Consider the following 72,089-nt stretch of genomic DNA (forward strand, 5'->3'; position numbering starts at 1 on the left):
CAAGTTGGTCACATTCTGTCATCTTTAGCTTTCATCTAACACTCAATATTGATTGGCACAAAATGGACTAAGGCAGATCCTGGAGAAGAAACGGAGTGAATTATTTCTAAAGACAGTATTTGACACATAAGAGTTTAAAGAATAATTTTTTCATTTTTCCATGTGGTTTACAGATCTACAGTGAGGACTCGGTACAAACTCAGGTTTGTTTAAAGGTGCAAGTTGCTGATTTCTCTTTACATTGAGGCTTAGACAACTAGCCTGTCAATCAGATGTGCTATTTGATCCTGCAGTTTCTTAGCTGTGACTGGAATGAACAGAAGCATATGGCTATGTGACATAAGACACATGACATAGACACAATATGCTGGGATGGTTTTAGGATGCCTTTCAAGCTGGAGCTTTAGGATAAAACATCAAGGTTGTTACAGGCTATCTTGCCCATGATGCTAAAATGAAGGTGTATAGTAAAGAGGTAGATATTTGAAAGACAATTAGGAGGTAGGTTGTGGGTTACTTGACTGCAAGCCTGAGCAAAAACAAAGGTTAAAATGTAATGTACTGTTCCACAAAGGCAGCATTGCTACAGTGAAGACTGGAGCTAGCAGAAATGCACGGAGGACAGTGAAAATTCCCTTAGTTTTGGTTATGTCTGGAAAAGCGGTGCCATATCACTTATACAAGTTCAATGAGGATCAGTGAAGATTAGCTACAGCACTCTGAAAAATAAATTTGGCAATACATACACTTCAGTGTGTTGTCACCCCTGAACACAGGAAAAAAACACCCATCTTTTGAGGCAGGATTTCTTTTGACTCAGTGAAAGGCCTTCATCCTGTTCCCAGAACTTGACCTAAATAAAGTTACCACTCCTCTGTCTTTAAACGATTCTGAAATGGGTGTATTCAAACTAGGACCGCCCTCTAAATGGTTTAATTGCATCCTCTTCCTCAGTCATTCTTTGTAAGTCCTAAATATTGCTACATGCAAGGAGCTGCCAAATTTCCCCCTTCTGGCCGTAAACAGACTGCGAGCACTTGGGAGCTACGGAACATTTTAGGAAGCTTTCTAACCCTCCCCAGCATTTCGCTGTTGTGCTCCCAGCGCCACTGGCTGCCTGTCCGTGGGGAAGACACAAACATCACGAGCACCGATGGGTTATTTGCGGACAGTCCTTGTTCGTAACGCTGCATGCATGGCAGTTTCTAATGATGTGTTTTCTGCGCTAAATTAAGCCTGGCCTCTTGGGAGTAATTGCGGTGGCTTCCTTTAATGAAGCAATAATCCTTGTTAAAGTCAGCATGCATAACGCGTAGCCTTTTGCAACTTGGAAACCCAGCGCTGAGAATTCTCCATCGCCGTTCCCTTCCCGGAGCCGACCGCGGCTCGGTCTTGTTTCCACTCTCAGCCTGCACTTGGGAGAGGAGTTCCCCCGGGCACAACTAGCCGCGGCCCGGGACAGGGACAGGGATACGGACGCGGACAGGCACAGGGAAACGGACATGAACGCAGAAGGGGACAGGGGCGGGGGCAGGGGCGGTGTCCGGCCCCCGGCCCCGGCGGAAGGGCGGGCCCGCTGCGAACCCCCAGCGGCGGCTCGCCCAGCGGCAGCGGCCCCGGCCCCGAGCGCATCCCCGCTGCCGGCCATGCTGTTCCGCTTCGGCGTGGTGCTGCCCGCCCGGGTGATGGAGGGCGGCACGGAGCTGCTGGTGGCCGGGTCACGGCCGGAGCTGGGCCACTGGGACCCACAGCGCGCCGTGCCCATGAAGCCGGCCCGGCCGAGCGCACCGCTGCCCGCCCAGGAGCCCGTGCTGTGGCTGGCCGAGGTGGAGCTGCCGGACGAGGACGCCGCCAGCCCCTTCTGGTACAAATTCCTGCGGCGGGAGGGCGGCCGCCTCCTCTGGGAAGGTAACGGAGCAGCCCCGGGCAGCGGGGACGGGCCCGCCCGCCGCAGGGCGGAGCAGCGGGGCCAGCGCCTCTCCCTCCCTCGGGACGCCCTTCCCAGCGCTCGGTCCCGCAGCTGCGCCCGCCTTCCCCGGCGCCGGGAGGAGACCCATCCCACCGGGGCTTGGTGCTCCCCCTGCTCCCATATGGGGGTGGCCCGGGCGGTGCTGCCGCGTAGCACCGCCCAGGCTGTCGTGACGAGACATGAGTTCTCGTAACACAAACATTCCCTAGCCGTGTGATGGAGCAGAGTGAATGCTCTCCTAGGTTGGTAAAAGCCCTTCGAAACAGGTTAATTCCTCCCACCCTCCCTTACTTTAGAGATCCATAGTCATGATGCTTTATTTTATTTTCTTTCTTTCCCCAGAAGTAAAGAACTCAGAATTTCGTACTTAGGCATTAAGGTGTGGGCTGGTGCTTTATTTCGCTAAGCTCGATGTTATGAGGGCATTTTCAAGCTGGCAAATTTGACCACTGGAATTTCTAAAAAAAACCCCAAAACCAGGGAGAAGTTCTGTCACAGCTTTACCAGTCTCTTGCGGTTTCAGGAGTCCTTCCATGTGGTTTTCTCCCGCTCTGTGTTGACAAACATTGAATAACTCTAGTCAGTTTCCATGTGCTGTTCTAGCATATTTAAATACCTTGAATAAAAGAGAACACTCACAATTGTCTGCTGAGTCAAATAAAGCTCTAAATATACCTCTTGTTACTGAGGAATGGATCTGACCCCGTGAAAGGAAGACAGATGATGAGGTAATTTTTGAGGGGTTATTTTTTAACTCATGGTTTTGTAATCCATATACCAAAATAACACACTGTAGAGCAGTTGCTCTTCAACCATTTTAAGAATAGATACCACACTTATAAGCTACCATTCTGTCATGTAGACTAAAACACACATGTTGTCATAACTGTTGCATTTGTTTTTTCTTCTTGATGCTAATAAAAGGCTACATGTTAATGCTACATTCACAGAAGTTTATGTCATGAAATACTATATATATATATCATGCAATAGTAATAGTTTGATTTAGCATCTAAACCAAGTAGTGTACTCTGCCTGTTTTAACTATGTTTTTCTTTTACAGAATTGCAGGAAAAGTGAATTTATGGGATACAATCTTTACATCTGTCTTAAGGAAGCAGAATTGGATCTCTTTTGAAAGGGCCAAGTTGTACATAGCATGGTAATGACACTGGTATATAAAGAGGTCTTCACCATACCGAATACAGAAATAATAATAGAGTGTTCCAGACAACAGAGAATCAGCAATGAAAGTTTGATGGTTACTGTCTAATTTGGATGTAATGTTAGCTCAAGGTATTGTCTATTCCTGGAGGCACATTTAGGAAATGTAGTCAGAGGAATAAACACTCTGTTTTGGCAGATTTGCAGTTTTAGGTTTAACCTGTGTGGCATTTTGTTCTTGTCATTGTGAATCCTCAGCAGTTTGAGCTCACTTAGGTGGAATGATAGAAGGCGAATAGGCATATCAACAAAATGCAGAAGAGTTTGTAAATTAGGCATTCATATCAACAATTTTTTTCCTAAGTTAATACTTACAGGAAAGAGATAAATTTTACTTAAACCTTGAAATTTATTGTTCTTATTCTGTGAAGGGAGTCTAAGGATGTTTTTCTATCCAATCATTAAGCAATCTTGCACTTCTTTTTTATCTAATTTGTTTTAATGTACTTTGAACTGTCTGTCAATAAAAGTTTTGGCTGTCATCTGTTTATTATTGCAAAAATCACAATTTCAAAAGACAATTCCCTTTTTTTAAGAAAAGAACATTTTGTTACAAACAAATGCTGTGCATTGTCTCTTTAATATCCTATGTGTTTAGACTTAAAATATGCTTTGGGAGACATTTAGCACTTACAGAACATCTACAGTTTTGAAGATGTAGTTATGGGAGACAGAGGAAATGCAGAATGACACTTGGTCTAAGTTTATGACTTGTGTAATCAGAGAAGCTCCAGTCCAGTTACGGATGTCAGATATTTACATATATTGAATGTTGAAATAAAGTGCTGTAGTTAAGAAAATTACTCCCAGCTTTTTTTTAATACATGTCTGTGAGAATTCCACTGGTAATGCATATTGGGTTTATAATACTACAGTACATGTATCATATGTTTAATAACAGCCATTTTAATGCAGTGGGGAAACTGGAAGATAAAGTGAGGGTATTTGTTTCTGTGGGCTGGAAGAGTCAAAGCCATGGGCCAGTGTTCTGTGATTTTGGGGTTCTTCCAGGTGGTCTGGTAGGAAGTTTTCAGACAAGTCTTGGCCTGCTTGAGTATCACTGGGTTGTTGCGTCTGTAAGGAAGGAACTAGTTGCCCTCTCTAGGAGGATGAGGTGGAAGAGGAAACTCGTTTGTGCTCCTGAAGGATCAGTGCCTATGTCTACTGTCCCCAGTGATGGTGCTGGTCTGCATCCAGGACCAGTCACTTGAAGCCATTGAGCATTTCTGGCTCTAATCACATGAGCTGTGTGAGGTTTTCTTTGGGCTGTTACCTGCTTAACTGCTGTGAAAGCTGAGGCCTGGTGTCCAGAAGGATTTGTAACTGTTCCGTGGTATCTGTGACAAACAGATTGGTTATGTTGAACTTTAGAATCTAGGAATAAGTTTAGGGGGAAAAAAGGCATATGCTTCGTTTGTTCTTCCCAGCTGCACCTGTGTCTGTGTACATTGTTTCTGTTGTTGATTCTTCAAAAATGGATTTAAGGTCTCTCAGCTTGGAAAGTAAAAGCATGAAACTTACACTTGATTTTTTTTTTCTATTGAATTTACGATTGAAGACTCATCTGTGCCTTTATCCCCTTTACAGTCATCTAAATAAACCATAGGTACTAATCAAGAAACATGCTCCATGAAAGGACAGAGAAATTAGTAAGGGGATGCCCCATACTGCATTTTGAGATGATGGAATACAGTGTGTTGACACCTTACATTTTGAGAAGGGGAAAAATATATATAAAAACCCCATGAGCTTGTATTGTCAAATGTTGATCCAATTCTGGCCAGAGAAGTTATGGATGCCCCATTTTTGGAAGTGCTCAAGGCCAGATTGGATGGCACCCTGAGCAACCTGGTCTAGTGAAGGGTGTTTCTGCCCATGGTCCCTTCCAACCCAAACCATCCTGTGATTTTCACATAACTGTTAGTTTGAAGTAATTGGTGCTTGCTTGAAGCTTGACAGATATAATATTGCTGGTTAAAGCTCAAGAGCAGTCAGCCTTCATTCTGGGAATTTGTTCAGGGGAGCAGGGTCTTATTCCTTCCAAACAAAGCCCCATCTCTACTTTTGAATGGGGGAAGGAGTGAAAAGGAGGTGTCTTGTTTACATGTAGGTGCTGCTGCTGTTCATGGTGGTTTCTTGGAGGCCCAACCCAAACAATACAATACAGTTTGATTTAGAAAGAAGTATGTTACTCAGCCTGTGGCTTGGTATGTTTGCTTTCCAACATTTTCCATTCATGCTCCCGTGTGCTTGTTTGTTGTAGTTTAAGCCATATGTTGGACAAGGTACATTTGTGAGAGTTCAAAAAGATTGATACATTGGCTGAGCAGGGATCTTCTCTTGGAAATAAGGCAAAAAAGGAAGGTGAGTGCCAGTGGAAGCAAAGTCAAGTGACATGGGAAGAATTCAGAGATGCTGTAGGGAGAAAACTGGTATAGCCAAAGCTCAACTGGAGTTGAAGCTGCCAGAAATGTGGGGAACAACAAAAAGAGTTTTTTCAAATGTATTAATGACAATAGGCAGTGTAAAAATAACACTGGCCCATTACAGGATGAGAATGGTCACCTCACAAACAGGGACAGAGACAAGGCAGAGGCATTTGACACTTTCTTTGCCTCTCTCTTCAACGTGAATGACGGACCAAGGGGATCTCAGTGCCCTGAGCTGAAGGACCATGACTGTGAGAATGATCAACTGCCAGTCGGCCCTGAAGCTGTGCTGAATCTGCTGCTCCAGCTGGATCACTACCAATCTATGGGGCCTGATGAGATTCATCCCAGAACACTAAAAGAGCTGGCTGATGTAATCACAAAATCTCTCTCAATAATTTTTGAGCAGTCTTGGGAATCCAGAGAGGGAATCTGGAAGCTGGCAAATGTTCTGATTTTCAAGAAGGGCAAGAAGGAGGACCATGGTACTACAAGCCTGTTGGTCTCACTTCAGTGCCTGGTAAAGTTATGGAGATTATTCTGGGGGTATTGAAAAACTCATGAAAGACAATGCAATCCTTGGCACAGCCAGCACAGCTTCATGGGAGGAAAGTCCTGCTTATCCAACCTGATTTCCTTTTATGACAAGGTAACCCACCCAGATGACTTAGGGAAATCAGTTCATGTCATCTTTTTGGATTTCAGTAAAACTTTCGATACTGTCTCTCATGGGATCCTGCTGGACAAAATGTCCAGCCCACAGCTGGATAAACACATCATGTGGTGGGTGAGCAACTGGCTCATGTGTGAGCACAGAGAGTGAGAGTGAGGGGGGTGACATCAGATTGGTGACCTGTCACTAGTGGGATTCCACAGGACTCTGTCTCAGGCCCTGTACTCTCAACATCTTCCTAAATGACTTGGACACAGGACTGGAAGGGATACTGAGCAAGTTTGCAGATGACAGCCAGTCAAGGGAGGGGGTTGTCCCACTCTGCACTGCGGCCTCACCTTGAATAGTGTGTGCAGTTTTGGGCACCACAGTATAAGAAAGATAAAGCTCTTAGAGAGTGTCCAAAGGAGGGCAACAACGATGGTGAAGGGCCTTGATGGGTAGCCGTATGAGGAGCAGCTGAGGGCACTTGGTCTGTTTAGCCTGGAGAAGGGGAGACTGAGGGAAGACCTCATTGCAGTTACAACTTCTTTGTGAGGGGAAGAGGAGGAAGGGCAGGCACCGATCTCTTCTCTGTGGTGACCAGTGACAAGACCCAGAGGAATGGCCTGAAGTTGTGTCAGGGGAGATTTAGGTTGGATATTAGAAAAATGTTCTTCACCCAGAGGGTGGTTGGGCACTGGAACAGGCTCCCCAGGGAAGTGATCACAGCATCAAGCCCGACAAAACTCAAGAAGCAATTGGACAATACCCTCAGGCACTTGGTGTGGCTTGAGGATGATCCTGTGCAGGGCAAGGCATTGAATTCAATGATCCTTGTGGGTCCCTTGCAACTTGGCATATTCTGTGTTTCTGTGCTTACAGAGTAATAAGTGTTTTGATAGTATTGTAATGTAGTGATGAAAATATCAGAAGTAAATTCTTACAGCTTTCAAGTGTTGAGCACTCGATTGGTTTGAAGTGTCAGTAATGGGTAAGCACATAAAGATTGCATTTTTAAAATGGCAGTGTGTTGAAACTTAAGGCAATCTCACTTCTTGGGCTCAACTCTGTGGAACAAATGAGGTATAATTTCTTAATTTAAAGGAGGAGATTCTTTTAAGACTATGGGAAGTTAATACGGAGTTGCCATTTGCATTGGAGAGATTGTAACAGAAAAAAATATTTGGGGCTAAGTCATAGCAGAATAAAGCAAAGTAAACATTCTCTGAGGCCAATCTTAAAAGTACAGTTGGATATAACATTATTCTTCTGCAACTGAGATAGATCCTTTTTTCCCCCAAATCAAATCTCCAGATCCTCAAAATAGGTGGCAGTTCTATTATTAAAAAAAGAAAATGAAATGAAAAATCAACTGACAAAAAACCCCCACAAAACCACCTAAGAGTAACATTTCTTTGTACCATTTAATGAAGATATTTCATGTACTGTTGTGCCCACTGGGTGGTGCCATTTTCCCTGTGTATAGCAGCTACTCGCACAGTTCATCAGTGTTTGGTGTAATTTCTCTTCCACTTTTGAATATAATCGGGAGTTTTACTTGTTTCCCCATCCCAGTCTTGTTCTGAAGTAGACGGTGACTAGGAAGGAACACAAAGGACAACTCGATGTTGATAGTTGGATGATTGTGCATCATGTGCATTTCGTTACTGGAACTCTGTTCCTTTCTGGACAATGCTGAATGCCTTTACACCTTTTAGATATGAGGAAACTTAATGAGTAAAAGTGGATACCTTTGAAATCTACTGACTAATATGTGTTTAAGGAATGGAAAGAAACCCACTGTTTACAAAGTGCAATAACTCCTGGTGTTTTGTTCTTCAACTCCCTCGGGACATATTAGCATGCCTTATGGTGCAATGAAATGGAAGCAAGTCTCATCACTTTCTGTCAGCATTAATCAACTTAGCCTGAGCAGATTACTAGAGATCAACAGAGAGTTGCCTATGAAACTGCAAAATCTGAAGAATAAAAATAAGTATGTACACTTGCGTTACTCTGGATTTAGCAGGTATGTTATTTTTCTACCCACAAACATGGTCAGGGTCCAGTTCTGACTGCTGTGAGAGCCTAATAAAACATTTGTGGTTATAATGGCAAAGTTACAATAAATGCACTGTTTATGCAAATACTTTATTTACCATTTTCCCCATCCCTCACTTCCAAGTGACAGCAGCATGCAATAGGGGTCAAGAATTTATTTTCAATGGCAAGAAGCACTGAGAAGTGACAAATAACTGGGATGATACTTTGGTTAAGATATTGCCATGGTTACTATTTTGGTGTAGGTTGTTTCCTGCCCTTAGTCCAGTTATGTCTTCCAGTGTGGTAGAAAGTAGCAATCAGTAATAGACAGTACAACGCTGAAGAGAGTTTCAAAGCAGTTAGAAAGACTGTATTACAATATATATTTTGTTGCTATCAGCCATTATCCTATCATCCATATTTCCTTTATTCTCATTTCCACCGTCTGTCAGAGAAAAATCTCTTTTTTACATGAGGTGAATTTCTTTTTAGTTGCTTTTCTGTGATTTAACCTACATCAAAATACTGGGAACTCCTAGTACAGTAGAAACTCCTACTGAGAAACACCTGTGCCTAAGCAGACCTAGAGAGAGAAATAAAGCATACGTTTTTGAAAGTTGCCCTTGAAAATTCTTATTTTCTTATATCTGATTTAAAAAAAAAAGCCTCATTGATTAACAGCATTAACTGCTGAGAGGGGCTTTCTTGTAAACCACTTAGTTCAAATTCTGTCATAATTAAAAAAATCATAAAAAGAATTCTCTTAGGGGTATACTAATACACTAAAAAAAATCTCAAATTTGTCCCGGATTTTAATAGAATTAAAACTTGTTTCTTTGGTTGTATATCTCAGCTCTACCAAATGAGAAGTTTAAACAGTTTACTTTAAGTTTACAAAATAAACATGCGGTGTGTGATACAAATGGGTTTATGCTTTTCGAGTATCTATTCTGGCTTAGAAAATGCAAGGAAACATTTCTGAAAACAAAACCATTCATGAGGGAGTTCCTGACCAAGGTGTGGCAAATTAACAGTTTTGGTTTATATTAATACTAGGTATTTAAGGAGTACAATAATTTCATCTCCTATTTACAGAATCTAAAGGGGAGATGGCTTATTTGCAGTAGAAAACAGTAGTAGCCATATAATCAGAGTAAGTATTTATTATGTACACAAATAAGGTTTGGTATATGGCATAGAGAGTTGGTATTTGTCAGAGGTGTAAAAACAAAGGACAACTACTTAAGGGCTTTGCTGAGACTTGAGGAAGGTGGGACTTCAGAGCCTGTGGCAGACTCAAACTGGCAAAATAGTTGACCTCACTCGGTTCAAGCAAGGCAAATTCAGCCTCCCCTACTTCTGTTTTTTAACAATCAATAACAATTCAGCCTTGGCAGGATTGAGACAGATCCTATTTCAAAACATCAGAGATTGAATTTTGTTCAGACAGCAGCAGGGAGACTTTCGTGACAGAATCTGGTGTAAAGGGTAAGTAAATTTGAATATTGTGAGTGTACTGAAGGAAGTTCAGTTAGAGTGATGTGTGATAAAGACACCATGCAGTAGCACATTCAGATAACTGAGAATTGTGTCTAAAATAGGGCTTCAGCCTTTCCTTCTTTGTAATGTTGGTATGAAAGGTAAGGAAACTAGAAAAAAGTAATCTTTTAAAGGCTTTATTTTGGAGATTTTTTGTAGGTTTCCTTTCCTTCCTGTTGTTTTATTCCCGTTCTGTTTGTTTAATTTTATTCATCAACCCCTCTCTGTTTCTCTACCCCCAGAGTGTTGATAGTACTTATAATACTGAACTCTTCCAGGGATATTTCTTGGCATGAACTTAAGATATTCGTTTACCTTGTTAAAGGATCTTATTTCATATAACAAATGGAATTATTTAAAATATTTAGGCATAGTTAAAATTTTGAATTGATATGTAAAGTGTGCTGGTTTATGCAAAATTTATGACAAAGATTATAGGAGTTAGTGGTCTTACTGATGTGAGTAGGTGATCTGAAAATTGCCTGGCTGTTTGTGGTTTGGGTTGGTCAGTTGCCATTGAAGCCCCTGTGTGAATCTAAGGTTATCTAAGCAGCCCTGTGGTTTTTTCTAAGGTAGCAGTGAACTGAGAAACATGCTTTGCTGGGGCTTGGAGGTTTGGAAGTCTTATGCCTGTGTTTTAGAGTCTGACTAAGGCAGGGATGAGATGCACAGCACCTTTATGGCTGCTGTTGTGCCCTGGAGTCCCTCCCCTTACACAGCAGAGAACAGAGAGAAAAAACCCTCAACTTTCAGCAAGGTGTGCAACAAGCTGGGAGGTGGGAGAGCAGTGGCTGAGCAGTGCCTTTGCTGCAAAGGGCTTTGCAGAGACAGAAATTAATTCATTGGTGTGTTTTTTTGTTCACCACTCTTAATGGTGATGAGGAATTTCATTGACCCAGATTTTCTTACTATCTTTTAAGATCAAGCTGGTAATTTCTCTGCTCTGTCTTTGTGCAATCTGTGTGCAGTTATGTTTTGTGTCGAGAAGAGTCTGTGCTGTTGGCAGACTGTTGGATTATACATTTTTCATCTCTGCAATACAGCTGTAATAGAATAGTACCTGCAGAGCTATAATAGAATAGTAACTGTAGGTTTTTCTTAGTGTTCTGTTATTGTTTGTCATTAGATCACATTTCAGAACATCCTCTTCTAGTCTCTGCATACCTTCTTCCTGTCCTGTATCTTTGGACATCTTGTGTTACTTGGTATATCTTCATCTGTTTTTCACAGATTCAATCAGGTTGGAAGGGACCCCAGTGGGTCACCTGGTCCAACCGCCCTGCTCAAGCAGGGGCAAAACCAAAGTTTTACTTCATTTTGTACCGCTCTCCAACCTTTCCTAGGGCCATTTATCATTTAGTGGAGATCTTTGGATTTATTATTTTTTTTTGTTTATTTGTTTGTACAGCCACTTCTTATGTGCTTTGATCATCCTTCATATGCATTAAACAAGGAGCCACAAGTGCAGATTTTGAAAGAGCCTTCTGTGAGGCTTGTGCCCCAAGTGGGGCTACTTGTTTGCTTTGCTCTCCAGCAGTGGATTCTGTTGCGCAACCATCTGCAGTAGAGAGCAACAAGTGGACTGCAAAAGCAATGAGAAACTTTATCATTTATGTCTAGAAGCTTATTTTTATGTTTCTCTTTCAGATAAGAATTTTTGTTGTGAGGAATCACAAAGACGGATTTTAAATTAAAAAAAAAGAGGACCTTATTGAAGAAAAAAAACATACTATCAGTTAAACTAGAACCTGTATCTTCCAATAAACTCTTCCAAAATTCTTTTTTTTCTGTAATTAGGAAAGCCAATGTGATCATTTAACAGGATAATCACTACTGTTCCAGTATTTGAATTAGCTTTTCTTATGATTGAATTTTACTATGGTTGAATTTTACGTTTTCCAGTGATTGTCTATTTGCCTCCCAACAATATGAAAAAACCACTGATATGGAAATGGGTTTAGGTGTACAAACATGTATTTGCTGTTGTGTAGAGCCCTTTCTCAAAGGACATTTGTGCTCATTTTCTTTTTTTGCACAGATGAGCAGGAAAATATTTTATTTTCTTTCCTTTACTATTGACTCTAGGAACAGAAAAGTTCAAATGCTATTCAAATTCCCCCAAATCTTTTAGGCTGCACAATGTTTTCTTAACTATAAAAAAAATTACCCAAATGATTGTTTATTTCATATTAAAAGTACCTGGAAGCCTACGCAGTGGCCTGTTGTTGTGTGCTGTGAGCAATATGTGTGTTCTGAGACTCTTGTCTTGCAAACACTGGTGAGAAGACACACAGCTGCTGTGCCTGAGCAGAGTGTTCAAATGGGAATTGTGATGAATTCCCACTCTGGAGTCTGATAGAGTCATGGAGGATTTATTCAAAGTATCTTCAAGTCTTTGTAAAAGGTTTGAGTAAGCTTGGGGAAACCAGTCAGCGTAAGGGGACAGATGTATTTACATGTGCACCTAAAGGTTGCTGGTAAAGATATGACATACATTTGGGGTCCTGTAAGCATGTTGGATTGTAGCAAATTATACCCTGGGTCTTCTTTGTGCTGTGCCAGCCACTGATGTAGATGCCTTCTGACACATGTGGTTGTGCAGCAAACTCGGGATAGCCTTTGCAGCTTGTAGGTGAGGCCTTTCCCAGCTTCAGGTACAGAAACTAAACTTCAGCACTAGGCGTTCAGGTTTGGTAACTTACTTTATGAAAAATTTTGTGTATTTGAGAAGTGAGCAGTGAAGCTTAGTGAAATTTCTATGGGAAAGGGCTGCTGCGTCTGACTTCTTAGAGAAATCACTTAGAAAATCCAAAGGCACAATGACCTTTTAGATAAAGCAGATAATGGGACCTGTGGGATAGGACAAACTTAAACCTTAGCTGGATTAAGAAGTTGGTGTGTGTACGACCAGCTTCAGACATAACCAGGCACATTCAGACTACTTACAAGCAATGTCACGGCACTTCTGTCTGCACTGACCACTGTCTTTTCTCTCTGGTGCCTGATCAGAAGATAAGAAATTAGAAAGGGCAGCAACACATTTCTGATGCACTGAGAAGAGTCAGATTGTGCTGACCTTGGTCCTACTGCCTTCATCACACACACAGTTTCCTCCCCAGCAAACCAACCACACCAACAGCCCTGGAGTAGAGAGCAAGAGAAGAAGGGGCGGTCTTTGATCTGTGGTGCTGTTTATTGCTGCATGGAGCTAACACCCTCTGCCCAGCTTGCTGTCCTGGGCATGGAAAAGCTCCTTGTTCCAGGAATTCACATACAGAAAGGACTTTGCTTGGCCTATCATGTTGTGGGAGGGGAAAATAAAAGTCTTAATGTGCCACATTTTTATCCTGCCTCTGAAAGCTATTTTGTTCTTGGCATGAGCTCTTCTACTGCCTGCGAGATCTTGGGATGGCTCTTCTGAGCCTGAATCTGACAAAATCAGGTATGTGACAAAGTACCATGAGGGGATGTAAGGAGTCTGTTCTGTCAGCACAGGTAAAGGGACTAAGATGAGAATAAAGAATGTTTCTTGTGGATGAACCTCACACTGTGAGGCTGATGCACCTTGCTTCAGGCAGAGGAATGTCATGAGAAAATACTTAAAAAGGTGGGGGTGGAAAAGGAAGAACTGAGGGATATTCAGCTAATGATTTCTGCTTCTCACCCAGTTTGTGCCCGTTTTCCTAGCTGTATGCATTCTGCAAATATAAAACAGAATGTGTAAGTGATGCTTATTGTTTTCTGTTTAAAACACGGTTTGTGATCAGTTACCTTGAACAAAAGCCGTTTTAATTGGCTGACTTTTATTTTTGTATTAAATTACTCTGGCAGATAAAAGTAATCTTTAGTCTTTTATAGCAGCTCTGAATTATTGATGAGTTCTACATAACTCCTCAAAACTTGTCACTTGGCTCTACTTCTGAAACTGTTGCCCTGCATTGTTGCTTTATGGCATCCAAAATATTGTGGTCTTCCTGTGGCAAATTGTGCTAGCAGAAACATGATGTAAGCTGATACAACAGTTTTTTTCTTTTTTTGAAACTTACTTGTTAAATGCATCCTGTGAAGCAAACTGTGGTGAGAAGCACTTGTATAATCGTGTGGGTATTACCTGGGTATTGAGGTCCTCATCTTTTGTGCTATTGCCTATTTTCATAACTTTTAAGAAGTATAGTGAATTCAGCTTCCTGAATGCAGTCCACTCTGATCATACTGTTCCCCAAATTAGTATTTCTTGAAGATGGTAGCACTCTCTCCTTCCTGTTTGAAATTATATCACATGTAAATATATATATGTTGAATATATTTTCATATACGTTCTGTTGCACAGATATCCTATTTCAGTATGAATGTTGTTAATTCATAGATCACTATATAATGTAAGCAGTATGTTATGGGTTCACCTAGGTGGGCCTAAATTTGGGCTCTGAAGTCTGGACTAGGCTGAAGCTGTCAGCTGACTTGAGCTGGGCTGAGCTAACAGCTGACCTCTTCTAGCCAGTAACTTTGCATTCCATACCACATTATGACATCATCTCCAGGGAAGTAGGAACCAGTGTGGGAGTGGTTAAGGCAGTCGCTTCTCAGCCCTCCTCTTGGGAGGACGCACGATGCTGTCCCAGGGGGGATGGAGAGGACCAGGCCCACCACTGGCTCACAGGGTACCTCAGGAAAGTAAAATATGTTGTTCTGGGTCTCTCCTTTCTGCTTGGGTTTGTCTCCCTGGGGAATAAGCTTCTTCTTAAGTAATGTGTAGTTAAGACAGTAGAATTTGTGTGTTCGTTCAGAAGTTGAGGTGGGGAACTGGACTTTGTTGTTGTTGCAGACTTGTGTGATTGTATATTTGTACTCTCTTCTAATTGTCTCTTTCTTTCTGTGAAAAAATATATGTAGATTTAGTATAAATGCAGTTTGAAGTGTTTTTTTCTTTCCCCTCTCTTCTCCTCCCTTTCCCTGGTGTTAGGAGGGAGGCTTTTCTCTCTGTGCTTGGGGGGGGTTGGCAGTTGCTTATCTCAAACCAAGACACAGTAGTAAAGAGCTAGGCAATTCTCATGATATTTGCTTTGAATGCAAGCTGTTACTGTTTATCTAATTATTAAATGCAAAACAGAAACATACCTTTTGAGATTTGTTTGACTGTAGGCCACAGTGGGAAGGTGAGGTTGAGTGGTGCAGAAAAGTCAACAGCAATAAATGATGATTACAGAAGAAAGCTTTTCAGAATGAGATTTGACAAAACTTGTTTGAAGGAACAAATAAAACAAACGTCTCATAGCAGTTTACTCTTGTCCTCACTTCCATATGTGGTTGTAGCCTATGTAAGAGAATTAATGATGGTGAAGGTGATAAGGGTAGAAGGCAAGGAGGTTATGGCCATTTAAGAACGCAGACCACAGAGAAGGAAGGAAGGCAAAAAAGAGACAATAACTAAAGCTGGAAAAGTTGGAGAAGGAGGATGGGCAGTAAAACTGGCAGATGGCAGTAGAAAGTGCATTGTGGTGCAATTGAGGTCATGAAGACAAGAGTGAGGGTTTGTTGTCTGGTAGGACTGACTAGCACCTACAGGAAAGGAGTAATTAAGCAGGAGGGAGAGATCGTAGATTGCAATTGCAAAAATTCTTGCAGAAACCCTGGTGCAAGAGGAGGAACAGCTGTGAGCAATGGAAGGGGCAGTAGGAGAGGAAGCCAGAGTGGGTACAAGGGCACTCATGTACAAGGGAAAACAGAGCTGGGAGTAGCATAAAAGGCAGAGATAAAAACTGGGTCAGCCAGAGATCAAATCTCATGGTGCAGTGAGGTCTGGCGGCTCCCTGGGGACTGGGACCTGCAGGGACACCTCAAAGGACTGGCAGTCAGGAACAGGCAGCCGGGACACCAGGGCAACTACAGCCCTAAGCATTGGGCACCTGCCTTGGGGCACAGCTGAGTCTGAGGCTGTGGGCAGGTGGGGGGCAGGATCAGATACAGCCTTGTGGTGGCAGGGAAGGGCCATGTTGATGTGCATCTCTACAGACAGTTGTCAGACAGTAAAATGGGGAAGGCAAGATGTGGTACTTGTGGGAATATTTTGCTGAATACATGAAGTCAGTTAAATGTCATAAACACCCATGGACTTTATTACTGTGTTGTAGTTGGTGATGTATACTGCTGTCTTCACATTTTGTTTAAAAGTGGTAAGAGTATGTAAACAATTAGAAATATGAGATAAAAATATAGTGGTAAAATTTGTAGCTTTTGAAGCTGTGCACTGATTTTCCTCACCTTGTTTATCAAAAGCTATGTGATGCATAATGGTTCAGCAGTGTGGGAAGGGAAAATAGCTTACTGCCTAGTATTTTATTTTTCTTTTTGGTAAATAATAGTATTTCACAATTATGATAAAACGTGCTGCATGTCATCTGGAAATAAGGAGATGGTTTGATTTTTAGTATTAAGTGTTAATCTTACTCTCTAATCATTGCATTAGTACATCTCCCCAAATGCTCTTGGTCTAGCAAATTTCCCTTAATGTAGTGCTTGGAAACTGGTCATGCATTTACATGCAATGTGAAATTGAAGATATTCCTTTGGGCATAATTTTACTCAGAAATGTTTTAACATCATTAATAATGTATAAGTGTAACAGGCTTAAGCAAGCCACAGACTAGGTCACTTCTGATCTGCAAAATAATTATTCCTACATGCAATTAGTATTACAGTAAGTATGTAAGAATAGGGGAGGAGAATGTACATATACTGTATTTTTGGAGGACAGATAACCTTTTGATTGATGACATGACCCAGTTCAAGTTGCTTACTCTGGCATGATGTTAAAATTGGTTTTCTGACTAATGCTCACACTATTGCTGTAAGAGAAGAGGAAGGGGAATGAATATTAGTGGACAACTATAAGAAAAACTTCTTACTTTAAACAAGGCTGTTTTAGGTAATTGTGGTCATTCACCATTGCAGATGTGACCATCTCTCTACAGGTCACTTTGGGCAACTTTTAATGTGTATGAACAGACTCCCTAAGTGATACATTCATATGAAGGCAACAAAGTGATTATTGATCAGCAAATATAGAAGACAGGTAGGGTTTAATGAGCTCCTAGGCTAAGCATCTCTATGTGTCTGGTCTGTGTCAGGATGCCTGAAGAGTCTTTGCTGGCCAGGCAGCTGTGCATGAGGTGATTGGGGGGCTACCCTTTTCTGCTCCCTGAAACAAGTCTTCATTGTTACTAGGTTGCTGTCTGCCACCTTCTTTGGGATTTGATGCCTTTCCATATAGATGTTTTTCCTCTCAAATCCTGAAGCTGATAACAAGTCCCATGTTGCCAGTCCTACTTTTGTTTCTGGTTTTATCTTTCTGACCTTGCACGGCTGTCCTCTGAACTTTCTCTGAGGTCTTTGCCATATCTTGGCATCTTCCTTAGTAGTCAGCCAAGGGCAAGCTGAGGTTACTGTGGCATGTCACAGCTAGACCTTGGGCCACAGCAAGATAGACCCCCCAGAGGGAGATCACACAGAGAGAGCATTAAATGCTGAGGTCACATAGTATCAAAACATCAAATGAGGAACTTAAGTGAAATTAATTATTCCTGGAATTTTAAGTGATTTGGGAGTCTTACACAGCTTTAAAGTGGGAGGGGGTTTATGATTGGGGTTTTTTTTAATAATTAGCAAAAACTTGTTTTAATGTTGAACATTTGTTTTGTGGCAGTGCTTCGCTTAGTGCTATTTAAGATGTTAATAATGTTACGAGAAATGCAGTTTGAAGAGGCAGCAAACACCACTCCTGGCCTTAAATGTTCAGTTCAAACCTCCCAGCAAATCTTTTGGAAGATTATCCAGATACACAGCCTGCAATTATCCTTTCTTCTATTCTAGGTAATGGGCCCCATCACGACCGAAGTTGTGTTTACAACCAGAGCAACATAGTAGATGGAGTTTACTGCCTCCCAATAGCACACTGGATTGAAGTCTCTGGACATACTGATGAGATGAAACATACAACTGACTTCTATTTTAATATTGCAGGACAGCAAGCTATCCATTACTCCAGGTAAAAGAAAAGTGTGGAGTTTGACTGATATCAAATATTCAAACACAATCTGAACTGGCACATCAGAAAACTGCATTTGAAGTAGTGAATGTTTGTTTGTATGTATGTAACAGTAAAATTTAACAAAGGCTCAGCATCTCCTGCAATTAAATGTCACTTTTGTTAATAATAAGGAGAGATCCTGAGTTCAAGGATACCTGGGCCCTATACAGGTGTGTTAAGTTGCATCATATCTGAAAACATTTTGTGGTAATTTCTGGATAGTAATTTTCAAATGCTTGTCTATATACACATGTAAAACTGCATGTATGTTATGTGTTTGGTTTGGGATTGTTTTACTGAAGAAAAGCTGGGAAACAAAAGTATATGTTCTAGCACTGAGACTTTAAGTATAACACATGGCAACTCATGTGTGGCAGCAACTGCAATTAGTAACCCCTTCAAGTCATATAATACACCTGACAGACTACAGTTATCTGGATCTTAAGCATGTTTCCAACATCCTATCAGAGAAAAATCTTGTTTATTCCAAAGCACAGGTTTGTCAATACCAAATAATCTTTGTTTGGCAGAGAAATGTTTTGAGAAAGAAAACAGCTGTCAGAAAGTGCATATCTAAGTACCAAAGGCTAACTTATCTTCCTTTCCAGAGCCAACAGTGATCCATTTAATGCTGCCTTATCTGTGTGACTATATATTTCAGAAATTAGGTAAAAAGCTGCAAATTCTCCTGAAAAATGTGTGAAGAAAATTTTCTGAGCTCTGTAGTCCTTTCCAGATGAGGAACTCCCTTTCCATTCACCTCTTACACACATATACCTTCATTGAAAGGCAACTTTTTATGTATGGCTTAGTAGTTCTTATCTCATTTCTTGGAGCTTTGTTAAGTAAGCATACCCTGTAACAGTCTTGTTCTGTAATTACTTTTAATACTTTAAAGATATACAGCCTTAAATGGTTTTTCTAATCTTTAATAGTTGGCGGATTCACCATTCTGATGGCTATAATAAAGTAGCCCAAATATATTGGCTAATTTAGATTTTTTTTTTTAGCAAAGCAACTGAAGCAAGCTGATGAAAATGTCTTTATTTTTGAATGCATTTATTGATTCAGGAGTACTACGAAGATTAATATCATTAAAAAAAAGAAAAAAAAATCACCTCCATACCCCCTCCTCCCCTCCCTCCAAGCAACAAAATACCCAAACAGAAGCAAAAAGCCAGTCCCTCTGCCTGAAGAGTTAAAAGCTTAGAGGATGATTGGATCGTTGTTTTCCAAGTAAGATTACTTTTTTCCACGCTGTAGTGGAGGCAGCAGTACTGTGTGGAGCTTTATAACCAAAAATCCAGAATGCTGGAGGCTGGTAATAAGTGATTTATCAAAGAAAACTTTTTATGTGAGCCTCTCCTCTATGTTGCCCGACTTAATAGGATTGCCATATGTGAATTAGCTGGAGAGAATAGGTTTTTCTCTGTCAAAAGGACCTCGCACATGAAACCTGAGACTGATTTTACTTGTCTTCTGCCTAATCACAACAATTAGAAACACTTGCTTTGAGTTTTGCTGCCACCTTGCTGCTTCATAAAACATGAGCTCCTACTTTAAATGGGCTGCTGCAGGGTGAGAAGATCCTGCTTTTGGCCAAAAATAATTTTGAATCATACTGAGCCTGATGACAATGCCTTAAGAATCTGATTTTTCTTACTTTATATAGATGTATTTCTCATAAGTCAGTGAGTTTACGTTTAACCTTATATTTAGAAAACCCATTTTGTGTTGGTCATTTGGGTAGAAGAATGTATGATGTGGTTTTTGAGCATAGTACGATTTGAATTAACTTTTTCTAAGTGTGAAAAGGAGTATTCCTAGAGCTAGAGAGTCATGACTGATACCTCCATGGTGTTAGTAGTCACTTGTTTTGGACACATAAAGACACATAAAGCCAAAATCGTATTCAGGAAAACAACCCCAGCATTCAGTTTCTCTTTTGTGTTAGATATTACTACAGTAAGATGCCTTTAAATTGAATTAGAGTTAGGGTAATCTTTTCTGGGAGAAGATGACTTCAGAAAAGTTGTAAATCTGGGGCATATTATCTCTGTTTCAGTTCCATCTATAAAAGGTAGAAGTTCCTAATTCAGAGATGTTATATTCCTCATTATTTATATAAAAGCCTCTGCAGAAGAAAGGCATTGAATAAGACCAAGAGGGGGAGTGACATTTGAAATTACAAAATACTTCAATAACATTGGAGACAATGGCATTTGCTGGCAGAATTAGGTGCTGTGGAAATGAATATATCGGATAGGAAAAGCCTTCTAGTTACAGTTTTCTATTTTCAGACTAATTTTACATGTGTGCTTTTTATGAGTCATGTTTCTCAAATCTGATGAAGGAAAATAATTTTTACATGCTTTGCATGTAAAATGCAGCAAAACAGGATTTTATAAGTGAATTCCTCAAAAAACAATGATAGCTAATCTGTAACTGAAGTATTGTATGGCTGCTAAGTATTTTAGAGGGAAATGCATGATCTGTAATAGGGGAGCTACTGCATGAGAGTAGCCATAGGTGCTGACAACAGTTTTTTGAGGTACCATTTTTATAGTAGCTTTTTTTGTATTTAAGTATTAAGGCTATCAAATGCTAATATTATGTGTTTATGGAGTGATTCCTGTAACTGGGTATAATCCAGGACATTATGAAGCTGATGAATGTGTTGCTATCATCACGTCTCTAATTTTTTTCCCCTAAGACAAAGCTAAAGATAAAAGAAAATTGACTCTTGTGCCTGGAAATACTATTTTTGTTTCTTGATGGTTGCAAATGAAACTTAATTTATGATGTAGTCTTTACAAGTGCTTTGTGGCTTGTTGGTAAGACAAGTTGCCTTCAGCATTGCCATAGTAATGTAGGTTATAACCTAAGTTAAGTGTTAAGTGGGAAGGATCAGGAGCATCACATAAACTGTGTGTTCCTGATTTGTACTAAGTGATAATGTAGGTAAGTTAGTGAATGACGAATGATCCAGGGCAAAATGCAGATGCTTCTTGTTTACCTTTTGAAGGCACTAGAGCAGTGTTCTGCTGATGGAGCACAGAGCTTCCAATGAAGAAAATAAGCATTGTCTTGATTGATGTGCATCTTTAATTGAGATGGAAAAACAATAAGCCGGTTGAGTATGTTTGATTCAATATGAAATCAGAATTACTTTTGAATTATGCAACTGAAAAAAAATACAAGTGGGAGTGCTATTATTTATTTTTACTCTATTTTCTCTTCTTACTTACTGGTTTTAATTCGTTCACAAAATAAAATACCCTTCTGTCTTTAATGTAATTCTGAAGTAATTTTTTTATTACTGAAATATAAAAAAGGCTTTAAAGAGTAAGCTGTCACAAAACCCCCCTAGAGTGCTGTGACCTATGTTACTGTAATAGAAAGCTGCACTGATATTTTATGCCTCCTTTATGAATTAAGAGAAGAGGTGATGATGTCTACAGAGATTACCATAATTAACATTAAAAGCTGAGAACTAGCTGTCCCCTGTGCCTAAAAAGTGCTTGTGATATTAGAGAAAAGACTCAGACATAATGAGCTCTGGAACAAAAGTCGTCAATTTTATTCCAGTAAAATAGTCCTGATCAAAAAGACTTAACATCAGTAGGAGTTCAGCCTTCAATTTCAGTACTTGGGACTCTAACTGCAAAGTTATCTGGCCATGTTATACATTAAATAATGAAAATATTCTGAGGTGCCTTTTGTGGTGTGTTTATCCCATGAACTAAGAAGTAAGAAGTGACATTTAAGCATTTTTTATTTAAGTTCTTGAAAATTAAGAGATAATTTGAGGAAATAGGAGCAAAAGTGAGAAGACAAATTGTGAGGCTAGAATTTTAACATTTTTTTAAGTCCTTATTTGTTTCCATTTATTTAGTTTGGGTGATGTCTATATTGGGTAACTAATGCATTTATCTTCCACATTTGTTGCCCTTCCAAACAAAAAGTTTCTCCTTGCATGAACTCCCCCCATTGTTACAATGACTAAAAACTTGAAAACTGATTCTATTTTCCAAGTTTTGTGATTTTGCATGGGCAAGATGACTAAGCCAGGCTGTAGCCATTTAGATACAAATCTCAATCCTGTGAACTGTGAATAGAAAGAGAGTTAGGACATGCCAGCAGTGCAGTCACAAGCCACGATGCCTGTCAAATACTGTGGATGAACTGGGAACTCACTTTTCATTTTGGTTTTTTGAGTGTTAGCAAAGAGCTGTTGCCAGCATTGCTTCGGTTCTCCTGCCATGACCTACTGTTGGAGTACTCAAAAGGAGCTTGAAATGGGAAGTCCTGGATGTCACTTACTCATTGCTTTTCTTGTGAGTGCCGCAGTAGCAAGCATAATCTGGCTTTAGTATGGGTGATGTAAATGTTATCAAAAGAGTGTGTGAATTTCCAGTATTACTTCCACCTTCAGTGACTGGCCTATTAAACCTGATGAATGGCTATTAGCCAGCAGGCTGCCAGGATTGTTGTCTACTGCAGTGGCTCAGGGATGCAAAATACTGTCTAGACTTTGGGATGACACTGTTGAAGTAATGTCTATTGAATGGTGCATTACCTATGTGAATGATAAAATTGTGGGAGGGAATGATTTTGGCAGCACACAGGTCTGAAGACGAGCAAACTTGTGAACTATTAATATTTTTATGTCAGCCATTTTTCAAATGGCAGGCATCATTAATATTCATCATCTGTTCTAAGTGTTTCCCCCTCTTCCTCTAAAGCTACAATGTATGTTGTCAGCATTATTGATAAATTAATAATTTTGAACAGGTTATATATTTAGTCTAAATAGTATGACATTTTATAAGTGATTTTTGTGGTATTTTATATTGCTTTAGGTTATTAGAGCAATTAGAATAATTCTTAATAGCGCAGTAAGCACATCACACTGACATGTGGATTTCACTTTTGATGAAGACCAATGCATTTGTAATGAAACAAAGGGTATTTTCATGGTTCAGAAATTACTGAATTCCCTGAAGTAAACAGAGAATCATAGAGTAGTTTGAATTGGAAGGGACCTAAAGATTATCTAGTTCCAACATCCCTGCCACGGGCAGGGACACCTACCACTAAGCCAAGCTGATCACAGCTCCGTCAACCTGGGCCTAAAGCACTACCAGGGTTGAGACATCCACAGCCTCTCTGGGCAACCTATTTCATTGCCTCATCACCCTCACAGTGAAGAATTTCTTCCTAATATCTATTCTAAACCTACTGTCTTTCAGTTTGAAGCCATTACGCCTTGTCCTATCCCTAGATACCCTTGTAAATACTCTCTATCCGTCATACTTGTAGGCTGCCTTCAGGTACTGGAAGGCTTCTCCAGGCTGAAAATCCCCAATTCAGCCATTCTTCATAGGAGAGGAGCTGGAGCCCTCAAATTATCTTCACAGCTCTCCTGTGAACCTGCTTCAACAGGTCCATGTTCTTATGTTGGGGGTCCCAGAGCTGGAAGCAGTACTCCAGGAAGGGTCTCACCAGAGCAGAGTAGAGGGACAGACTCATCTCCCTTGATACAGTTGGCTTTCTGGGCTGCAAGTACATGTTGCCGGCACATGTCCAGCCTCTCATCCACCTGCATCCCCGAGTTCTTCTCAGCAGGACTGCTCTTGATCTGTTCATGCCCAAGCCTGTATTGATACCCCAGTCTAGGTGTAGTATCTTGCACTTGGTCTTTTTAAACCTCATGAGGTTTCCATGGGCACACTTCTTGAGCTTGTCCAGGTCCCTCTGGATGGCATCCTGTCCTTCAGATGTGTCAACCACACCACTCAGCTTGATGTCATCTGCAAATTTGCTGAGGGTGCACTCGATCCCTTCATAATGCCTAGCACTCAGCTGTACTAGAAATAAATGATTTCCACAGCACTTTCATTACATCTTCTTTGCCTTCTTTTGCTTAACTTTGTTACATTCCTCAAGAGAGAGACAAGAGTGGTGAAGTTCTTTTTATTCCTTATCCCTGCCAAGAAAGATAAAGGAAATTTTTTTGATGTTACACATCTGAAAAAGTTTTCTTTGTAGTCACATTCTGAACCATATTGAGTAGTAATGTCAAGGCCCTTCAAACTGCCCTGTGGTTCAGATGAGGAGGAACCAGTTAGCTTCCCTAAACTGATGGCTAGGGAAGTGGTATGAGTGTACTTCTGGAGAGCATTGCTAGAAACACTGAGCAGTAATGCCTCTGAGGCAAAATAGAGCTTTTGCAGCAACAAAGGTCTTCATGTACTTCTGTTTCACAAGTTAATATTGTTCTGTGTGTAGCAGGGCTGGGCTGGGCTGGGCTGGGCTTTACGGGGTCTGTGCAGGACCACTGTGGGGCTGCCAGTGTGCTTGGCAGCAGGAGTAGGAATAGGACCACAGCGAGATTCCAGGGATTTGTAACACACCATCAGCACAAGGCTCTGCAGGGCAGCAATTGCTAGATATGCCATTTTTCTGGAAACCAAATAATTTATATGTATAAATGATACATGTAAAGTACATTGAGCATGGTTCTGGGCAGCTCAGTGAATTTGACAAATGTTAAACATTTTTGAAAATCATTTTACAAACCTGGTAGGATGTGCATGGCTGAGCTGGACTTAAGGTTGTGAGATGGCAGAGGGACTGAAAGCTGCAAAGATTGGCTGCTGCTTTGTGGAAGCAACTTGCTTTTATTCACATGCCACAGGCATGTGGCTTGCAAGATCCTTTAGAAGACAACTTGAAATGAGGCTTCAACTCCAAAGAAGTTGTAACTTAACCAACTAATTTCTAAGCACAAAAAGCTAAAGATAATCTTAGCATGGTGTCTAGTTAGTCTTGTGAGTTTTTTCTGGACTTTTTTTCTATACTTTTCTTTACCATTCTGCCGTTCATATGTGTCTTACAATGGGCATTGGATTGAGAATTATATATTTAGATAAATGATTGTTCAGGAATGAAGATTTCTTCAATAAAATGGCAGCAAGCAGAAACTAGCTGTCAATGGGAAGATGAAGCCTTTCATTATCTGGTTGGTAATAGGTAAAATTTACTTAAAACCACTGTTGCTCTTTAAAGTGGATCTTTTCATAGGTGTGGCTTTGCACAAAATGATTTCTTTACTTCTTAAGAAAAATTTACAGTTCTATGTCATTCTGGGAGACAAAACACAGAAGGAAGACTGGGAACCCTCCATGAAAAAACCTGGAGAAGTTAATATACTTCTGTTTTTCTCTATGGGATCTAACAGAATAATCTTGATAGTCCAGTCAGTATGAATTTTATGTGGGGAGGAGAAACTCTTGTTGCTTTTAATTTCTCTGCGTGTTTTACTGTGTCTCCCTGTTGCTTGTCTGTATTTCTTCTGGAGTTTTTCAGTCCTTTTGCCTGCCTCTTTATGCTTTAACATTCAGGCTGTCAGCGAGGTAGTAAAGTTCTGTCTCCACTGGAAAGCAATTTGCTGGCGTTGCCGGCTGGGAATGAAATTGACTGAGATTGTGAAATCCTGCACAATTTAGCTCCCAGCTGGCGTGACGGGGAAGGGGTAGCATCACTCTCTCACTGATGTTCCAGTTGTCATGCAGATATTTATTTCCTCTTAGCTTTGATGTGTATTTATTAGGTGCCCTGTAATTGCTGGTGTTGCTTAATATAGTTTATCTAAAGTTAGCAGAAGCTCTTTTTCAAAAGCAGAGATTGTGTGCTCATCTTTATTGCTATTTAGCTTACCAGGAGGGTGTGAATTCAGATATGTGGTTGTTGTCAGAAAACTTGACTAAGACAACTCCATAATTTACACTTGGTGAACCTGTTGTACCAGGGTCATGTTTTTGCAGCATGGTCCACTCTGCCTCCTTTTCTTGTGATTTTTTGCAGACACGACTCCTTGGGCAGGTTAAGCCCAGACAGCCCAAAGCTGACTCTTACAGAAAACATGCCTCAGAGTGAGAGAGTTTTCAGTCCCCAACTATGAAAGGTGACACCATCAGATGGTTTATTAACACCAGCTGGTTTGGTGTTTGCTTACTCAGTGTATGTGTATTGTATTTCTGAAAGAGGTAGCCTTTAAGTAAAAAAATCTTAGATAAAAAGCTGAAAAGTTGTTTCAAATGAACTGGGAAAAGTTTTAAAGATACTTACTTTAAAAAAGTAGCAAGCTCAAGCTACTAAGTTATGAATTCTACCTCCATCCTCAATAATTTTTATAAATGCTGAGAGATACAAATGCAAGTTTTCAAGCTTAAATGCTCTAGATATTTACAAGATAAGTTAAAAAATGCACCTCCGTATAAAAATATGGAGGGCTCTGTTTAAAGGATAAAAAATTATTTATTAGAAAGGAAGCTTGAATGTAGCTCTAGTTCTTTTGAAGTGTGTCTCAGAAACATAAGTATTTTATTTCCCATGAGTAAATAGAGATTATCAAATTGCTGCTGTATTTTCCCATTTATAATTTTCTCTCTGCAAGAAAAATAAAAAAAGCCAAAACAACAAAGAAATGAACTGTGCTTGTCTTCCCAGGGAACATATTAAGAGGCTGAATGGAAAATCTCTTGTTCCCTCCTTTAATGCTTGTGCTTTGAGAAATGCAATTTCTTTGACTCAGGTACATAATCCCTGCTGTTGTTCAGAAGTTTAATGTGTATCCTCCTGTGAACTATGATAAAAATTGAGTCAAATGTCATAGACATTGGCAAATTGTAAGAAATATGGATTTCTTCTTTATTGGTTCAGTAGACAACAGTTTGTAAGTTTAAATGAAATGTCTTTTTCTTTGATGTGAAAAACCTAGTAATAGAATATATGATTTTAAGCATTTAGAAGAGGATAAAAGGAAAAATATGCATTTCAGTTTTAATACAGACACAAGAAAATGTAGAAGATACATAAAATCAATAATGAAATGGAAGCTTGCTTACTTTCTTTCTCCCTTTCCCTCCCTCCTTTCCCTTCCCCTCCCCTCCTGAAAGTCCATCCAGCTGTGGGCCAGCAGCAAGGCTCTCTGTGACTGTCACTCAGTTCAGGGACTGGATGCTGGGTGCTAGTCTATATGTGTGGATGTCGGTGGGCTTCTAGACCAATCTTGGTGGGTTTTTTTTTTAGTGTAAATAACTTCTCCAGGACTGCCTTTTAAAAACTCTTCAGAACAGCTGTATTTAGTGCCTTCATTTTCCCAAAGTGGAGATTTGATGAGGATGTGCAGCTTCCCTAAGAAAATAATTTCTTTGGTTTTCCTTCTTTCTGCCAGCTAGAACTTTGGCTGTGTGCAGACCATTCCTAAACAGTGTTAACTACCACTTTCACTGCAGAAGACTGAATTTCTTGGCTTCCTTGTAATACTGAGTTGCTTCAATCTGGTGAGATAAAAGGAGGAAAAAGCTTGTGAAATATATTTGCAATCTCAGTATTGAGGCTATCTGATATATTTTATAAATTTACAAAGTCAAGCTTCAGATGAGAATGTAAACACATTCAAATAAACTTTAGTAACAGTAGAGCACTTTAATATATTTGTTCAAATGCTTGCATTTTCAATGTCCAAGCAGGTGAAGTGATATAGGAAAAGAAAGAAATCTGAGAAAGAAAAAAAGCAGCAGTTAAAAAAATTACACAACCCTGGTAATTCTTGTCAATTTTTGGGTTCCAATAAAACCTGCAGCATTGCTTATTCATGAATTTAACTCTCAAGATTTTTTCTCTCTTTTGTCATCCATGACTTCAAGAGATTCCACTATACTTTGCAGTTTTGCATTAAGAAAATGTACAGAGGTTGTTCAGGGGCCTCTCAATGGCTTTGTTACCATCCCAGCCTCAACCTTTGATGTTGACAACTCATCCACCAGGGTTATTAATCTTATGTTTATAATCTAGTAACCAAGGACATTAGCTAAAATGAAGTTTTTTGACAATTTCATTATGGTAGTACTGTACAGCTGTTGTTCCTTTGATTTGACTTTGTTGTGGGAACACATTATTTTAGGTATTTATGTAGCTGACTGTGGTGATGCATTGATTCAGTTTTTCTCCATATTTCTTAAGACATTGTCCCCTAGCCTGTGAGTACTCTAAAATGTATCTGTCCTTCTTTAAAATTTGTAGAAATGACCTGATGTGGGTTTAGAAACTCTGGATAAATAAAGTAGAATAAACACAGATACACAACTCATCGAGACTGTATTCAGATGGATGTGCATCTTCCTCTGACTGTTGCAGTTCTGAGGTAATTTAATTCTTTTGTATGTGTGCCTATGCTGCCATTACAAAGCCACCTTGCAATGAACTGTGCTTTGAAATTATGTAATTTTCATGAATATATGCTTTCTGAAGCTTTGGAATGCATTTCCATTGGATCTGTAATACTGCATTTTGAAAACTGAATTTGTCTTTTATTATTTTCACAGTCTAGGTTTCTAAGCAGCTGCTAAAAAGTAAACTCCAAAAGAAGTCAAAAGATATTTTTACCAACAATTCCTGAAATTTCTCAGGCACTAACTTAAAAATTCATCTGTTGCAGTTTAAGTCAATTTTGTTAAAATGCTTTAACTTATAGGTGCCAGCAGTGGCATCATTCCCATTGCTAAGCAGTAATGTTAGAAATTCTCATTCCTAGTGCCAAGAGATTCATGGCTCATTGTGATCTGGCTGAGTTTAGCAGCCTGTTGTTCTTGTGTTTCCGGGTATTTGTTCTAATTCAAAACAAATGGGAATGTTGGCAATCTAACAGAGACATATGTAGGAAGTAACCATTGGCAGCCATGCTTGTATGAGACAAGAGTCTATAATTGGAGTATTTCAGCATTTATCCTCACAAGCCAATCGAGGAGCCCCTTTCAGGTTGTTCATTACAAGCCTTGGAACCTGATTCTCTTCTCAGGCTGTATTTTTGTCATTGGCACCGTTTGTTTTCAGAGAATGTTTATACAAATGAAAGTACAAGAAGCGTCATTCCCTACAAAGGCAAATCCTGCTTTCTGCTGCATACAGTGTGCTACTTCAAAATAAACAAATTGGCTTGAAAGAAACTCTGTGCTACCATAGTTTGACTACTTTTGCTGCCTTGGATAGACAGCACAGTTTAATCAAGATAGAAAGAGGATCTATTACTATTTGTAAGAGACATTCAGGAGTTAGTACAAAGAAGAAAGAATTACTGAAATTGAACCTGCCTTAAGATTAAATGGATATTAATTGCTTCTGAATGAATTCAGAGTGTAAATTAGAACAAGGTTTCTGTCATCAAAGGAATGATGTCTGAATTCTGTCATGACCTTTCAAATAGGGCAGGAAGGACAAAGAACCTAAATTATTTCAAGATGGAGCTTGATAAATTAATATAAGTAGTGATTCCAGAAATGGAAATTAAAGTTTATGATTATTGTATCATGGATCATAGGCTTAGAGACCTCAGAAAGCATCCAGTCCATTTCCTTGCTCCAACTTAATCTCAATTACATTTAAATCATTCTGAGTTTATCCAGCCTGATCTAAAATATGATCTCATCTTAGTGATGAGACTCTACAGGCCTGTTACTCTTCCATTCAATTACCTCACTATTGCTACCATTAAAAAGCTTTACTAATCTCAATTTAAGTCTTCCTAGTGCAATTTAAGTTCACTTCTTCTTGTTCTCTCCACAGCAGGCTCGGAGAACAAATTAGTATCCTGCCCCTTTATAGCCCTTTTGAATATGCTTCCAACTCCTTTTTTTACAAGAATCACAGAGTGGTTGGGGCTGGAATATCTCAGTATGTTCATTCTAATATTAACCCTTGGATCTTTCAGTCTTTTCTCTGAAAATTGGTCTCTGAGAATTCTGATGTTCTGGCAGTCTCCGCTGAGCTCTCAAGATGTTTCCCTTCTTTCCCATTTCTCCTGATGGTGGTCTACCATTACTGAATACAATGGAAGGATTATTTTGCAACTTTCAACCATAATGCTACTGCTTATTTATCCAAGTATTATTGACATTTTTGAGGTGTGGGATGTGGTTTACTTTCCAGTTTTTTAGGTGTTTTCATGAAATATATTCCCTGCTGGTGGGTTGACCTGGGCTGGATGCCAGGTGCCCTCAAGCTGCTCTGTCACTCCCCAGTCCCAGCTGGACAGGGGAGAGAAAATAAGAAGGAAAATGAATCATAGGTTGAGATAAAGCAGTTTACTGCAAAAAGAAAGCAAAAGTTTGCGCAAGCACAAGCAAAGAGGGGGAAAAAAAAAGTTTATTCTTTATTTCCCATTAGCAAGCAATGTTTGATCATTTCCTGGGAAGCAGGGCTTCAGCACCTGTAGTGGTTACTCAGAAGGGAAATGTAAATAGCACATGCCCCCACCCCCATCCCTTCCTCTTAAAACACTGGTGCGTTATCAACGCCTTCTCAGTTACCAGTGCAAAGCACAGCACTGTGAGGGCTGCTATGGGGAAATGAACATCTCAGCCAAACCCAATACACCTGCTGTGGCACGGTGTAGGATGTTAGGAATGCCCTTGATCTCTGCAGCTGTCTTTAAGAGATGTTTTTTTGAGTTTCTTCTGATAAAGCTTTTATGCTCCTTGTAATGGGAATGTTTGGGATGGCTTTGAAAGAGGAAAATAGGCCATAAAGAGACAACTTTGTGGTTTCATCTAAACTAAACTTATCTTATGGGACTGTAATTCTACTTATGTGGATCCTTCTTATTCTGTGTCCCTGGTGAATTCCAAGCTAGGACAATCCCTAAAGCATACATCAGCCTATGGGTCTCCCCAGAATGAAAGTGAAACTGAAGTTTATGAATGAGGATAGCTGTACTGTGCTTAGGCATTAGCACAGTTGCTCAGTGTTTTATGACCTGAAGAGTGTACCATACCACCTGCTGTAAATGCAGTTTGGTGAGTATGGTGAGGACAACCAAGCCCTTTTGTGCCATCAAGCTGATGCTATGAAAATCTCCTGAGACAGCAAAACCTGAGGGCACTGAACCACTGAAACTGCTTTGTAGCTGAATGTCAGGGTAACACTGTGTTTCATTACAGGTTTGATATTACTCTTACCTGCTTTCATTTTAGCACATTGTCAGCCTGAGGTCAAATCTTAATGGCTTATTTTCTTGGCATATCAGCAAATGAAGTAGTTTTATGCCACAAATTTGTGAACAGGGAATAAATAAGATACTATTAAGCACAACACTTAGAATTCAAGGGCTTTAGAAAGTTTGCGTTTTGCTAAGCTGACGAAGTGTTGGTCTAAAGTGATAAAAGCAGGTGTTTCTTGTTAGATTCAAAGACTGCTACCATGTGAGAGGCTAGATAAGTAGTTCAAATTACACCTAAGAAGAAAATTTGCCAGACCTTAATTACTTTTCATCAGAGTGCCAAATAAGAAGAAGGAAAAAAACCACCTTGAAACTACATTGTAGACTTTTTAATTCTCCTCATTTAAAGCCCTGAGGTAGAATTCTTAACTTCACAACAAACTGCACTCCTTCTGTGGTAAAGCAGAACAAATTTATAAGCAATTACTTGTACTCCTTCTACTTTTGGCATTTAGGTAAAAGCAAGTTTTTGTTCAAGAATATAAGTAATTTTTACAAGGTCTGCAGCTGTGTTGTTTCAGTAGGATATAGTTTTATCATTAATCAAGACTTTTCTCTGATGACTTCTGCTAAGGTTATGGCCATTTATTCCATCTTTCGTGATAAGAGTGATATTATTAAGCCTGTCTGTTTGATCTTGATGTTCCATCAGTTAGACCATAGCGTCGTAAACCTTGTTCTCCTGCTGTGGCCAGTACTGTTTGACTGCCAGCTGGGCAATTGAGTGCATCAGACTGTGCTCAGTCAATCCTGCTGAAATCAAGCCTCCCATCACAAAGCCTCCATTGCCTTGTCTTCTGCAAGGAGACTTTATCAGTAAGTCATGAGGAGAAGGGATTAAGACCATAGCCATTTACCTATGTGCCCTGGGCAATGAAATGTCAGTGTTGCAACCCCTCTATATTATTATTCTACATTATTATTTCACTGGTAAGGAGGCATTTTGCTAAGAGATCTCTCTGTCCTTTATTTAAAGAGAGTGTAAGGAAACCAAATTGTTGTACAAGACCAGACCAGGGACTCCTCTGTTATGATATCTGCCTGTGTTGTCAGTGTATTAGAAGAAGACACAGGACTAAAAATAATTACTAAAAAATAATGTTGCCATTTTTATCATCTCTTGGTAGCTGCATTATAGGTGAAACTATATGAAATTTGATAGTCTTTACCTCTTTTATGTGGATAAAGCCTATTGATTTGCCACTCCCATATGTTTTTTTCTTTAAGCAGTTGTCCAATTCCCTTTTAAAAATGCTAAATTCTTAATCTGCCCTCATATGAAAGTATTTTCACAAGAAATAACTGTGATTACTGTATTTTGAATGTTTTCATTTTTCTGTATCCTTTTACAATAAAATAGCAGAAAGTTTGAAGCCTGAGTGCATAGAGTGGGATCAGTGATTTTGAGAAGGTTACTATGAATTTTCTGTTACTTTCAGTTCACTTCTTTGTAAAGGCTCATATTACCACTTTGACATCTTTATAAAGCAATGTTTTCACCAAGCATCACTGCAATCATGTACTGTTTCCCTATCTATTTGATTATAGTTAGCTTAAAACACAGTGATGTGTGTGTGAGATTATTTATTCCAAGACATATTACTGAGATGCATTCATCAACTGTGGTTCTCATCTGCTCCTTTGCTGTATATTCATTTACTTTTATTTGACACCACTGGCAGTTCTAACTAATAAAATCTTAAATAATTCTGTTTGGGGCAAATCTTGGTCTCTCCTTGAGTAGGTTCATCTCTTTTGAGAGATCTTAACTTGAAAAAATATTTCCATGTTGAATATAGGTCAGCAATGATGTGCTGCGGAAAGACAGCCAGGGAACTATAAAGAGGAATAAAGCCTTTGAAGCACAAGAAGTAAGTAGTCTTTGGTTCTTCTCAGAAATGTACCCTTTTCAGTAATGGGCTTAACAAATCAAGAGAGAGAGTCCAAAGGCAAACAAGAATGATAGATGGTTTGAATATATGACAAGAATGTGTTTGTGTGTGTATGTGTAAAGAATACAAAGCTGTGTTGGAGTGTGTTAGTAATTTGCAGATAAGTAAAAGGATTTTGCAGAGTGGAAGGGAATAATCTGTTCTTTGTGTCCATGATGGAGACAAGAAGGTGTCTCTATAACCTGTGCACTATTCTTTTTGGACATTAGGAAAGTATTTCTGAAGGTGAGGACAGTAATCAGTGTGCTTTCTACATGCTCAGATCTTCACTGGAGAGCAGAATTTGGTGATTTGAAAATCTTTCTCTGTGAATGTATTTCAGGGCATTAGACAGCAATCTAAGTAATGTTTCTAGATTGCTCTGACTAAAGTACAGGAACTTCATCTGATTTCTAGCAAGTGCTCTTAGTATTTTCACTGTCACAGGTTCAGCAGAAAAGAACAAGGAAGGTCTAGAAAAGAGGTGTCTGCTTTGGTACTTCAGGGAAGGCACATACAGAACTAAGAATGAACCGCTATATGTTGTTTTCCGCTGGCAAAAGAGGCAGAACATGCAGGATGATAGTTCTGGATCATCATAATCCAGTAGTATCATTTAAAGTGATGTGCCTTGTCACAAGGCAGTGGGTAGAAAAAAGATGAAAGAGCATCTCAGCTAGAGCTGGTAGGATTCCCTATATTCTCATTTTGAATATGCCCAAAGCAATACTTTTGGCAGGGTTTTTGTTTTGTGTGTCTATGTGTGTCAAGAGAGACAGGGAACAGATATTTGCTTTTTGAACTAGTTTAATTGAACATCATAATTTTCCATTAAAAATTCAGAACAAGTTCTCACTCCAGTGCCATCAGGGTAGGACATCAGAATACTGTAATTGAAAACAGTCTCTATTAGTTTAAGTGCTGCAAAAAACATCTGAGTTGTACTTCAGGCCTACATTTCCCTTTGGGCTGCTTGCTTGTAGTGGTGTCAGGGTAATAGCACCACATTGGTGCAAAAACCATTCTGTATTCCTACAAGCAACATGAAATTCTGGAGTAAATTGACTGAAATATAAATGTTGCTCTTTTGGGAATGCAGAATAAGTTTTACTGTAAGTTACGTGTAGCTGTAACTGCATGCTACGCCTTTAGGAAATAAAAGTCTCAAGGGAGGACAGAGCCAATGGAATAATTATTTTGTTTGTTGTTTCAGCTAAATTGCTCTGTCTTGTTAATAAGTATATATTAGTGCTCATCTCACTTTTATCTGATGCTTAATGGGATCTAAGGAGAACTGGTGTCAACAACTGAAGTGAATTGCAAGCTTTAATAGCTACATCTTGTCCTGGCACTGAAGGATGAATCAATCCATCACTTTTTATTTAAAATAATACACTGGACCTTGGTCAAAAATGCTACTGATATAAAAAAATGGCATGGTTGATGAATCTCTCAGTTGCCAATGACCAATGAAAAATACCATAATATTTTTCCTTAGTGTGGCAAAGTCCTCTTTCTTGATGAAAGCTGGCAACTATAGAGATAAAAAGATATCTGATATACTGTGCCTAATAGATATTCTGATGAACTGTGTTCCCCAAAGGTCCTAATCCTATCCTTTTCTGTAAGAACTGTGAGTCCTTGTAAGGGTTTACTGATTTTCAAGTAGACTCTAAGATGCCTACTCCTAGCACACTGATGATTGTACCGATCTGGAAGCAGTAACTGAGTCATCCCTGCTTACAATTGAGCATTATAAGACAATTTTAACTTAGTGCCTGTTTGCCTTAAACCATAATCAACAGATGACAGGAGCTGCTGAAGAAGCAGCATAGACATCTGTGTCACGGAGCAGGAGTTGACTGCCTGAGTCAGTAACCCAACGTCTTCCCCTAGGACAGATCACCTTCCCTGTGGATCATATCCCTACAACTACATTTGTTGGGTTAGTTTTGTACCATCTGTGGAGGTCTAAGATTGAAAGGTACAGTGTGACATGTTTTGGGAACATGTCCTCCAGCCTGAGAACTGCAATCTGCACCATTAAAAAAACCAGTATGAGAATGCTAATCTTTCATTGCCTCAGACTCATTGTCTCCTTAAAGATGGGAAGACTATTTCTATATGCATTGATTAAATGGAATGCATTTGTTTTTTCAGATGCATTAATAGTGAATTATTATAATTTAATCTAGGCTGTGCAGGGTCCTGGGGGGAAGCAAACAATTGCAGTATATGTCTAGATCATTAAAAATAATTAAAGTGTGCTGGAAAATAAGCATACAAGTGATTGCAGCGTGTTCCACATTTATTCCATGATAATGATAAACTGTTGTTGATTTTCTCAGTTTGCAAGTCAAAAGGCAGGTTTTTAAAACATCAGGCTTCAGTCTGGGCTCTGTAAATCAAGGCAAACTGAGCAGATACCTCCCTTATGCTTAGTCCTTGTTATCACAAATTGAGACTTATCACATTATTTCATCCATTTAATCTCCAAAAGTCCCCTTAAGGAAAATAAATATTGTCTCAATATTACTAGTGCAGAACTGAAGTGTACAATAGGCTGAAAGTAACTTGACAGGAAGTACCTTTCCAGAAAGGATTTATAGACAATCTACAAGTCCTAATCTCAGAAGATTATTGAATATTTTTGACGTTACTCCAGGGGATTTCTTCATCGATAAACTGTCTCTGACTGAGTTGACTGTGTCTTCTGGGACCAAGCATGGCTTGTTCTTTTAGCAATGCAGGGAGTTAACATGTACAATGATTAAATACCATTTTTATATTAAGACAGAATTCTAAATAGAATTTTGGTAAAACACCATCCTGTTGTGATATTTGGGGAATATGAAATGAGTTAATGCCTGAAAAGATTAAAGATTTATTGATCACACGTAGTCTCTAAATGTTTCCTGAACTGTACGTAGTAATCTCTTTATCTGGTGCTGGAAAACAATCACGTGAGGTGGAAGGCAGTGACTGTCAGAGAGCTCAGAGCACTACTATATGACAGTTGAGAGGGGAAGGTACAAGAGGTCTCTTGTCCATGCCAAATACTCTTGCAGATAAAATCTAGCTACCTAGTGAAGTACAGTGGCAACTTGAAAGGCCACATTGAAAAGGAAAACTAAAAATCATGCTATTAAGAAGAGAGATGTAAAAATGAAATTACCACATTCTTGTTTCACTGAATATGTATGTTTTTTCTGGTTCTCAGCATAATGAAGACCTAAGCAGGGCTATCAAAAATTTAATATATAAAATATAGCTGCAAAACTCTCCATCAGTCTCTGTGCTCACATGTGCACTGATCATTTTATTCCTTCCTTCTGATGTCAGACAAAGGTGAGATATGAACCACATAAAGCCAAATAGAAATATAGGTGCTATGGAGTAGGATTACCTTAGAACTTTTATGTAAATTGGCTGTTAGTACAGCTCTGCATTACTGTTTTCTGCATAGCTGGTTTTCCTGATAAAAAAGTGGTTAAGCCTTGTCTAGCATGACCAAGACTTTACAGTTATTTGTAGGTGGGTAAGTAAGGGGCTTGAAGACCAAGGTCAAGACTACATCTTGGTTCTCTCAAGGGCTAAACACTAGGACCTGATAACAAAAATAATTCACAAGAATTCGCTAGCCTAAATATTTTTTTTTGGTCAGTGTCTGAATGCCACCACTAGTTCAGTGAATTACAGGGAAGACAGTGTTAAAAACTTGGTGAACTCATCAGATTGTTTGGTAAATGCAATTACTGTTGTGCCATACTGGAGGTCTCACCCATTAGGCTGCAAGAACCAAATAAACAAGTGGTGTATATTCCAGGAGTCTTTCAGATAGCACAGCTGTGATGTTCACTCACTAAATAATCTTTGGGGAAAAAGTTATAAAGCATTGGTTTATCTGTAAACAAGAGTACTACCCAGAATTTTATTTATCTGAGGAATGCTTTAGTCAATTCAATCAAATCCAAAAAACCACACTTTTGCCCTCCCATCAAGGTAATTTAGTGTATTACGTATTTCCCAAGATATCAATTGAAATTTATATGTATGAGCCTCCAGGAAAGTCTTTGAAGGAAGGATATTAATGTTCTTGAAATAATAGTCTCCTCTTGTCCCAAGATATTAGTCATACTGCCATTTTTCTGGCCCAGCAATGGAGTTTTGTGGGCATTGGTCGTCTCCAGCCATTTGTCAGTACCTGTTAGGTCACTTTAAATTACATTCACCACCTTGAAATGCTCTAATCATTGTGGTGCATTGCTGTGGCAGAATCCTGACAGTGATCACTCACTCAGGTTAGGATGGGGTTTGCTGTGGGGCCGGCATGTGGGAAGTGGGTCAGTGAAGCAGTTCTTGCACTGGACCTCTGCTCACCACTCTGATCTGTGGGAATGCTTGAGCCAGTTGTGCTGGATTTGGGGTGATTTTGAGAAGCTCCCTTCTTGTACCAGTATGGGCGATTGTGCCTTGAACACAATGGGAATGTACAATTTATGTGCTTTATTGCCTTTCTTTCAGGCTGCTGTGGAGTCCTCTCTTGACTGAGTATTGAGATATTTCTTATTAGATAATCTGAATTTAATTTGTAGCTTAAGAAATCTGGAGTTTGTGTATTAAAATTTCTTTCTTTCCAAGTCTTCTCTCCTTCATAAAGGACTGTGAGAAAAGTGATGAAGAAAATTACTTCAGAGTGTAAATTTTAATTTTTGTAATTTCATTTTTATTGAATTGCTTGCTGCTTATGAAAAAATACATTTTCTATTAGCAGTGGGAATTACCCTCAATGCAATCCAGACCCGAACATGTATGTGAAACAACTAAGTCAAACCTTTTCAAACAATCTCACTGTTGAAACACAGTTGAAACGGTTATTTGCTCTGTAATATATTTGTTTAAATTGGTCTCAGTTACCATATACTGAGATCAAGTGTGTTGTCTCACTGAAACAGAGGCTGTTAAAGCCCAGGACTGCATTTGTGTGGCTACTATGCAACTCACTGTGGGTGCAGCTGACATGCAGGAAACTATAATAATCAGTGCTTCCTGGATCTGAATTTTTCCTTCTGACAATATTCCAATACTAATATAGCAGTATTTAATCATTACAGTCAATTACAGGTCTTAATTAAATGCTAGTAAGCACTTATTACTCTGATAGTGAAATGGAAATAGCTACCTAATGATTTAAGGGCAGTTTGTAGCTCCTGAGTAAACATAAAACTTTATTAGTTTCTGAGATTGAAATTGGAAAAGGCCATAAGAAATGCATGGCAGATATTTTACTTTTGAGGATTTTGCTTTTGTTGAAGATTTGCAGTTAATAATGTTTGCAAAGTTTTGTGTTCAAGTGCAGGGATATTTTGTGTAGTTTTTGGATTGCATGCGCAAAATGAAAGTTTATGGAAGCAAAACAAATTAAAGTAAGTCACTAATAATTCCAGCATATAAATAATCCATTGTAGATACCGTCAATTTAATTGCATGCACAGATTAAAAACTTTCATATGAATGCCAGCCTCTTAGTATTCAGTTTATAATGTCAAAATCTGTTGAGACATACAATAGTTTTATGATAATTAACAATGGGAAAACCATGGAAGTTTTGAAGCTTGATTTAGGTAAGTACCAGAAATATGGTTGTTTATCCATCCTACACAAACCTCTTGAGTTTTCTTGATAAAATTTTTGGCTTCTTCAGGCCTTGAGGGAAGCTAAGCACGTGTTGTAATTCTGCATTTGATTCCCACTAGACTCTACAAGTTCAGAGAAAAATTAGAAGAAAATTACTCATTAATTTTTGAGTTTCATCCCAGAAGAGTAGCTCAAATTGTTTTTATTTTTCTACTTTCCTTATTATAGTGGAAGCTACAAAGTTGAAAGACTTCTAAATGTGTTTGACTTATTATTAATGTAATTCAGATCTGGATCACTATGACTTCTTTATCACTCTTTTTTTGTGTGTGTGTCTGTATGTACAAATTGCATGAAACTTCAGAATTTTTTACTTCTAATCTGTGATGTTGCTAAGCTTCTATTGCAAGCTTAGTGATGAATACCTTGGAGATGTATGCCCTGATGTTTTTTCTCAGATCATGTCTGTTTGTGGTAGGTTAGGAATTTAATTCCCAGCTTCAAAAATTATCAAATCAACTGTAATGAAATAAGAAGTGTTAATGAAACAAGAAGTTCCTTACTGCATGACCTGAAAAGGCTGTGCTTAGCAGTGGTTGTGTGATGATGTTAAGCAGGTTTGGAACTGAAACACTGATGAATTTGGCAGTTTCCATCCTAAGATATTTTAATCAATCCCACTGCAATATTTTCTCAATGCTAGGATTCTGCCAAACATCTGGCTGGGCAGTTGCCCTCGGCAGCTGGAGCACATCACCATCAAGCTGAAGCACGAGCTGGGTATTACGGCTGTGATGAACTTCCAGACTGAACACGACATTGTTCAGAATTCCTGGGGCTGCAACCGCTACCCAGAACCCATGAGCCCTGAAATCCTCATGAAACTCTATAAAGAGGAAGGTCTTGCCTATGTCTGGCTGCCAACTGCAGACATGAGCACTGAAGGTAATCTTTAGGTCACTCTTGCAGTAAATTAATAGTAACAAACACTTCAAGTTACTAATCTGTCATTTTTGCAACAGTTTGGGGTTTTTTCTGTGTAAATTTAGCATAAAAATATAGTTAGTACACAAGTTATTTCTTTGTGTGCTGTCTTTAACAAGTTATTCGTCTAGCTCAGTTGGTTAAAACTTGGTTGCAATAATGCCAAGGTCATGGTTTCAATCCCCTGTGTGGGCCATTGACTTAAGAGCTGGACTCGATGATCCTTGTGGGTCCCTTCCAACTCAGAATAGTCTGTGTAGATACTATATTTTGTTGTAGACAGAGAGGCCTTCTAAACTACTTTTTTGTCTGGCATTATTATATGTATTTTACTTTAAAGCCATCTGACATAAATAACTGCTTGACTGTTTTTGCTTTCAGCTTGAATTCAGCCCATATAATGAAAATATGCCATGTAGGTGGAAGACTGCAAGCTTGCACAGCAGAATAGCCTGCCACCCTTGTTGATTAAAAATGGAGAGACAGTGCTGTGTGTCTCTCTACTGTTCCCTTCCCCAACAAATACTTTTTCTTTAAATGTAGTATCCCAGTCTTATCAATCTTCATAGCGACATTTATATAATAATTTGCAACTTACTTAGAATACTCATAGGACCTGAGCTGTAACATAAATGACTAGTATTTTTAAGTCGTTTGTTGAAATGCTCAGTTCAAAATCTTGTTTCCAACCAGTAGGTTGGAAAGTGAATGTGTTTTCAAGTGAGCAACTTACCAGGAGAAGAGATGCTTTCAACACAGTGAAATACTGCTCCCTCAAATAGAGAACTGTCATATCAGTAATAGGTCATCAGGGAAGACAGAGACTTTAAAACAAGGATTTGAAAGGCCTTAATGTCAGTACTCATCTGTGCTGTGAGAAAAGTGGGATTGAGCTCTGCAGCCTCAGTTCCTGAGTTAGCAGAGAGAAAGGTGTCAGGAAATATGGTACATTCATCTCTTTGGGACTGAAAAAAGCTGTTTTGTGTTGTTTAACTGCATGCTTAGTACACAATTAAGTCACAAAAGTATGAAGTTGTACAGTAAAATGTTCTGCTCTCCCTCCATCACTTATTATTGACTTGATGGCCTTCATTTCAGTGTTTTGGGAAGTAGCATTAAGTAGGTGCTTTCACAAACCTCTGGTACTAATGTTTCATTTTTGGCTTGCTGACTTTAAGGCAATTTGAGTTGTGCTGGTCTATGTCACTCGATGCCTTGTCTCAGTTCCTATGAAAATGAATATGCCACACACATCTGATGTTAATCAAAATGTGTATTTAGAGAAGACTTGGGGCATTTAACAGTTTTGTGTGATCTGATTCTATGTTGCAAGAAAAAATCAAGTTGATGTGGAAGATCATTTGAGAAAAAAAAAACAAACCCCTCAAATACATCAGGTTTGCCATAATTATTCACAGTTCATCAGGCTCTACAGACAAAATCTCAGCCATTTACTTAGCTTTCTCCAATAGAAATGAATGTGCCTTATTTTTAACCTTAGGAAGAATACAGATGTTGCCACAAGCTGTCTGCCTCCTGCACGGGCTGCTGGAAAATGGACACACTGTCTATGTTCATTGCAATGCTGGTGTTGGCAGGTCTACAGCTGCTGTCTGTGGCTGGCTGAAGTACGTGATGGGATGGAGCCTGCGGAAGGTGCAGTACTTTTTGGCTTCCCGGAGACCAGCCGTCTACATAGATGAGGAAGCTTTGAATCGTGCTGAAGAGGATTTCTACCAGAAATTTGGGCATCTGCGTTCCTCATACCAAATACAAGAGTAGAAAAGCAGAAGAGGAGAAGGAAAGTGAAGAAGAAGCCTTACCTTTGAACCCCAAGAATTTAGAAATTGTGACTCAGGCACCCACCTCACCTCTTCAGATTATAAGCTTGTCTTAAAAGTTATGAGAATTTTGTTTAAAAGTGCCTTTGAGTGTTTTTTATTTGCTTTCTTTAAGCTGATATGATTCATGTTTTCAAGCCTGAGGTACAAGTATGAGACCTGGAAACTCTGCAAAGTGAAACTAAGATTTTCTTTTAAGTACTTGCCTGTAGGAACTGAGATTTTAGGATAGACACTAAATAAAATGCAAGGTGAAATAGAGTTGACAATATTTCAGGGACAAGAAAGCAAAGACATTCTCAAAAAAAAAATGGTGCGGAGGTTGACTGGATTAAGGTTCAGGTTAGGATGGAACAGATCATCATCAAAGCTGCTCAGTTATTTTAGATGGAGTGTAGATTGTTCCAATTTTTTTTGTAGTAATTTTGTAGACAAGTGATGCTATTGAGAAAAACCAGAAGGAAACCGATTTTTCAACTCTGTTTCTTAAAGAAAAAGCTAATGTCTAATGCAGTGAAATAAAATTACCTCTCTTTGTCTATCTAGTTACTGTTAAATATTATCAGCTACAGCTATATTTTTTCATGACATTGGGATTGTGCTGGGATGTGGTACAAAGAGAGGAAACAGCTCCACCTGCTGCAGTTTTGCTCTGTTGTGGGGAAGGACCACTATTTATTACATTTTCCTAGGGTGTGAGATCTCCGAGTTAAAGCCAAATTTTGCTCTCCTGGTCCGTGTGGTGTTGTACAGTGGGCTCCCCAGGTGCCAAAGCAGTTTGAGTGCTGGGGTAAGACAGATCTAGTGGAATTGTGTGATAAGCCTCTGGGCTGTTGACCTAGATTAATATCTTCACTATAGCAAAAGTCTCTCCTTGTGCAAGCAGCGTGTGGATGTTCAAGGATGTTAAGTTTAGCTGACTGAAGCTAATGCTAGACTACCCCTGGGGTAAATAGAGGGAATACATTCCTCTAAAGGAACAAAGAGAACTCTGAGGAGGGTCTCTCAGGACCTTAGCCTCAGTAGGCTAATGTTGACTTTGTGGATGATCCCTAATGTTTTCCAGTGCTGCTTAGCTAAACTAAGCAGTGACACCAACAGCTTCCAGCTCTACTGAGGTAAAACCAATTTGCTGTAGGTTGAGATCAGGAGAGAAGGGAGAGAATGTATTTCCTAAGGGGGAGAGGATTAAGGATGCATAAACATTAAGAAATCTAATTTCTATAGGTTTATTCTTCAGTTAAATCTCTTTTTTTTCCAGCCAACTTGCTCCTCTAATGATGCAGTCAGTACCAGAGTAGTTTAGCTGATATTGATTTTCTGAATACTTAATAGAGAAACTATTAGATATGAACCGTTTATGGAGAATGTCCAAAATAATATATTTTATTTATCCTGTACTTCAATCATCTTCAGAATGAAAAATGTTTAAGTTATTCTACATGTGTGGTTTTGATCATGACTTTGTTTCTGATTTTTTGAAATAACACTACCTGTTTAGAAAATGGATGAGAAAAGTTCTCTATTAAATAAAGCCATAATGACAATTCCAGCAGCCCATTTTTTTCATATGTCTTTTTCTCCCTATTTGAATAGTAGCAAAAAGGGTCATGATTTATATTTCTACATACAAGTGGGACCAGCCTCTTTAATGGTCACAGCAATGCCTTGTCTGCTGTGTTGTGTCAGTTTTGGTGGGAAATCTCAAAAAATACCAGTCCAGCAAAGCTGTGTGGATGATGCGGCACCTCTGGTACCCCCAAAGACAAAAAAAGCTGTGTCTTCTCCTAGTCCCATGTGGAGAGCAGGGCAAGTGTGTTAGTGATGCTGTTGGGCTGATGTGCAAATGTGCAGAGCTGCAGCTGCCTGCCCAGAAGTTACCTCATTTTGACTGAGTTTAAAGCAAAAATGGTGAGATTTTGCTACTGTGTGGCTCTCAAAATCAAGCACTTAGAGGAGGAGAATGGCATAAGTAGACAGTACAACTTACTTAAGTTTTTTGTAAGTTTTTTTTCTATTGAGATATAATTGAAACACCAAGCTTAAAATGTGTTTCCAAGCATCCCTGACAGACAGACCTTTCCATCAGATGCAACTTGTATTAAATGCTGGGACAAGTACTTGTGGATTTGATTCTTGTTTCACAGTTAACTATATTTCTTTCTAGGGCTGTTGGGACTCAACAGTGCTTAACATGGCACAAACAAGTAAGTATATGACTAGGTAAGTACAGCCACTCTGTATTGGCTGATTTTATCAGCAGTAGAAGCAGACTGGTGTTTCATTTGTAGGGCAGAAATTCGAATGATATAGAAGTCACAGATTCAAGGAAGCCCTAGAAAGGGGCTGCTAATTCCTTGTTTGTTGTCATTTCAGCAAAGGGTTGTTGATTCACTGCCTGTTGTTACTTCAGTTTGCTTGTATGCTGAACTACTTGGGAGCACATCCTTTTTCTCCCTCATTGCCACCATCCTGCCTTCCTCATTGAAGGCCAGTCTGTTGAGCAACATTCATTCAAAACCTTTTCAGTTGAATGCAACTAGGAATTTAAATGCTAAAGGGATCATTGCAAGAGACTCCTGCAACAGAAAAAGCAATCATATAAAAATATCCGATTTCTCCAAATGTATAATTACAGAATAAATCTGCTTCTAGAGATTATCTATTAGAATTCCAATTTGTCTTATGTTGTTTGGATCATTAACTCTTTCCATGGACCAGCCTCTTGATGTAATTTGAATGACAGGATGAAGACAGGCTGTTGTTTGTACACATATATTTCCTTGCTACTTTAGTAATACAGTGCTACAAAATCTAGAGAAAAACAGCTTCTCTAGCAAGAATTAGAAACAAATAGACAGTAATTCCTATTTTGGAGTGGGCCCAAGAAGCCAAACTAATACATGGAAAATAATGGGCACCAGGTAGAAATATTTTCATAACTCATCACTGAAGAACATCAGTTGGAGAAAATGGTTTTCTGCTGCTATGAGCATTAGTATTTTCTGCCCTGTTACAGCCATGTTTTTACCTTCATTAAATTAAAAAAGAAAGTAGAATTTGCTGAATGAAATAGGAACATTTATAACTCCAGGTACTTAGAGTATGTCAGTCATTATTAGACCAAACAGTAGTGTTTGTTCTTTCCAAGGGCTATGTACATGAAAGAGCTAAGCAATTTAGCTCTTACAACTGATTTTGTAACAAGCACAACCCCTTGAGGGATGGATCAAGATTTGAGTGGTATAGTTTTTTGAATATTTTTCCTTTTGACATCAGGAAAGTACTAGTGATGATCTTCTGCATAACATCTTTAGGTGAGTAAGGTAGTGCAACCTGGTGAAAGGGAACTGGTCTGGCTGGTGTGACTGTTGAATACCTTCCTTTCTCCCTTACTCATTACCTGCTATTTCACTTCGAACTTTGGTCTCTTTGGCACTTGCTTAGGCTGTAAGTTTATGGTCTTCCCTCTCTGTACAGCATCAAACACAGTGAAGCTCGGGGTGCAGGTTTGATACGAGGCTGTACTCCAAAGTAGTTGGAAAATCTCACACCTGGCAGTTGAGACCACCTGGCAAATTGTGTGTGCTGCACAAAACCACATGCAAAACAGTGTTTCTGCCCTGGAGTGGCATTAAAATTTGAGACTGCCAGTCAAGCCTGCTTGGGCAATTGTAAAGGAAGAAGATAGACTGTAGGTTGTGCCAGGAGCAGGTAATAAAATCTCTATTTAACACAAGAATGCAAAAAGTCAGACTTACTCTATTACCTATCTTGATGGCCTTTTTGAGCTCCAATTTATAAAATCCACTGACTTTACTGGTCTGTAATTGAGAAAAAAAATTGATTTTAAGTAGCCAAAGACATTTGCCATTACTGTATTACCCTGTTGCTCCTTTTATTCTTCATCATTAAATTGCAGTGAGATGTTTCAAACCAATGATGAAGTTATAAAAAAAATTATTCTTTTACACTGTGCAGCAGAAAACAGTGAAGAAATATTTAGAAGCAAAATAACTACTGGAAAAGCATATATTTGGCAAGCAAGAACTACCTTCTTGAAGGATAATGAACATCAGGCTGCCCTTAGCTAAAATGGAATTAGATTAATGTAGCAAAAGATAGGATATAGCTGACTGTCTCCAGCTCTGTTTACATTCTCAGTGGTAAATCACCTCTGCAGTTATTTCTTTAAAAACATTCTGCTGGAGAAAAAATGTGTTTTATTTTCCACATGAATATAGCTTGAAGGGAAAGGGGCTGCTGTGAGGGAGCAGACTTTAGAATGGTGGAAATAGAAAGGAATTAATCCTTTTTCTATTTCTCAGCAGCAGAATGACATCACCAACAGCAAGACCGAACCACATGACTTCATAATTGATCTCCATACTAAATTAATACAGGAAAGCAATATTTTCAAGGGCAATGACATTACCATATATTAACATAATTACATGGTTGTGATATAAGCAACCAACATGTTGGCACTTCAATTGTGCTAACAGTGAACCTATGGGGTGTTCATTCTTAATTAGACATATTTTTGTCTTACTGCACCCTTTCACCTCAAGGTCCTTCATTCCAGTCTTAACTGGTTTGCAAACACATTTGTGGCTAAAAATGGTCCCATTTGTAAGGCTGAGTAACGAGGATTTTATTAAACCCTTTTTACATATTAAGAATTGTCTTGAGAAGTAAGAACTGTTACACTCTCTAAACTAGGGTTGGTAACTAACTTAGCCCAATATGATTCAATCTTTTTTTAAATATGTTGTCTTATTTGGAAGATTGAATTTATAAAGATTGCAGCATAATGTCTGAGTTGATAATTACTTCAATGCTGATGTTTTTAAATTTACATCAAGGAAAATAGAAGGCCTATTTATTCATGAGCTGGTAAAATATTAAATGATATCTCATTCTTGATTTAGATGATGTGACGAAAAAGCATAAAACAGCTGCCAAGAAGAAATTTAAAATGCTGGGCAGGTTTCTGTGGTCTTTGCTTAATGTCATTATAACAAAATTTATTTTGTGGTAATGCAGTTTCAGCAGGGAAATAATTAATGGCAGGCCATCATCCAAGGGTAGCAGCCGTGGTTAAGTTGGGCAGCCAGCCCAAAGTCACTGCAACAAATCAGTTGCTGAAAACTAATCCAATCTTCAAAAATTCAATAAAATACATAAACACAGAGGTTAAAAAATGAATATAAAGATTGCATTCAGAGAAAGGCAAAAATATAAAAAGAATAATCCTAGCTAATGTCAAAGGGGAAAATGTCTTGTAGTGGGAAAGCAAATATCACAACTCACTTGAAAATATAATCAATATGTTAGATAAAAGTAGAGAAGGTATTTAAAGTTCCCTAACCAGTTAAAGGGGTACCACCAAATTGTTTAAACTTAAAATGCAGTTGCAATATTTAGCTGCATAAAGAAAGAAATGTGGAAAGGTAAAGTTCTCAAAAACACAGACCAGTTGGATACTGTCTTTTGAGCTTACTTGTGGAGCGTACTCAAGCTGGTGAAGCTTCACGAGCATAAAAGCAGTGGCTGGTGCCCTGTGGTTTGCCAGTGACATAAATCTGTGTGGAGATGTGTGGTTCTGAAATAGGATCAATAAGGCTATGCTTTAGAAGAGCTAATGGGAAGGGCATCACTTATATTATGCTTAAATTATAGCTCCAGATGGAAGTCTAAACAAGTACACATCTTGATGGAGTCTTTTTCTTCACATGCATCTTGCTGCAACAGGAAAGTCTCTTACAGGTGTTTTATCCCACACCACCTGTGCTGACAACCAGAGTGCCAGAATGGGAATCTGTAACTGAGTAGCAGTGGCCCTGGCACCAGGTAGGCTCTACAGGTGAAATGGATTAATTAATCTCTATACTTGAGTTACTCTGTTTATTAACATGACCCAAAGGATGCTTAACCTCAGTCCCCTACCAGTAACTAAACGGACAACTGCTTTTCGCAGCACCTCCACTCACAGTGGCTATAGGGGTGCCTGTGAACTCTTGATCAGACAATATTACAGGTAATTTAGAATTCCATGGTCTAAATTATGATCTTAAAGGATTATAGTCTTAAATGTCACTGAGAGTTACTTGTCCATGTCCGCAGCGTACTTTCTTGGCACACGTGTGAGTATTGCAGTTTGATGGTGCTCACAGGCAACACTCAGTCTATCAATAAGAACCAGGACTCTGATCATGCCTTCTTCCCACCTGAGATATCTTTCTTACCTGGAATAAGGATGCATGTTATCCTTAGTCAGACTTAGTGTAGTTTTCTTGGTGCATTATATGGCACTTTCCGTTCAAGCATCCCCTTCAAAGAATAAGGAAAGCAATCATGATAGGGTATTATTAGCATGGCTGAAGGTCTCATTTGTGGGGCGGTCTTAGTTTGGTCTGGGGGCTTTTTTGTGGTGTTCTGCTTTTTTTTTGGTTTGGGTTTTTTTGTTTGTGTGGTTGTTTTGTTTTTAATTAAGTTTTATTTAGATATCTAGCTATGGGCAACAACAATAGAAAATGCTGCTCTGAATTTTTGACATTTTCTACTCTTCCACTCCTTTCATGCAAAGACCTGCAAAATGTTTTGTAAAGCAATAACTAGATATACTAGACTACCAGGGGAAGATGTGGAAACAGGAGTAGGAAAATATGTAAACTGAGGAAAGGAGTGGTCTTCTGAAATAATGAAGAGCAAGTGGCCAAGTGTCCTGCCTTCTTGAGCTCTCATGTCACCTAAAAAGAAGCAGAGCAGAAAGTGAGGGCTGGTGACACAGGCTGAGGACAGGGAGGAGAGACAGTGCAGGGAGAGCTGTGTCAACCAAGAATGGCTGGGAAATAGCCACAAACCCGGGCAGAGGCTCAGGGATGAAGTGTGAGCAGAGCGTATTCCGTGGGGGTAGTAAAGCCATAGCCACAGCCGCAATCACATTGTCATTCTTATTTCAGTGCTCCTGGAAATATCTCGTTCAGCAGTCAGCAGACACAAGCACAGGGACTGAGGAAATGCAGCAGTGAGGCACAAACACAACTCAGCACCCAGCAATCCAAAAGCACACAACACCCCTGGGAACAGCAAGGCCTGGCAAGCTATTTAACAAAATCTGCCAAGATCATTATTTTTGAGAGGAAAAAATTTGATTAGGTCTCTCTTGATTGCTGGGAACATGACTTGAGTACACTTTAGAAAATGCTGAGCTGTGCCATTTGTGTATTTCTGCTTATGGAGCTGAAATCAATAACTGAATTTCAGCTATAAATATGGTTTTATTTTGCTTTCCTGAATAGCTGTAATTTCAAGGTGTCTTTCAGTGGCACTTTGATTTAAAAATCAAAAAAAAATCAATCCCACAAAGAATAATATCAGAAATTGATGTAAATGCTATCTATAGGGTAATTTCTGTGCTGTTAAGACTGGTTTATTGGAGTATTACTAAACTTAGAATGTGCAGTTAACTTCTTTTTACTCAAGTAGAGTCTTATATTTCCAATGAAATGTATTCTTGAATAGCAGAGATAATATAAAAAATAGCTAGGCTTGAAACTCTTTCTGAAATTGTTATGTTTTTGAGTTGCTGTGAAGATCCAAGATTCACTGTGTTAAAAGCTTTGCAAAAAACTCCCACACCTGTAAAACAAACATTGATGAGAAATGCAGTAGTTACCAGAATGTTTATCCTGCTGTTAACAACTTTTCATTTGGCAAGTCAGGAGATAAAATCATTTAGAAAAACTTGTTAAAGTCAAACAAAATGTCCTTATGCAGACAAATGTACCTTTCCTCTCTATTTTTTAGCAGTGGACTTGGGTAGCTGATTGCCTGTTTCTCCTCCTGCACTCTGAAAGGCTCTGCTAAGGGCACATCTCCTTTCGATATAAATTGACCTAACAAAACACACACAGCTTGAGGAAACTTAGGTACCAGGATAGTCCCAGGGATTTCAAGTTGAAAACTTTACACTTGGTGCCTAAGTGCTTGGCTGCATTCTCCACTGTGATTTTTGATGAGACATGTTCTACATTGGCGCATTGCTGCCACTGAAATACCTCCAGAAAATGCCATCAATTGTGAGCCCTTAGAAAAGGATAAGGACTTTCTCTTGTTACCTGACTCTGCCTCATACAAGCTGTGTAACGTGGTAAAGTGAAATCACTTTGTTTTTCAAGCGGTTGAGTGATAATAGGTGTTAGAACTTCTTTACACAAACAATATCTGACAACTCTGTTGTGCACACCAGCAGAGTTGTCTGAGCATCTGTGTTCATGTGCCACATGTCTCCCTGGAAAACAAATAAAATGAAAAGCAAACCTATCAAAGATCAGAGTTTTTGAGACTGCATATTAAAAGAATGAAGGTGTATGGGTCAGATACATTGAGGCTGGAAACACAAATGAGCAGAGAGTCTGCAGTTTTTAGCAATATTTCTGTTGTGTTACACATGATTTTTCTCTTGTCTGTACACATTTGTACTTTCTGCTTGCTCTCTGCCCCTGCTACTCCTGCCATTTGAAACAGACTCAAAAACTACAGAAATTGAGGAAAATTCTTTGATTTGTGGAATTTTTATTCTCCATGTCCTTCTCTACCCCATCTGGGTAAGTGCTTATTCCAGACTTGCCAAAAACCAGATCGATACTGTACCTACTTCAGTGCCACAGCTTCTTCTTTTTACCTGTTTCTTCATAGTACTTTAACTCTGGGGAGAAACACAAAACCATGTGTCAATTCTGCATGGCTCTGAATCATCTCCAAGAGATGTGCAGAAATCACAGCAAATAGATAAAAATCTCCCTACTGAAGAATCTGGATACAGGTAGCTGAGCATGATTTTTCCATCAGTCTTCCTAAAGTGAGGCTAATAATGTTCTCCCATAGACCATAGCTGCACAAAGTGGTTCAATAAGAGAGCGGTGGCATGAGGCCACACTGAGATCCCCCCAGCCCAACACCCCAAGGCAGAGTGAGACCAGAATGAATATCAAGGGTACTGTACTGCCCCCAGTCTCAGACCATTTGTAGCACAAGGGATTTCCAGAGCTGGTGTAATTTCTCTGGTCAGTAACTTATATTCAAGTGCTTGTTCTGTTTCTTGTGGGCATAAACTTCAAGCATTCACAGTAGCCTCTGGCAAGAAATTCCACAAGTCTGCCATGTGCTGGAGGAATAACCACATTATTTTGTTTGTTTTGCAGTGCATTTTGTATCTCCAAGTTTTTGTACTGGAAGAGTCAGAGTGGAACTGATTTCCACCTTCTTCACCAGAGAACATGTGCTCTATTAAGCACACAGACATAGCAGAATATTAGGCACTTGATGAACTCCACTGGGAATAAAAAAAATCTTAGCCCAAACCTAAACACTAGCTCACCTGCAAATGCTTTGCTGACCATGAGGGCTCCAGCAGCATTGCTGTGGAGTGAAATAAATTTTGTTTCTTTTTAAAGTGGAACTCCCTGCTCCAAGCCTTGATTTAGGTGTAGAGGTTTAAAATGTCACTTCTAAACCTCTGCTCTCCTTGAGACAAACTTTTCCCCTCTATCTCTGTTTGTTATCTGTCACCTCAAAACGCATTAGGTTTATTAGGTCATTAAATGAACCAGGCATGCCATTCCCATATAACTTTCATTCTTTTAACTCTTGCTTACCTTTGATTTCCATTTGTTTACTGCTCATGGCCAGAGGCCACTAACACAAAGAGGAAAATGAGCAACTACACTCATCTGGCCATCTCACTGAGGCCTGGAGGTGTAAAAATCCTGCAGGCACCAAGTGCTGCTTCTAGGTGATTAAGCACCCAAGTGAAAGCAATCATCACATTAGCATTGCTTGCATGGCTCCTCTGGTCCTTGCACTAATGTAATTCTGGCGAATTATTTTATTTGTAAAAATCCTGACCCATATATGCACAGATAAAAGAGTTAGAAGTAATGGTGGATAATTTAAGGGAATAAGGGTCATGTTTATGACTAATGCCTCCTAAGGTCCATGTCCCAATCTCCATCCCTTTCTCCAGAGCTTTATTTCTGAGTATGTGACCTGCAGTTGTAATAGCCCAGCTACAAAACAGGCAGCAAGAAGTTTCTTAATAACCTTTTTTAATTAGCAGCTAAAACTTTTCTCAAACTGCATAAGTTTTAGAGTTTTTAGGGACCAGTTTTTAGGCTATCTTGTAGGGTGTTCCAGCTCCCAAATATTGCTGCTGACTGAGGAGACATGTGGAGATACCTAACAGAAAATCAGATGTCAGAGGCAAATCTTATGCCTGCCCCAAGCTTATCAGAGAACATCTGATAAGTACCTAAACCTGTCTGGGATCTAGAGCATCATCTCTGGAGGAGACAGCTGTCCTTTGTTGCTGACTCCCCCTTGTTTTTCAGGATAGTGGGGCATGGGTGATAGCTTGTAGTGCTCTTTGTAATTACTCAGGTCTTAAAATACTGGCTTACAAAATGGGACCCTAGGCTTCTAGGACACCCTTCTACCCAAAATGTTTCAAAACTGTCCCTCCCAGGATGTGGCCCTAGACACTGAACCATGTAGCTTGTGGAGGAAATTTGTGTTAGAGTCTCAACAGGCCAGAAGCATCCTGGAGAGCAGAAAGTACACCACACCAGGCTCCTTGCCAACCACAAGCATTCTGGTATCCAGATCCCACCATCAGCATCTCTGTTGTGCTTTCCCTCTCTCTGGCACAATGAAACTTGAATTTTCTTTGGCACACTGGCACAGTTCTGGCATGATGCTGGCAGGGGGAGAATTGGGTGACTTGATCCCACCATGTTGCAGGCTAGCCTAGAGCTTATTGGTAAAGGCATTTGCAGATTTTATGCTCCTTCCCAAAGCAAACATTCTTACAAGAAGGCTATTATGCAAAAGATCACAATAATGTCTAGTATTTCAGAAGAAATGAGAGAAGTAGTGTATATTCACATCAGCATTTGAGATAGCCACAAAAGTGGCCAGTAAAGTGGTATTTGAGCTCTGAAGCCTACACTCTCTAAGGAATCTGCAATGTTGTAAATCCCGTCCCTGGTGGCTGATGTATGCAATGGGTGGAAGTGCTCCATGCTGGCAGCACTCTCACCCCAGAAACCTCAGGGGTATTTTGGATCTCTGTTCCATCTGAGGCTGTGTCTGTTGTGAGAGGCAAAAAAAATTGTGTATGTGCAATCCCTGCTTTATTCCACAACTTGTGAATATTTGCTTGTGAAAAAACACAGAAGAGGAAAGGCTGGGTGCTGCCTTATCACATGGGAAATGTTTCCTTTCTTCCCATTCTTACTTAGCCCATGTAAGATACCCAAGTACTGCCAGCAAAGCTACACTTCAGAATGGAAAAACACTATACGTTGATAATGTAAATAATTTGATTTTCCTGTTGTCTTTTTCTTATTTTCCCCAAATGTCCAAACAATTTAAATAAAAATTAAAGGGAAAAACTAAGTTGCAGAGAGTCATAGAAAACACCAGCTTACTGGTGTTTTTCTAGTGATGGTAGCTATGGTGGGGGGGGTAACAGGAAAAGACATGTGCCTTTGCAGCCATTCCAACACTGCTCACCTGCCACCCTCAGACAGCTTGTGCCGCGGTGGGGGAATTCTGAACTAGGCTGAAGTCCCTCAGGAAATATATTCATGAAAAACAGGACATACAAAATCATGACCTGAAAGTGGATGTCAAGGTGAAGGATGATTTTTCAGTTGCTGTGGGAGTTCATTGCAATCTGGGAGAGCTCCACTGTGCACAGACAGGCTGTGGCCTCTTGCTGGGAAGTGCCTGTGTGCCAGAGGAGCAGGTTTGAGGGCAGCCTCACAGCACAGACTGAGCTGCAGACGAGTTTTACATACCTTGTGCCCAAGCTGGTGAGTGCCCATTGCAGTAGTGGTGTGAGCAGTGGCAGTCCAGGCTCCTTTCCTGGGGCATCTATTACCCTCAGGGAGAAGAGCAGGGAGCAAACCAGAGTGAAGCTGTGGTGCAGAGCCCCTGGCTCACTGTAGCAAGCCCTGCTGCTGCTTGTGGAGATTAGCCTTCAGCAGAGCTTATAGAAATGTCAGCTGTAGTAGTCAGGCACAAAACCAGAGACAGACTCATGCTTAAAAAAAAGCCACAGTAGCCTTCTTATATGAGCAAGGTTTTGAGAGCCATCACAAAATATGTCTGGGATACTGTGATGAAGTGCTGCTCAGCCGCCTGCCAGCACATTTCCGAGGGCAGTGGAACGCCCAGGCCTGCCCATCCTGCTGCCCCACTGCCCGTCTGGGCAGGCAGGCAAAGAGAAATGAAAAAAAACCCCTGCTATTCAACAGTCTAAAAATGGGATAGCTCAATAAACCAGGTTGAAAAGGAAATGAGAGACTTAGAAAGTAAGGCAAAACAAATCAGGAAAAGAAATTATGAGAACACTCAAATGTATGTTAGTGGCTTAGCAACTCTGTCAAAATGTTCCCAAGAAAGTGGGGGGGAAAGGGCTCTAGGTTTACAGATCCTGATGTTTATGAGAACCTAACAAAAAAGCCTGTCACTCACATACTCATAAAAATCTGCTGTTCCCATATAGGCCCAAAGAGAAATTGCTTATTCTTGGGTTTTTATGTTGTTCTGTGTCTTGCTGGCTGAAAAACATACATGATATAGAGGAAATACAGAAATCCACATAAGATCCTTTTTTTTAAGAATACCTTCTGGGTAATTAGAGTTTGCCTTTGCCTTGGGCCTGTCCTTCTATACTGTATCATAATATTTTTGTATTTGGTAAAGAGTAGGCATTTACCTTGGAAGTGTATGTATGTGTGGCCAAACTTTGAGCATGAAGATTTGGGAAGGGCTCTCCCCATGTGACTGTGCCCTTCCAGCCTGCGCAGTGGATTTTTTAGGTGAGGCACAGCGTGCGCAGAACTGGCCCCACCGTTTAAGTCCTGAGGTTCATTTGCCACGGCCGAGCGAGCTTGAACGGTGACAGTGAAGTCCTCAGGACTGTCACAGCACCTGGTACTAACCGGGTCTGACTCTGCTGGGCATCTGAGATCTGACGGGATGGGATGGCAGGGAGGCATTGAACTGCCTGGGGATGGTCCCCACTGAGACTCGAACTCAACACCGTGGGATTTTGTCCTAGTTCAGCAGGAGGGACCAGCTAACCCTGTGTGGGGGTGATCAAAGCTGTGTATTCTACCCCCTCTATTCATTCCCCAAGGTCAATGGGCCATTAGCAGCAGCTGCCCAGGGAGCCATTATCACTTCACACCCAGCCTGAGGGGGCGGAGCTGCTAATGGGCCATCAACAGCTCAACACCCCCTGGCTCCCAGAGTTAATCACCCATTGTGTGAGTCCCCGCCCAGGGGGAGGGACTGGGTGCTCCCTGAGGGTACATAAGTGGTGGGTAAGAAGACCTCGGGAACTTCTTGTCAGATCCAGAGCAGCAGCAGGACCTTGTCAGGAGGAGATCACCGTTCTCGCCCAGACCACAGCCCTCGCCTGCACCAACAGGTTTTTCTTTTCCTTTTGCTCTGGACTTGGGGGAACCACAGGGGTCTCAGCACAAGGGCAAACAAACCCCCTTGGGTTTGTGCCCCAGGACACTGGGTTATACTGCTGGGGTTTTGTGAGTTGAAAGCAATCTCCCTTGTGTGTCAGTGTTTTTATTGTAATATTATTATTAAATTTTAGGTCTGACTTATAATCTCTCTCGTGGTGAGTTCATTTCCCCTGCTGGTTCACCTTTAAACCAGCACAGATTTGGAGTCGGGAGTGCTTTCCTTTACACCATGGGACTGCCCCACCTTGCAAGTAGCCATAGTGTAACTGGCAAATTTCCTTAAACTATATTCTCTTCTACTTCCCCAGAAGATATTCCCAAGAGAAAAATACATTCTTTTATTATAGCATTTCACATTATAATATCTGAAAGTTACTGTGAAATGGAGGAAGGGCAAACCTCCCCTGCATATATCACATAATTTCTGTGATTAGCCTTCTACTGGGGACATCTTGACAAGAGACTTCAGGGAGCTCCAATAACCTTTTGCAGGGAAACCACTTTTTTGTAGAAGGGTCAGGTTCCTGAGACAGCCACCTAAAAGCACTTATGTCTTGATCTCACTTGACAGTGCAGGCAGTACCAGTGCTACCTGTCCTCAGGGCACCTAGTGGGGTGAGAGCAGGCTTCCTCCATCTTTGCTCATCCTGTCTCCCTGAAGATTTCAGGTCACTGAGCTCCTCAGCGCAGGATTTATTTCCATTGTTTCTTTTATTTCTCCATAACTGAGTAAAAATATGAATCCGTAGAAACACAAATTTCTTTGTATGGTTTTGGACAAGGTCAATTTTACAGCTCTCTGTCTAGAGAGCAGACAGTGCAATAAGCTCCTCTTGCTGCTGGGTCTGGAGGCATGTCTGTAAAGCAGGTGGGAATGCTGGGATTGCAAATGCTGAGTGTGTCTCAGGTGCTTATGGGAAAAATTCCAGTGAGCCCCTCATAATCTGAAATATTCTGTTTCGGTCAGTATTTGCTGCAAGTGAATTGGTCTTTCCTTGGCATACTGCCCTTTATCTGTATCGTTTCATAGTCAACTCATAGAAAAATGTCAAGCTGGCTGACTGGAAATCTTTGCTGTAATATATACACAAAGGGCAGATCTGTAAACCTGGCAGGGGAGCAGATACTCACACAATTCATTGCTCCTGGCTGGGCTAGAACTGGTGAGGTGAAGAGTTTTTTACCACTGGAATCAGTGAGTTCATACCCAGTCCCAGGTGGTTTCTTTGCTCAGCATCTTGAAGGTTAACATATGGAAACATACTGATGTCCTGCTTTTTGGTTCATGTTAAAAGTTTCATTGATCTCACAGGAATTTGCACTGCTTCTGATGTGCAACATCTGGCCTGTAAGAAATAGTAATATGTACTTGTGAAATTGATATGGTGTAAAAAGGAACAAGTAAAGGATAAAGCTAATAGCAGTGCTTTGCCAGAAGTGTGTAATGGATTTAAATGTTGATCTACACATCAGAACCTTCTTTTGTTACTAACATGGAGAAGTGGGAGTTCCAAAAGAACAGCATTTGTATTCTTTTCTGAAGGTATCTCCAAATTAACTTGACTTCATTTCTGTCTCTCCTCTCTCCTTCCCCTCTTGCTATGCATTTGTTGAATTTTTAAGTCATGGTAGTTTCTATTAGCATTTGAAGAAAAAAAAAAGGCAGCACACACATATAGGTTTGAGCATCCTGTCTTGTATGGCTTCATTTTTTAGGAATGTGAGTGGCAGTTTTTCTTGTGGGGCTGTTGAAGTTTTTTTTTTCTTCTACCTTCATGAAAATTTTCCTCTTTCATGTTTTTAAAATGAAATTTTCATTTTCCTTGCTATTGCTTGGAGAAAATGAAATGAAGCACCAGTGAAGGTGACTTTCCTCATTCAGATTAGATTGGTTTGGTCTCTCATTAAAAAAAAAATAAATAAAAAAAAATAAAAAAGGATAAAAAAGATGAAGCACTTGACAGTGCAGTCATATCAATCTTAGCTGAACTTAAGTTTTGGGAGGATGAGGAGCTTCTGATCAGTCTTTCCTCAGGCCGTCAGGACATTATTTTCTATTATAAACTATAGGTTCTGTTTGCATTTCTGTGGCATCTTCAATCTCAAAGGACTGACAGCACTTCACCTTCTATCCATCTGGTCTGTCTTCACCCTCTGTTGAGGTACAGCTGCCACAGTCTCAGGAGCACAAATTGGAAATGTGTTTAATTGTGTATAACAACACTGGCCCATAGTGAAGGACGGAAGAAAAACAGAATCCAGCAGAAACAACAGGGGATCTTGACATTAAAGTGTAGCTAAAAATGAATATTCAACTAATATAATTTTTTGAAAATAAATTTCACTTCGTGTTATCCTTTACCTGATATAAACCTATTTGTATTGCAGGTATCATGTGGAAAGGATATGATCTGCCTGTAGCTTATATTTTGGTCAAACCCACAAATTTCTAGTTTCTTCTGAATTTGGTTATCTGGATACACTTTCTGAGTCTCAGGTGTACTCAGTGTCCTTGCAAAATAATCAGTGGCTATTGATGGAGCCTGGTTCTTGTACTCATCCTGCTGAAACACGGGCTCCCTAGACAGCCCACATGATGAATATGGAATGAATGTTTGCTCCAGAAAGTGTTGATCATAAGAACAGTTTCCTGCTAATGCACTATGGATGCATGTCATGAAATTGGTCAGGATCATAACAGCTGTTCTAGCAAGCAAGGCAGTTCAGGACCTGAGATAAGCACAAACATTCAGGGTTTACAGCTGCTATAAACAATGGCACTTCTAATGGCAGAACAGCCACTCTGCTCTTGGACTTTGATTCAGCAACTGGATGGTCAGTGATATAATTTTGTGTGGCTTCCACATCACTGTCTGCAAGAAAACAAGACAGACAGCAGAGTAGTCCAGAGTGCATCTTTGATGTCCTTACCTTTCCTCGGAGGAGGCTATTTTGCTGGTGAAGGGAAGAAAACAGAGCAGCGGTGTACTGACAAGCACAGGCACAGGTTGTTGGTGAACAACACAGAGGAAATGACTTGTTACATGGAAAGTTTTCAGCCCCAGTCAGTTGAAATTGTACCAAAGAATGCTTAGCTAGTAAAAAAGAGTTTGAAGGACAGACATTTGTTGAAGTCAGTGAATGGCTGTTTAAGGCAGATGAAAGTACTAAGGTCATTCTTGTAGATAGCTTTTTGAAAGTCCTGTTTTCACCAAGGTTGTTCTGATTTAATGACACACCACATCTCCATGCTGAGGCTATATGTGTGGCAGTGCATGCTCTAGAGTTATCTTTAGCATGGGCCATTTTCCTAATCACTCCTGAACATGATTTATAGGAGAGTCAGTCTACCAAGGACATTTGGTATTCATGGTAGCAATCCCCTTCCCTACCTTTCAGTCATCTCAAAGGCCTCATTTGGGGATGTCTATCACAGGCAATTATGTTGGAACCCCATTAATTAATAATAATTTCTAATGGTTACGCAATTAATTGCATTTGGAAGAATATAAAAACTAGTAAATAACTTCAAAGTGTTGAGTGCTATTTGGCAAACTAATACAGCTCATCCTGCCCAATTACACTGATAAGATTTTAAACTAATTGAGCTCACACTGTGGCCCTCCATTACCTGACATTCAGCAGCACACAGAGAAGATTAAAGGGATTCAGGGGATAGTGTGTTTATAAAACCAGAAATAGTCACTCCTGGATCTCATTTAAGCATAAATACATTTTAATTCACAACTGAGCAATACTTTATATGGTGGTTGCCATAGAAATGAGCACTGAGAAGTTTGGGGCTTTTGCTGGCATTTCAGGTTAAAAATAGTGAGCAGGGATACTCAGGGCCTCATTACACAATGGCAAGTGCATATCTGCAATAGATCCAGTTGCTTACAATGGCACCGTAGGAGCAGAGGGCTTGCCATACTGGATTAAATAATTTGTTCATCTAACTTGATATTTTACATTCTTCACTGATATTCTTGAGGAAGGTGGAAGGCTCCCATAATGCCTATTACCTATCCAATTATGCTATGTGGTGTACAAGGAGAAAACATCCTTCCTGAGCCCTGCAGGCAATTAACGGATACCCAGAAGAGTGATATTCAATTATCCTTATTATTTCAGCATGCCAAGCAGCACGAGGTGGTTAATGACTGCACGAAATTATCTAGCCTTTTAGAAAAACCTACTCAAAGTTACAAGAACCTTATATCACATATCAGCAAGACCCATATGAGGCTCACTAGCAGCAGTAAAACTGTGGGAAGGCAAGTGATGGATTACTCAGTTGCATGGTTAAATATGTCTTTTTAAACCTCTTAGTCATACCCACAGTATCAGTCCTGGGGGACATTTTACAATGAGAGTTTTCCTCCAGAGGCAAATCTACTCTCCCCTACTGAAGCTCCAGGATTTTTGTCTGCTGTACAGAACTGCCTATTTTTGCAGAGAAGTTTTTGGGCTGCTGAGCTTTTAGCTTCTTTTACAGCACTTTGGATTCAGAAGTTGATGGTGGCCATATCCAAGGTAACTTGATAACTTCTGCCACTCACTAGACTCCTAGCAAAATGAACAAAACATTAAAACCTGAAAATCTTTGCAGTAGAGTTTGTCCTTGAATGTATATTTCCATTGTCATGGGGAAATCAGGCCAAAGATGCCAATTGTATAGGAAGACAGTATAAGCCCATTCCCATTTCCATGCCATATCAGACTATGCAAGAAAGGAGGTAGTAAATAATGAGTATAACTGCTGTGAGAAATTATACATTTGATACCTGTTCATACCAGAAAAGACGTCTGGGCTGGCAACTTTATGTCCTTCACTGAAAGCATAAGGGAGATGATGATGAAATGCATCTACAATTTTTATGGTACCAAACAAGTGCTGAACTTTGTCAAAATGATATTACAAGTGGGCTGCAGGAGAACTTTCACAAGACCTTCAGTCTCTGAAGGACTTATACTCTGATTAAGATGTATTGAATCATTACTTATTCAGTGAGAGGCAGTTAAGTTCTTCCTGCTAAAAATTCAAGCTAAAAGCTTTGCCTTTAAGGCCCAAAGAAATTATATTCCTTTTAAGTGAAAAACTGTCTGCTAAACCAAAGGCAGGGGGGATGGCTGACTCTTACAGCTTCAGAGCATCATCCAACTTTAAGGGGGTCAGGATGCCAGTTAAAATACTTTTCTCATACCTTTCATCAGTACTGATTGGATCAAATGTATATTCTGTAAATACATATCTCTCCACTGATGTCCATGACACTTCCTCAGACTGATTCTGACCTGTTTCACACTTACTAAGTAACACTTTAAAGCCTTTAGAGAAAAAGAATATATGACTAAATAAACTTGTAAAATGGACTAGTTAGGAAATGTGAATTTTAGTCTCTGAAGTCAATGATGGTGTTTTGGGCACAGTCTTGGAATTCACAAAGAAGGTGTTGTGATTTATGTTCCCCAATGATAGACCTATTGCTCATGGCAGAGAAAAGCCAGCTGCCTCCTCGTGCATCACTGTGAGCACACGGAAACAAAACATCACTTTGTCAAACTTGATTATTGCAAAATTCTTTTCTATAATATCTCTGTTTCCTGTAGCAAGCAACAGGAAAAAGTGAGGCTAATCAACTAAAATGTTTTCCACATGAGGATTAAAATTTCCTGGTGTGCTTTCAATTCAAATATTCTTGAATACCTAAAAGTGTAGTTTATTGAATAAAATGAATGTAAACTAGAAAAATGTACAGGTTTACTTCTCTCATTAATCACAAGAATAAATTGCATTAAGATGTTGACGTTTTCCTGGAACAGAAAACAAATGATTCTGTCAACGACAAATAGGAACTAACACCGAACTGCTGCAAGTCTTCTAAGCAGACGCTGCCAAGAGCCACGAACATCAGAGGTAAATGAATAGTCACCAACGGAGCAGAACAGCCATTAGAAATAATGATAGAAAACCTCCTTTCACACTCACAGATGTCAAGCTTTCTGTGCAATTACAAGTTGGCAAAAGCAAACAATTGGCTTTAAAACAAGACAACTACAAAAAGAACCTGGCTTTATGCTTCAAGTGGACTGAGAATAAATTTGGCTGCTCTCCTTTGAATAGGAAGTGAACAAGAGCATATTCTTACGCACCCTTGAACGAAAATTCAATATAACAATAAAATCAAACTATTTAATAAATTAAGCAAGAACTAGCCAAAATATTCAACTTCTCTGCATCTCTTGAAACAGAGCTAGTAAGACCTCTCAAGAGTATCTTCAGACTTGTGTCCCTCTTGTGAGAGGCACAGAGAAATGGGGGCTAGGGGTTGTATCACAAGGTGATGAAAAGCAAAAGCAGGATAAAGGGGATCACTGTAATTGTCTTCTTCCATGATATCTATTTTGCTCTGGTGGAGTGTTACTGATTTCTTAAGCATCACTCACACAATTGAGAGGAGAGTAATTTCATGTCCTGTGTGACACAAAATCCTTTAAACCTTATTTTGGTTTAGTATTTCATTTATGTGCTACTTTTATTTTGTGTAGAAAGTTGCCAAAGAAGATGGATAATGTTATTCGGATGGCACCTAATAAGAGATACTGACTGAAGAAGGGACAATTTAGAAAGACAGGAAGTGTGCTGGAGACAGAGAACAATTGATCTTCCCGGTGTCAGAGAGTAAAACCAAAACAACGTAACTTTGAATGGTGATTTCCTTCCCAATGCTTTTCTTTCAGTGCAGGCTTGCAAGTTTGAGCTAAAAAACTGTGGGATTTGTCTGGTTTTGTTTTTGTTGTTTTTCTAAATTTCTTCTAAATTCTAATTTCCAAATCCTGATTCTCTCCCACACCAAGTGGATAGCAGTATTTCACCAGCTTTAACTGATTCCAGCCAATTCCTGCTGACAATACCAGGAAAATACAAACCATATATCTCACCACTGAAGAAGAGGGTACAGGGTTGCATTTTTATTATGCTCTTAATTGTTTCATTATCTATATTTAGGAAAAAAGATAGACTTTTAACTGAAGTCTTCTCCACAGAAATCAGAATACCTGAAGTTTTAGAATAGAAGAAAATACATTACATAGTACCTTTCAGAACTATTTTCTGATTTTGGCCATTCCAAGCTGAAACAATGTCTGTCTTCTAGCTTCCAGTGAAAACTTTAAGGCATTTTGAAATGTCAGAGTTGAAATTTACCATTATAAATCTCCTGAAGCACTATGGAAAATGTAATATTATTGCAATTCTTTACCATTGCTTTTTAGCTGTATTTTAATAGCAAGGAGAAAAGCAATTCATTGCCTAAGAAAAAATTATTTTTCTGGATTGCTTGGTTTGACTACTAGTGTTCACACAAGTGCTCAGCTATTAGCATATTAAGGTATTGCTGCATGGGAGAGCAGAGCAGTTCAACACTTGAGCATTTCATTGAACTGGAACCACAATTTAAAATGGTATTGCGAGTTAACACAGGAAAGTACATATTGCTGGAGCAAATGGAAACACATAAAAGAAAGAAACTTCTCAGGAGTGGAAAATGATTAGATCATATTCTTTACACCAGAAAATAAGGAAAGGGAAAAAAGGAAAATAGAACACAAAAAGAGGATTAGCTTGGTCAGTGCAAGATCAGACCCAAAGGTGCTCATGGATCTGGGCATTCTGCTGCAGGGATAGCAACCACCTCTCATCTTCCTCTGTTGCCAGAGACCTTTATAAATGCTGGTAAAAGTTAAATAACCCAATAAAAAGTGTTAAATTTCTTTGGAAAAGTTATCCTCATCCTTTTTTAATTTTCTTCAGATGCAGTGAAGTTTTTCAAAGGATTGACTGTTAATTCATCAAACCTTCTTCATCAGACTGCAGGAAGGTCTTTCCGAGTGAACACTTGCATTAGTCAGGTATCATGAATAACTGGTCTGGCTTTGTTAAGTTTGAAATTGCAAAACCACAAAAAACGTTTAAGAAAGAGACTGAAAAAAGCCCCAAATTGAATAGAAACAGAATGCAAGAGAGGGGATGATGGTGAACCTGAGATTTTAAAAACTACCTGAATATTAAGAGTTCAGGCATCCCTGTAGTTAGATTGCTTTGTGGGTGCAGTGCCAACACCTCTGAGGAGGAAACCTAACTGCCTGAGCTCCCTGGCTCTCACTACTTCTCCTACAAGGGATCACCCTGCCCCTTGCCATGGTAATGTCAGAGAAGGGCAATGGCCCTCATCATTCCTGGCTGACCAGAGTGACAGCTATGTCAGTCACCCATATATCAAGACAATGCTTTAGGTGTTTCAAACACAATTTGCAATTCAAAGTTTTTCTCTTCCTACTTCTGGATTAAATCAGGACCCCAAGTGAACACCTGGGGTTCAGTTTCACCATTGAATTCTCCCTGGGTTGCCTAAACCAGGAAGAAACACTTTTCTTTGGCTTTGCCAGAAACTGGCTTTTATCAAAAATTTTATGGGAAACATTTGCAGGTTGAGCTTGTTTTTCTGTGGCTTTTAAAATTTTCATTTAGCAAGGCATTTAAACTCTAGCAAATTTTTATAGCTTTTGAATGCCCCAACTATAGAGACTTATGTAGTGTAAACAAATAATCAACCTCCTGGCTAAGACCCCTCCTGTGAAATTTGACTGTTTTTTCTGTTCTCATAATGCATCTGATGGTATGTAAGCTCTACACAAAATAAATGTTCTGTTGACTCTGAGCTTGCTTCTCTTAATGGACAAAAAGTAGGTTAATTTTCTTGCTAGATAAATAACACTTTCCTTGCTAAATATAAATGTTTATATATTCAAACCCATAATTCCTATTGTCCTAGTTCAGCAGGAGGGACCAGGTAATACTGTGTGGGGGTGATCAAAGCTGTGTATTCTACCCCCTCTATCATTCCCCAAGGTCAATGGGCCATTAGCAGCAGCTGCCCAGGGAGCCATTATCACCTTCACACCCAGCCTGAGGGGGGCGGAGCTGCTAATGGGCCATCAACAGTTCAATACCCCCTGGCTCCCAGAGTTAATCACCCATTGTGTGAGTCCCTGCCCAGGGGGAGGAACTGGGTGCTCCCTGAGGGTACATAAGTGGTGGGTAAGAAGACCTCAGGAACTTCTCGTCAGATCCAGAGGAGCAGCAGGACCTTGACAGGAGGAGATCACCGCTCTCGCCCAGACCACAGCCCTCGCCTGCACCAACAGGTTTTTCATTTCCTTTTGCTCTGGACTGGGGGGAGCCACAGGGTCTCAGCACAAGGGCAAACAAACCCCCTTGGGTTTGTGCCCCAGGACACTGGGTTATACTGCTGGGGTTTTGTGAGTTGAAAGCAATTTCCCTTTCGTGTCAGTGTTGTTATTGTAATATTATTATTAAATTTTAGCTCTGACTTATAATCTCTCTCGTGGTGAGTTCATTTCCCCTGCTGGTTCACCTTTAAACCAGCACACCTCTATATTTACATTGAATGTTTTACTTGTTAGTGAATGGTGTAATTCCTAAATTTATGCATTAATTCCTTAGTAAGAATACCTTGCAAGTATTTCAAGTTTTTCTGTATTCATTTGCTCAAACCAGCACAATAACTTGTCCTGCATCACTAAGTTACTAAACTACACTCACAAGAACTATATATGCCAGGGCACAGGGCTCCTGGAGATAAAATAGTTTCTCTACTCTCCTAAAACAAAGAAGTCTTCTACTATTATTTACTGTTTTGTCAGTGATATCTGGCATTTAAAAAATGAACAAAAATCCAACACAAAATAACACAACCCAACAATGTCTTTAAATGTGTCTTGGAACAGATCCTTCCTGATTGCTGAGACAGACACTTTTCCCTAGAGAGATCCCCAAAGAGAACAAACATGCATTTGGCCCTGTTGACTAGATGGGCTGTGCTGGTGCCCCGGGAACCAGTTACTGCAAAGAGTGACAGTTTGTTCCTAAGCTCTAAGCAGTCCTTGGCTGATACTTTATGACCTTTTCTGTCAACCATGGTATGATGGTTCCTTTGGAGATCGGTTTTCTGGAGACATACACAACATTCTTCTAAGTTGCTGTGAAGCCATAGAAGTATAGATTCATATTTTGCCCCAAACTTGACATGAAATTAAAGAACAAAGTCACAATAATTAAAGCACTGTGAAGTAATACATATATGTAAATCTGTCTCCTTGTCTGTATTTGTGATGACATTTATTTTGTATTTTGTAGTCTCCAACTCCATCTTTCAAAGGAAGTGTCTTATTATGTTTCTTCTTTTGTTTCCTTCACCCTGAATAAGTGCTGGACTAAATGCAGAAATATTGTTTTCCTCATGGACTTCTTGGGTTGCTCACTTTAGCATTTGAATGCATCATATATTTAATGTCATGGCAATCAGGTAAAATTGCCTGCTGTTGTCATGCTTGATTTACAGCTGGGATACTGAAACAAAAGGTAGTCGAAGTGATCAGAATAGCTGGTAATCATTAAAACCCTAGTGATGAGGGGCCCTGGGGATACACCTGGAGACTAGTTGAAAACTAGTCTCTAGTCTCTAGCTCCCCCTGCTTTCTGCCCCTCCTGCTGCTGTGCTGCCAAACAGCATCACCCTCTCCTGTCATCTTTCACCTCTTGTTCTGTTCTCTGGCTCCTGCTAAAATCTCTCACCTAAATTTAGTCTGATTGCAAAAGTGCAGTTTGATAACCTCATGTAAATGAAAGCATTCTTTAGCCCAGGTAATCCCATTGACTTCAGTAAGAGTAATAACACTGGGCTTCATATATCAATAAACAGGACAAATAATAAACAGAGGAGCTGGAAATATATTTTGTACTGCCTCTTGGCTGTGAAACAAATATGCATTTTCTAGTAGTCAATTTATATTATATGTACTACTAAAACAAATGTATCAGATGACAATATCTGCACACAGACTCATATTTCTGGGCAATAAATCAGGCAGTGAGTGAAGAACTGTGCATTGCTGTTTCAAGGAAATAATAATCATACAGCCTCAGAGCTCACTACTGGATTAAATTCACAAGTTCCAGAAAAAAATAAGGCATTTATTGGTCCCAGAATTCATCTTTTTGTCCCCTTATTCATTTGCAGTTTTTGCATGTTGAGCTGGGCAGACAATAAGTGAATAATGAACAGCACTGAGTTGCAAAGAGGAACCTTCCAAAGCTGGGCTGTGCTACTGTTTGGATGTGACACCTCGAGAGCAGCAAAACTTTGGTGTCTTACTTGACCAGCTATATCCTAAATGAAAGCCTGGATACAATCTGTGCAACAGAGGCTTGGAAGAGCTGCAAGGGGAAGGTTCATGCCTTATTTACTGTCTTTGTTATAAGTTTTCTCTAAGTAATTTCTACCTTTCACTGCTGAAGCTGGGATGGTACACTAAGTGAACTCTGAATTTTATATTTTCTTTGGAGGGAGGGTCAATGCCTACTTTTTAGTCCATCCTAAACTCAAAAGCTGTTTCAATCTTTTTGCAGTTACATTAAAAATATTAAAGCAAAACCTTCCATATCCCTTGGTTTATAGCCAAAGTTTTTTAATAAGTTATCAAGCCTATTCAAATCCCATGTTAGAGTCTCCACTTCTAACAAGAAGTGTGAAAAGGCACTGCCAAGGTAGTGGCAGAACTGTATGCCACAATAATCCTTAACCATCAAAAGGGGTTTTGCTTCCCCTCAGACTTGCATGATTGAGTTAGAATTTAGTAGGAACTATCTATCCCTTGCTTTAGGGCACAGATTTTCATGAACAACTTTGACAGATGACCGCAGTGATCAAGACAAAGTCCTGTATTGAATATCCATGTAATCTGATATTCTTCAGTACAGGAAAGGAAAACCTCTTCTTCTACCTGTGCAGTAATAGTCACTGAGAGATCTCACTCAATGCAAGGTGAAAATGCTTTGCTTTCCCATCAGGTAGCCCTGTAAAAAACTTGGTTTGGCTGCATTTTGAGTGCTCTTATCAGGCCTCTTAACCTTTTTTTCCCCACATTTTCAACTCAAAAAAGACCTATTTTCATTTTTTATTGCCTAGGTAATCATGTAATCAATGGGATTACATACAGCACACACATAGAGCCTTGGAATTTACAGTCAGTTCAAATATAGTGATTCTCCTTTTTAAAAAAAAAAGTTGTAAGTAGATAAACAGCTCAACATTCAAAGCAGAAAAGAAAATCTACCACTTTCAAGAAAAAAGAAAGTGAATGGAAAGAGGAAATAAGAGGGGTAGGAGCAGAGAAGAAAGGTTATTTTATCAAGCAGTTGTTGCCTGAAGAAAACATAAAGCAGGTTTGCTGTAGAGCTTTATAGTGTTTAGTAGTTTATAATGAAACTATTCAGGGCCCAAGTTCACACCCTGAACTATTTTCAGGTGACACACCCCGGTTAACTTCCTTGGGATGTATTCAACTCCCAGTCTGAATCTTTGGTGTACTCTCTCTGAGTTCAGCATCTTTCTCCTGTATGCTAAGCAAGACGGCTTGCATCTCCCTTTGCAGACCATGATTATCCATCCAACATCAGCACCAGCCACTGACATGCAGTAGTGCATCAGTAACAGAGTTATTAAACTGTCCACAGGTTGGCAGCAAGATATTAATATCTCTTGATATTGTTTAAAGCTATAGAAATATTTTTCAGTCCAGGAGTAAACCATTTGGATACACTTCAACTGTCAAGAAAGGGAGATGTTAGGCCAGCTTTTTTGGTGGAAACTGCTTTAGGGAAGATGTGGGTGAACTTGGAATCTTTGTAATCTTAAATGCTTTCCAGATAAGCTTTGATCTTGGCACTCCATGAAATTAATTTTGCAGGGACACTTCACAGAAATGCAGAATTAGACTGCTATCTTCTTTTCTAAGGTCACATGGATGACTAGCACCACACTTTAAAACACATCATTTTTACATCTCTAATTAAGAAAAACACCTTGGTTAATTTTTTACTTCCAGATATACTATAAAGTCAGTAATGTTAACTGCTGCATCTGTTTGTATCTGGAAAGTGATGATAGCAAAAAGAAGGTTTAAAAGTAAAAAGAAAATCATTAAGCAAATTCATACCAAAAATATTTGTAATCCTCTCATTCTCCCAGGAAAATAAGCTTAGGTTGCAAATGTAGGTACCAGATAAACTGACACAACTATTTATCATTTAAATGTGCTGTTCTTATATTTCTAAAACCCCCAGATACTAATACAAAATCAACTCAATGTCTATTAAAAATAAGGAAAAATAAAATGTGTCATAAATATTTTGAGCAGTATGGTTAAGCATTTTTTAATACAGTCTATCACTTATTTAAAAGTTCTTACCCCAAATTGCACAAACTCTGGGTGGAATAAAAGAGAATAGTGAATATTACTAAGGCTGCTGAAGAAGCCCAGGCATGAACAGTGTATACATACAAAGTAGAGGTCACATTTTTGTGGTACAAGCAAGATGATCAGGTAGAAAAACCTTCAATTTTCAAGCTTAGAGGCAGCTGTAAGAAGCCCTATGATTTCATTAAAATTAGACATGTCTATGTCTTTTTCCTTTTAAACACACAACTTTTAGTTCAGTCATTTTGTGCCTTATTCAACCTGTTCTCAGTTATTAAAGAATCTCTGTCTGAAGATGTTTTAAATTCCCAGGGGAATTTGCCTTAAATATGTATTTAATACTTAATAAAATTGAATCAGAATATCTGCAATCCTTCATTTTCATACTTAATGTGTACAAAGCATCACTTAAATAAAAGGAAGCAAAGGGCTGAAGGATGGTAATGGGTCCATTTGCTCCTGTTCCACTCTGGTTTGCACCTGTACTGACAGCATTGTGCTTGCCTGCTCAGCATTATGCTTGCCTGCTCTGGAGTGTGCCATAAAGGCTTTTCAAAAAGCTTGAAAAAAGCACAATTTTGCTGTAAACATTGGAACAGAGAACTGCTGACTGCAGAAGCGTAAGAGTTTCTTCAAAATAGAACTTGCTTATGCAGGTGTTGGCAAACTCTGATCCTGTAGAAGGAAAACTATGCTGGTGTGCCCAGTGTACTGTGTTTTGGTGCCTTCCACTATGATTCTCTCCAAGGTCTAAAGCAATGACTTCTATTGCTTCATCTATCCTGTTTAGCTGTTAATTCGCAGATAGCTGCAAAATGATAGCAGATGTGCCAACTGAGACATCCTTTAATTGAAGAATACTGCACACCCAAGCCAGTAGTGATGAGACCAATCTGCTTGAATCTATCCCGGGTCAGCAGGTGAGGAAAACTCTGGACCAGTTAAAGGATGTCACACAGAAAGCCATTGACAGGGCAGTACAGAGCACACGAATGATTTAGTGAGCTTTCATCCTTTGAAGTAGTGTCCTCTTTGTTTAAATGAAAGGGAGCTTTTCAGGACACAATGAAGAGAAATTTGTACCTTGTATGTTTTGCTGCTAAATAAGACTTCATGCCATTGCCTTAAATGCTGTAGTTTTCCAATAGGAGAACAAGAACTGAGGGAAAGTGCACCCATTATCCCTTTGTTCATGGAATAATCTTCTAAATGCCCAGCCTGATCTGCTCTGCTAAATGCAGTAAGGAGAGTGGACCTGGTGAAGAGCTTTAAAAAGTCAAATGTTTCTTGTGGTATGCTCTACCTGTTAGGCACTAGTGTCCCATGGCCTCCCCAGTCTGGCCTTGGTTCTGCAATGATCACCTCGAGCTGTTGTTCTGCAAGTGTTTCTGTGGGTTTTGCTGCATCCAGAGATATTTTTTTGAGATTTTCTCACATCTACAATTTTATACTCTTAGCTAAATTGCTTCCTAATCAGAATCACTACTTACCAAAGTCTTTATTGGATGACTCCACCAAAATTCATAGTACCACCCCTGTGGCAAGGGCATTTGAAATCCTTTCCAGAGGAGATCTAAACCCATCAGGTTGCCCGTCTCTGACTCTGACCACTCTCCTTCTCCAACCCCTCTTTTTCACCCCACCTCACAGTGCAACCAGTATGGGCAGCACAGGCCCACCTTTGCAACCCTCACACAGCCACACATCTCCTCTGCTGGGGTGGGCATCTGGGAGACAGAGGGAGCATCATGGAGATGCAGAGAAAGTTTCAGAGAACAGGTAAGTGTGAATAGGATTTTATGAGTACAAATCTGAGGGACAAGCTTGGAGCACATGAGTTCTTCTCAAGCAGTACATTGTGTTCTCCTGTGCTCTGTGTGATCATTCACATCCCAAGAGGATGATGCTAATGCAGACCCATACTGACACAGTGACCCCCTACCCTCATTTTACAGTAATATAGAAATCACTTGGAAAGAGCAACCAGTATCAGTCTGCAGGTCATGGCTAACTATACTCCACTTTCCTCTCACCTGTATATTGTGTACCTTTACTGACCCATGTGATCATGTGCTATGCCAAGTTTGGGGGCACATAATTCAATATAAAAATGACAGACTGCTTCTTCTCTTGCTGCATTCTCTCTTCATTCACACCTTCCTCCACCCTGCAGCTGCATACTGTTAAAAAGGGGAGCAGTGGGTTTCAGGGAGGTGGTGATAGCTCTTTGCTCCAGAGGGGTTAAGCAATCTTAGGATCTTTTTAACTAGATGTAACCTTCCAGTGTTTTGAAAGAGACTGCTACTGTATTTGAATAATGTCTTTACATAAACCAGTATTATCTTAGAAAGCACGCCTTTCTGCAGCTATGAAATAATTTTTTATATTTCTAATTCCACCAAGAAACCCTAAAGGGAGTATTTTTATGTTAAGGTGAGCTTTTAAATTTTAAAAAGAAATAAGGATTGAATTTGAAATATAATTGCCAAATGCCTCTCTAAATCTGAAAACTTGACAAAATCAGGTGCTCCGGGAGGTGAATGATAGCAAGTAGATGACGACATTTTAAAAATTATTGTTAATGCAACTGAACTGTGCACAGAGGTATATCTACCATCTCCACACACATGTGTGTCCTCAGCTTTTCAGAACAACAAGGGATCAAGAGTAAAGATCCAATGGCATTTTCTGCAGTCTTAGTTTTAGTGGTTTTGTTCTGGCTGAGCTCCACTTCAGTTAATCCAGCCTGACCTACAGTTTCAGCCACTTTCCCAAGCCCTGTGGCTTGTGATACAGTGAGACTTCCCATGACACTGATGTGTCCTCCAACCCCAGCCCCAAGATCAGGGTGCTTGTTTGGCTGGGGAGAGGGTGGGGGTATGCCAAGGCTCAGAAGGGTACTTCTAACTAAATTTCTAGTCATCAAAATTTCTTTTCATCACCTGCTCTTGTCTGTGACAATAGCTGTGGAAAACTTAGTGAGAAGGACAGGGAACAGAACATGTCAAGGGCACAACAAGATCCTAACTGCTGATGAATAGTGGCAGAAATAGGAAGAACCCTCTGTGAAAATCAGTGGGGTGGATTTACCCTTTTGTTGACAAGTGGGGAATGATTCTCACACCCAAGGTGCCATTGCTAATATAGGCATCTCTTTTATAGGCTGGTTCCCAGCACAGGATTGTGAGCACTGTAGAGCACTGTAAAGCTACTGATTGGAAAGCCTTTGGTATCACCTGCCATTACTTTGTGATTTTGTTTCTGTTTGTTTTGCAGACAGCTAAATCCTTTCCTCCCAGTGTCACTGAGCATAGACAAACACTGTGATATTGGGACACTACAAAGAATATGCTTTGACAGTTTAATCAAAGGGGATGGGGATGAGCTTTGGGCTGATGGCATAGTCCCAAGCAAATTCCTTTTTTTTTTTTTTTTAATTTGATACTTTGTTAAGCAGCTTGTATCCTTTCAGACTTCCCAACAGCTGCCACCAGTCATGGCTGACCCTGCTGTCTCGGTGGCTGTAGATGTTGCTTGACTGAATCAGTGTTACCCACTGGGTAAGAGAAGCTGGAGTGTCTTGTGTGGTTCTATAGTGTTTCATTTAGAAGAATAGAATAAGCCCAAAATGAACATGCCTTCCATCCTGCCTTTGTGCCAATGTGAGAGATGTTTTTATTTTCATTTTCTGTTTATCTGACTAAAGGTAGAGATGATGGGAAAATGGATGTTTTATCTGGAAGGAATTTTCAGTATTTGGGAGTTTGGTTTTTACCTTTGAGAATATTAAA

General features: G+C 39.6%; 1 protein-coding gene across 2 annotated transcripts; it reads left to right on the plus strand.

Moving 5' to 3' along the window:
* The first annotated feature begins 1,264 nt into the window (after positions 1–1,264).
* EPM2A (EPM2A glucan phosphatase, laforin) lies at positions 1,265–42,947 on the plus strand. Of its 2 annotated transcripts, none has more exons than XM_071549377.1 (4): positions 1,265–1,908; positions 17,729–17,903; positions 39,280–39,521; positions 41,062–42,947. In XM_071549377.1, exons 1-4 carry the CDS (start codon positions 1,503–1,505, stop codon positions 41,340–41,342), a joined length of 1,104 nt encoding a protein of 367 aa, XP_071405478.1. In that variant the 5' UTR covers positions 1,265–1,502; the 3' UTR covers positions 41,343–42,947. The 2 variants fall into 2 exon arrangements, with proteins under 2 accessions (XP_071405478.1, XP_071405479.1); XM_071549378.1 differs by lacking the exon at positions 1,265–1,908 and adding an exon at positions 9,767–9,808.
* Positions 42,948–72,089: the final 29,142 nt, after the last annotated feature.

The sequence above is a fragment of the Pithys albifrons genome, chromosome 2 (assembly GCF_047495875.1).
Source record: "Pithys albifrons albifrons isolate INPA30051 chromosome 2, PitAlb_v1, whole genome shotgun sequence".
NCBI classification, from domain to species: Eukaryota; Metazoa; Chordata; class Aves; order Passeriformes; family Thamnophilidae; genus Pithys; species Pithys albifrons.

What these genes read in the sequence shown, in the direction of transcription:
- EPM2A (XM_071549377.1), top strand. Translation starts at nt 1,503, where the DNA reads ATGAACGCAGAAGGGGACAGGGGCGGGGGCAGGGGCGGTGTCCGGCCC. An exon ending in CAAGCTATCCATTACTCCAG is followed by an intron (nt 17,904 to 39,279) that starts GTAAAAGAAAAG and finishes TCTCAATGCTAG; the next exon opens with GATTCTGCCAAACATCTGGC. An exon ending in TGCAGACATGAGCACTGAAG is followed by an intron (nt 39,522 to 41,061) that starts GTAATCTTTAGG and finishes TTTTAACCTTAG; the next exon opens with GAAGAATACAGATGTTGCCA.